The sequence below is a fragment of the Hordeum vulgare genome, chromosome 4H (genome assembly GCF_904849725.1).
Source record: "Hordeum vulgare subsp. vulgare chromosome 4H, MorexV3_pseudomolecules_assembly, whole genome shotgun sequence".
Classification (NCBI taxonomy): Eukaryota; Viridiplantae; Streptophyta; class Magnoliopsida; order Poales; family Poaceae; genus Hordeum; species Hordeum vulgare.
The window spans coordinates 548,985,131-549,057,219 of NC_058521.1; the positions used below are offsets into that span (position 1 = coordinate 548,985,131).

Sequence of the window (72,089 nt, forward strand, 5' to 3'; positions counted from 1 at the left end):
TCGCAACGGTGCACAGTCGGGGAGAACACAATTTCGTCTTGAAATTTTAGTGAGAGATCACCTCATAATGCTACCGTCGTTCTAAGCAAAACAAGGTGCATAAAAGGATTAACATCACATGCAATTCATAAGTGACATGATATGGCCATCATCACGTGCTTCTTGATCTCCATCACCAAAGCACCGGCACGATCTTCTTGTCACCGGCGCCACACCATGATCATCCATCAACGTGTTGCCATCGGGGTTGTCGTGCTACTTATGCTATTACTACTAAAGCTACATCCTAGCAAAATAGTAAACGCATCTGCAAGCACATATGTTAGTATAAAGACAACCCTATGGCTCCTGCCGGTTGCCGTACCATCGACGTGCAAGTCGATATTTCTATTACAACATGATCATCTCATACATCCAATATATCACATCACATCGTTGGCCATATCACATCACAATCATACCCTGCAAAAACAAGTTAGACGTCCTCTAATTTTGTTGTTGCATGTTTTACGTGGTGACCAAGGGTATCTAGTAGGATCGCATCTTACTTACGCAAACACCACAACGGAGATCTATGAGTTGCTATTTAACCTCATCCAAGGACCTCCTCAGTCAAATCCGATTCAACTAAAGTTGGAGAAACCGTCACATGCCAGTCATCTTTGAGCAAAGGGGGTTACTCGTAACGATGAAACCAGTCTCTCGTAAGCGTACGAGTAATGTCGGTCCAAGCCGCTTCAATCCAACAATACCGCGGAATCAAGAAAAGACTAAGGAGGGCAGCAAAACGCACATCACCGCCCACAAAACCTTTTGTGTTCTACTCGAGAAGACATCTACGCATGAACCTAGCTCATGATGCCACTGTTGGGGAACGTCGCATGGGAAACAAAAAATTTCCTACGCGCACGAAGACCTATCATGGTGATGTCCATCTACGAGAGGGGATGAGTGATCTACGTACCCTTGTAGATTGTACAGCAGAAGCGTTAGAGAACGCGGTTGATGTAGTGGAACGTCCTCACGTCCCTCGATCCGCCCCGCGAACAATCCCGCGATCAGTTCCACGATCTAGTACCGAACGGACGGCACCTCCGCGTTCAGCACACGTACAACTCGACGATGATCTCGGCCTGCTTGATCCAGCAAGAGAGACGGAGAGGTAGAAGAGTTCTCCGGCAGCGTGACGGCGCTCCGGAGGTTGGTGATGATCTTGTCTCAGCAGGGCTCCGCCCGAGCTCCGCAGAAACGCGATCTAGAGGAAAAACTATGGAGGTATGTGGTCGGGCAGCCGTGAGAAAGTCGTCTCAAATCAGCCCTAAAACCTCCGTATATATAGGTGGGAGGGAGGGGAGGAGGCAGCCTCAAAACCTAAAGGTTTGGCCGAAATTGGAGGTGGAGGAGTCCTACTCCAATCCTACTTGGAGTAGGATTCCACCTTCCCACTTGGAAACTCTTTCCACCTTGTGTTTTTTCCTTCTCAAACCTTATGGGCCTTAGTGGGAACTTATTCCAGCCCACTAGGGGCTGGTTTATCTCTTCCCATAGCCCATGAGACCCCTTGGGGCGTGACACCCCTCCCGATGGTCCCCGGCACCCCTCCCGGCACTCCCGGTACACTACCGATGAGCCCGAAACCTTTCCGGTAATGCACGAAAACCTTCCGGTAACCAAATGAGGTCATCCTATATATCAATCTTCGTTTCCGGACCATTCCGGAAACCCTCGTGACGTCCGTGATCTCATCCGGGACTCCGAACAACATTCGGTAACCAACCATATAACTCAAATACGCATAAAACAACGTCGAACCTTAAGTGTGCAGACCCTGCGGGTTCGAGAACTATGTAGACATGACCCGAGAGACTCCTTGGTCAATATCCAATAGCGGGACCTGGATGCCCATATTGGATCCTACATATTCTACGAAGATCTTATCGTTTGAACCTCAGTGCCAAGGATTCATATAATCCCGTATGTCATTCCCTTTGTCCTTCGGTATGTTACTTGCCCGAGATTCGATCGTCAGTATCCGTATACCTATTTCAATCTCGTTTACTGGCAAGTCTCTTTACTCGTTCCGTAATACAAGATCCCGCAACTTACACTAAGTTACATTGCTTGCAAGGCTTGTGTGTGATGTTGTATTACCGAGTGGGCCCCGAGATACCTCTCCGTCACACGGAGTGACAAATCCCAGTCTTGATCCATACTAAATCAACTAACACCTTCGGAGATACTTGTAGAGCATCTTTATAGTCACCCAGTTACGTTGCGACGTTTGATACACACAAAGCATTCCTCCGGTGTCAGTGAGTTATATGATCTCATGGTCATAGGAATAAATACTTGACACGCAGAAAACAGTAGCAACAAAATGACACGATCAACATGCTACGTCTATTAGTTTGGGTCTAGTCCATCACATGATTCTCCTAATGATGTGATCCCGTTATCAAGTAACAACACTTGCCTATGGCCAGGAAACCTTGACCATCTTTGATCAACGAGCTAGTCAACTAGAGGCTTGCTAGGGACAGTGTTTTGTCTATGTATCCACACAAGTATTGTGTTTCCAATCAATACAATTATAGCATGGATAATAAACGATTATCATGAACTAAGAAATATAATAATAACTAATTTATTATTGCCTCTAGGGCATATTTCCAACACACAAGCCCCCACTCTGCCACCAGGGGGAGGCGGCGGTCGGCAGGCTTGTGGCCTCCCTGGCCGCCCCCTGACCTAGGTCTTGCGCCTATATATTCCCAAATATTCCGCAAAAAATCAGGTGAGCCTCGAAAATACTTTTCCGCCGCCGCAAGCTTCCGTTTCTGCGAGATCTCATTTGGAGACCCTTGTCGGCACCCTGCCGGAGGGGACTTTGGAGGTGGAGGGCTTCTTCATCATCATCATCGCCCCTCCAATGACTCGTGAGTAGTTCACTTCAGACCTACGGGTCCGTAGTTAGTAGCTAGATGGCTTCTTCTCTCTTTTGGATCTTCAATACAAAGTTCTCCATGATCTTCATGAAGATCTATCTGATGTAATCTTCTTTGGCGGTGGGTTTGTCGAGATCCGATGAATTGTGGACTTGTGATCAGATTATCTATGATATATATTTGAGTCTTTGCTGATTTCTTATATGCATGATTTGATATCCTTGTAAGTCTCTCTGAGTCTTGGGTTTTGTTTGGCCAACTAGATCTATGATTCTTGCAATGGGAGAAGTAACTGGTTTTGGGTTCTGCCATGTGGTGACCTTTCCCAGTGACATTAGGGGCAACAAGGCACACATCAAGCGGTTGCCATCAAGGGTAAAAAGATGGGGTTTTTATCATTGGTTTGAGATTATCCCTCTACATCATGTCATCTTGTTTAAGGCGTTACTCTGTTCTTATGGACTTAATACACTAGATGCATGCTGGATAGCGGTCGACGTGTGGAGTAATAGTAGTAGATGCAGAAAGTATCGGTCTACTTGTTTCGGACGTGATGCCTATAGAAACAATCATTGCATAGATATCATCACGGCTCTGCACAGTTCTATCAATTGCTCGACAGTAATTTGTTCACCCATCGTCTACTTGCTTTCATGAGAGAAGCCACTAGTAAACACTACGGCCCCGGGGTCTATTCACATCCATCATTTACAACTCTGCTTTTACTTTGCTTTGTTACTTTGTTGCTTTCATTTCTCACTTGGCAAACAATCTATAAGGGATTGACAACCCCTTCATAGCGTTGGGTGCAAGCTTTTTGTGTTTGTGCAGGATCTTGAGATACTCTTCCGCCGGATTGATACCTTGGTTCTCAAAGTGAGGGAAATACTTACCATCGCTGTGCTACATCACCCTTTCCGCTTCGAGGGAACACCAACGCAAGGCTCCAAGGCCGCGGGGGAAATCCTTTGGGTACTTGCCTAGGAAGTCCCTTAAGGCGTAGCCGCAGCTGAAGGATTCCTGGTGCCGTCGGCACAACTATTTCTGGTGCCGTTGCAAGGGATACACAACAGCCATCAGTGGACCCCACCCAGACGGCCTCTCGGCGCGGCCAGGGAGCAGGCTGCGCCCACTGGTCGCCTAGGGGCCCTGTGTCTCCCATCTGGCCCATCTTTTAGCCCATGGTTCCTCCCGGTGCGTGGATTTTCTCTATTTTTTATGGGAATTTTCCGGGACGTCTAAATATCTATTTTCCTGCACACAAGAAAACCATACAAGCACCTTTGCTGAAACAGCGTCAGTCCGGGTTAGTTTCATTCAAATAATGGAAGAATGAGGCCAAAACAATAGCAAAAGTGTTTGGAAAAGTTGATATGTCTGAGACATATCAGGCACACATCAGGTGCGGTACACATCATGGCATACTTTAGAGCCTACGGCCAAGGCATAGGGGACGACCTTCGTCCTTCTCTTTCTTCCGTCGTGGTTAGGCTTTGAGTCCTACTCAAATTCACACCTTACAACACAACCAACAACTCCTTCTTTGCTGATCTATTTTGAACTCCTTCAAAAACTTGTCAATGCATGCATTTCATTGAAAGTTCTATTAAGAATTTTGATATATCTCTATAGATCTTGATACTCAATGTTCAAGTAGCTCTATCCAGGTTTTCCTTTGAAAAACTCCTTTCAAACAACCCTTTATGCTTTCCAGAAATTCTACATTACTTCCGATCAACAATATGTCAACCACATATACTTATCAGAAATACTATAGTGCTCCCACTCACTTCTTTGGAAATACAAGTTTCTCATAAACCTTGTATAAACCCAACAGCTTTGATCATCTCATCAAAGTGTATATTCCAACTCCGAGATGCTTGCACCAGTCCATAGAAGGATCGCTGGAGCTTGCATACTTGTTAACATCCTTAGGATCGACAAAACTTTCTGGTTGCATCACATACAACCTTTCCTCAAGGAAACCATCGAGGAAACAATGTTTTGACATCCTATGTGTAATATTTCATAAATAATGCAACAACTGCTAACATAATTCCAACAGACCTTTAGCATCGCTGCGAGTGAGAAAGTCTCATCATAGTCAACACTTTGAACTTGTCGAAAACATCTTCGCGACAAGTTGAGCTTTTCTTAACGGTTACTTTTCACCATCATCGCATGTCTTCCTTTTAAAGATCCATCTGTACTTAATAGTCTTACAACCATCAAGTAGTTCTTCCAAAGTCTACACTTTGTTTTCATACATGGATCCTCTCTCGGATTTCATGGCCTCCAGCCATTTGCCGGAATCCGGGCCCACCATCGCTTCTCCATAGCTCGTAGGTTCATTGTTGTCCAATAACATGACCTCCAAGACAGGGTTACTGTACCACTGTGTAGCAGTACGTGACCTTGTGTACCTACGAGGTTTGTAGCAACTTGATCCAAAGCTTCATGATTACTATCATTAGCTTCCACTTCAATTGGTGTAGGTGCCACATGAACAACTTCATGCGCCCTGCTACACACTGGTTGAAGTGACGGTTCAATAACCTCATCAAGTTTCCACCATCTTCCCACTCAATTCTTTCGAGAGAAACTTTTCCTCGAGAAAGGACCCGTTTCTAGAAACAGACACTTTGCTTCCAGATCTGAGATAGGAGATGTACCCAACTATTTTGGATATCCTATGAAGATGCATTTATCCGCTTTGGGTTCTAGCTTATCAGACTGAAACTTTTTCACATAAGCGTCGTAGTCCCAAACTTTTAAGAAACGACAACTTAGATTTCTCCAAACCATAGTTCATACGTTGTCATCTCAACGGAATTACATGGTGCCCTATTTAAAGTGAATGCGGTTGTCTCTAATGCCTAACCCAAAACGATAGTGGTATGTTGATAGGAGACATCATAGTATGCGCTATATCCAATAGGGCGCGGCTATGACGTTCGGACACACCATCACACTATGGTGATCCAGGTGGCATGAGTTGCGAAACAATTTCCACATTGTCTTAACTGTGTACCAAACTCGCAACTCAGATATTCATCTCTATGATCATATCGTAGACATTTTATCCTCTTGTCACGACGATCTTCACTCTGAAATAGCTTGAACTTTTCAATATTTCAGACTTGTGATTCATCAAGCAAATACGCGTGTATCTACTCAAATCGTCGGTGAAGTAAGAACATAACGATATCCACTGCGTGCCTCAGCACTCATTGGACTGCACACATAAAAATGTATTACTTCCAACAAGTTACTTTCTTGTTCCATCTCACTGGAAAAACGAGGCCTTTAGTCATCTTGCCCATGTGGTATGATTTGCATGCCTCAAGTGATACAAAATCAAGTGAGTCCAAACGATCCATCTGCATGGAGTTTCTTCATGTGTTTATACCAATAGGCATTGTTTGCATGTCTCAAACATTTCAAAAATGAGTGAGTACAAAGATCCATCAGCATGGAGCTCCTTCATGCATTTTATATATAACTCAGGCGGCAATTCCACAAGTAAGTGGTACTCTCATTACTAATTTGTATCTTTTGGCATCAATATTATGAACATGTGTACCACTACGATCGAGATTCAATAAACCATTGAAGGTATTTATTCAAGCAAATAGAATAACCATTATTCTCTTTAAATGAATAATCGTATTGCAATAAACACGATCTACTTATGTTCAAGATCAATGCAAACACCAAATAACAATTATTTAGGTTTATTACTAATCCCGACGGTAGAGGGAGTGTGCGATGTTTGATCACATCAACCTTGGAAACACTTCCAACACATATCGTCACCTCACCTTTAGCTAGTCTCCGTTTATTCCATAGATTTTATTTCGAGTTACTAACACTTCGCAACCGAACCGGTATCTAATACCCTCGTACTACTAGGAGTACTAGTAAAGTACACATCAATATCATGTATATCCAATATACTTCTGTCGACTGCGCGAGCCTTCTCATCTACCAAGTATCTAGGGTAGCTCCTCTTCACTGAGTGTTCCCCTCATTACAAAAGCACTTAGTCTTGGGTTTGGCTTCAACCTTGGGTCTCTTCACTAGAGAAGCAACTGGTTTGCCGTTTCATGAAGTATCCCTTCTTGTCCTTGCCCTTCTTGAAACTAGTGGTTTTACTAACCATCAACAATTGATGCTCCTTTTTTATTTCTACTTTCGCGGTGTCAAACATCGCGAATAGCTCAAGGATCATCATATCTATCCCTGATCTATTATAGTTCATCACGAAGCTCTAGTAGCTTGGTGGCGGTGACTTTGGAGAACCATCACTATCTCATATGGAAGATTGACTCCCACTCGATTCAAGCGATTGTAGCACTCAGACAATCTGAGCACATGCTCAACGATTGAGTTTTTCTCCCTTACTTTCTAGACAAAGAATCTTGTCGGAGGTCTCATACCTTTCAACAAGGACATGAGCATGAAATCCCAATTTCATCTCTTGGAACATCTCATATGTTCTGTGACGTTCAAAACGTCTTTGGCGCCTCAATTCTAAGATGTTAAGTATTACACACTGAACTATCACGTAGTCATAAAAAACGTGTATGTCAGATGTTCGCAACATCCACACACGACGCTCGAGGTTTAGCACACCGAGCGGTGCATTAAGGACATAAGCCTTTTGTGCAGCAATGAGGACAATCCTCAATTTACGGACCCAGTACGCAAAATTGCTACTATCATCTTCCAACTAAATTTTCTCTAGGAACATATCAAAAACAGTAGAGCTACAACGCAAGCTACAACATAATTTGCAAAGGCCTTTTGACTATGTTCATGATAATTGAGTTTAGCTAATCGCATTACTAATAACTCCCACTTGAATAAACATCCCTCTAGTCATTCGAGTGGCGCATGATCCAAATCCACTAACTCAAGTCCGATCATCACGTGAGTTGAGTATAGTTTCAGTGGTGAACATCTCCATGGTGATCATATCAACTATATGATTCATGCTCGACCTTTCGGTCTCTTGTGTTCCGAGGCCATGTATGTACATGCTAGGCTCGTCAAGTTTAACCCGAGTGTTCCGCGTGTGCAACTGTTTTGCACCCGTTGTATGTGAATGTTGAGTCTATCACACCCGATCATCACGTGGTGCCTCGAAACGATGAAGTGTCGCAACGGTGCATAGTCAGGGAGAATACAGTTTTATCTTGAAATTTTAGTGAGGGATCACCTTATAATGCTACCGTCGTTCTAAGAAAAATAAGGTGCATAAAAGGATTAACATCACATGCAAATCATAAGTGACATGATATGGCCATGAACTTGTGCTTCTTGATCTCCATCACCAAAGCACAGGCATGATCTCCATCATCATGATCTCCATCATCGTGCCGCCATCAAGGTTGTCGCGCTATCTATGCTATTACTACTAAAGCTACCACCTAGCGATATAGTAAAAGCATCTGCAAGCACAAACGTTAGTTTAAAGACAACCCTATGGCTCCTACCGGTTGCCGTAGCATCGACGTGCAAGTTGATATTTAACTATTACAACATGATCATCTTATACATCCAATATATCATATCATGTCTTTGGCCATATCACATGACATGCATACCCTGCAAAAACAAGTTAGACGTCCTTTAATTTGTTGTTGCATGTTTTACGTGGCTGCTACGGGTATCTAGTATGATCGCATCTTACTTACGCAAAGCCACAACGGTGATATGAAAATTTCTATTTAACCTTCTCCAAGGACCACCTCAGTCAAATCCGATTCAACTAAAGTTGAAGAAATAGACACCTGCCAGTCATCTTTATGCAACAAGTTGCATGTCAGTCGATGAAACTTGTCTCTCGTAAGCGTACGAGTAATGTTGGTCCGGGCCGCTTCAATCCAACAATACCGCCGAATCAAGAAAAGACTAAGGAGGGCAGCAAATTGAACATCAATGCCCACAAACTCTTCTGTGTTCTATTCAAGATATCATCTATGCATGAACCTGGCTCATGATGCCACTGTTGGGGAACGTCGCATGGGAAACAAAAAAATTCCTACGCACACGCAATACATATCCATGGTGATGATCATCTACGAGAGGGGAGAGTGAATCTACATACCCTTGTAGATCGGTAAGCGGAAGAGTAAATAACGCGGTTGATGTAGTGGAACATCTTCGTGATCCAAATCACAGCCCGTCCCACGATCTCATCACGATCCGTCCCGCGATCCCATCACGATCCATCCCGATCTAGTGCCGAACGAACGACACCTCCGCGTTCAGCACACGTACAACTCGATGACGATCCCCGCCTTGTTGATCCAGCAAGAAGGTCGGAGAGGTAGATGAGTTCTCCAGCACGGCGTGCTGGTGGTGGTGGTGGTGAACTAATCGAGCAGGGCTTCTCCTAAGCATCGCCGAACTAGACTAGAGGAGAAATAGATCTAGAGAGAAGTAGAGGGGGCACGTGGAAATTAGGGTTAGCCCTCACCTCTAAAACCTCGAGTACATATAGGAGGGAGGGAGGGGAGGAGGCAGCCTCAAACCCTCAAGGTTTGGAAGAAATTGGAGGTGGAGGAGTCCTAGTCCAATCCTACTAGGAGTAGGATTCCTCCTCTCCACTTGGAAACTCTTTCCACCTTCTCCACCTTTGGGTTTCTTTCCTTCCCACTTCCAATACGCCTTGGGCTTTAGTGGAGGCTTCGTCTAGCCCACTAAGGGATGTTCCACGTCCTCCTAGAGCCCATGAGACCCTTTGGGGTGGGTGGGCCCACCTGGTGGACCCCCAGAACCCATTCGTCACTCCCGGTACATTGCCGGAAATGCCCGAAACTTTTTCGGAGTTCAAAACTCACTTTCCTATATATAAATCTTTACCTCCAGACCATTACGGAGCTTCTCATTATGTCCGGGATCTCATCTGGGACTCCGAACAACTTTAGGTTACCAAACACACATAACTCAATCATACTTAAGCGTCACTGAACCTTAAGTGTGGAGACCCTGCGGGTTCGCGAACTATGCAGACATGACCTGAGACACTCCCCGGTCAATAACCAATAGCGGGACCTAGATGTCCATATTGTCTCCTACATATTCTACTAAGATCTCTATCGGTTTAACCTCTATGTCAAGGATTCAGTTAATCCCGTATGATGTTCCCGTTGTTCTTCGGTATGTTACTTTCCCGAGATTCGATCGTCGGTATCTCCATACCTAGTTCAATCTCGTTACCGGCAAGTCTCTTTACTCGTTCCGTAATACAAGATCCTGTAACTAACTCCTTAGTCACATTGCTTGCAAGGCTTGTTGTGATGTTGTATTACCGAGTGGGCCCCGAGATGTTGGGGAACGTCGCATGGGAAACAAAAAAATTCCAACGCGCACGAAGACCTATCATGGTGATGTCCATCTACGAGAGGGGATGAGTGATCTACGTACCCTTGTAGACCGTACAGCAGAAGCATTAGAGAACGCGGTTGATGTAGTGGAACGTCGTCACGTCCCTCGATCCGCCCCGCGAACAATCCCGCGATCAGTCCCACGATCTAGTACCGAACGGACGGCACCTCCGCGTTCAGCACACGTACAGCTCGACGATGATCTCGGCCTTCTTGATCCAGCAAGAGAGACGGAGAGGTAGAAGAGTTCTCCGGCAGTGTGACGGCGCTCCGGAGGTTGGTGATGACCTTGTCTCAGCAGGGCTCCGCCCGAGCTCCGCAGAAACGCGATCTAGAGGAAAAACCGTGGAAGTATGTGGTCGGGCTGCCGTGGAAAAGTCGTCTCAAATCAGCCCTAAAACCTCCGTATATATAGGTGGGAGGGAGGGGGCCTTGCCTTGGGGTCCAAGGACCCTCAAGGGGGTCGGCCGAGCCAAGGGGGAGGACTCTCCCCCCCCCCCCCAAACCGAGTTGGACTAGGTTTGGTGCGAGGGAGTCCTCCTCCCTTCCCACCTCCTCCTTTTTTTTTCCTCTTGATTTTTCTTCTCTTGGCGCATAGACCACTTGTGGGCTGTCCCACCAGCCCACTAAGGGTTGGTGTGTCTCCCCCAAGGCCTATGGGCCTCCCCGGGGTGGGTTGCCCCCCCCCCCCCGGTGAACCCCCGGAACCCATTCGTCATTCCCGGTACATTCCCGGTAACTCCGAAAACCTTCCGGTAATCAAATGAGGTCATCCTATATATCAATCTTCGTTTCCGGACCATTCCGGAAACCCTCTTGACGTCCGTCATCTCATCCGGGACTCCGAACAACATTCGGTAACCAACCATATAACTCAAATACGCATAAAACAACGTCGAACCTTAAGTGTGCAGACCCTGTGGGTTCGAGAACTATGTAGACATGACCCGAGAGACTCCTCGGTCAATATCCAATAGCGGGACCTGGATGCCCATATTGGATCCTACATATTCTACGAAGATCTTATCATTTGAACCTCAGTGCCAAGGATTCGTATAATCCCGTATGTCATTCCCTTTGTCCTTCGGGATGTTACTTGCTCGAGATTCGATCGTCAGTATCCGCATACCTATTTCAATCTCGTTTACCGGCAAGTCTCTTTACTCGTTCCATAATACAAGATCCCGCAACTTACACTAAGTTACATTGCTTGCAAGGCTTGTGTGTGATGTTGTATTACCGAGTGGGCCCCGAGATACCTCTCCGTCACACGGAGTGAAAAATCCCAGTCTTGATCCATACTAACTCAACTAACACCTTTGGAGATACCTGTAGAGCATCTTTATAGTCACCCAGTTACGTTGCGACGTTTGATACACACAAAGCATTCCTCTGATGTCAGTGAGTTATATGATCTTATGGTCATAGGAATAAATACTTGACACGCACAAAACAGTAGCAACAAAATGACACGATCAACATGCTACGTCTATTAGTTTGGGTCTAGTCCATCACGTGATTCTCCCAATGACGTGATCCAGTTATCAAGCAACAGCACCTTGTTCATAATCAGAAGACACTGACTATCATTGACCAACTGGCTAGCCAACTAGAGGCATGCTAGGGACGGTGTTTTGTCTATGTATCCACACATGTAAATGAGTCTTCATTCAATACAATTATAGCATGGATAATAAACTATTATCTTGATACAGGAATTATAATAATAACCATATTTATTATTGCCTCTAGGGCATAATTCCAACAGTCTCCCACTTGCACTAGAGTCAATAATCCAGCCCTCACATCACCATGTGAATTACATTGTAATAAATCTAACACCCATACAGTTCTGGTGTCGATCATGTTTTGGCCGTGGAAGAGGTTTAGTCAGCGGGTCTGCTACATTCAGATCCGTGTGCACTTTGCATATATTTACGTCCTCTTCCTCGACGTAGTCGCGGATGAGGTTGAAGCGTCGTTTGATGTGTCTAGTCTTCTTGTGAAACCGTGGTTCCTTTGCTAAGGCAATGGCACCAGTGTTGTCACAGAACAAGGTTATTCGATTCAGTGCGCTTGGCACCACTCCAAGATCTGTCATGAACTGCTTCATCCAGACACCCTCCTTAGCCGCCTCCGAGGCAGCCATGTACTCCGCTTCACATGTAGAATCTGCTACGACGCTTTGCTTGGAACTGCACCAGCTTACCGCACCCCCATTAAGAATAAATACGTATCCGGTTTGCGACTTAGAGTCATCCGGATCTGTGTCAAAGCTTGCATCGACGTAACCTTTTACGGCGAGCTCTTCGTCACCTCCATACACGAGAAACATCTCCTTAGTCCTTTTCAGGTACTTCAGGATATTCTTGACCGTTGTCCAGTGATCCACTCCTGGATTACTCTGGAACCTACCTGCCATACTTATGGCCAGGCTAACATCCGGTCTAGTGCACAACATTGCATACATGATAGAACCTATGGTTGAAGCATAGGGGACGGAGCGCATATGCTCTCTATCTTCATCAGTTGCTGGGCACTGAGTCTTACTCAATCTCGTACCTTGTAAAACTGGCAAGAACCCTTTCTTGGACTGTTCCATTTTGAACCTCTTCAAAACTTTATCAAGGTATGTGCTTTGTGAAAGTCCTATCAGGCGTTTTGATCTATCCCTATAGATCTTAATGCCTAGAATGTAAGCAGCTTCTACTAGGTCCTTCATAGAGAAACTTTTATTCAAGTAACCTTTTATGCTCTCCAAAAGCTCTACGTTGTTTCCAATCAGTAATATGTCATCCACATATAATATTAGAAACGCCACAGAGCTCCCACTCACTTTCTTGTAAATACAAGATTCTCCAACCACTTGTATAAACCCAAATGCTTTGATCACCTCATCAAAGCGTTTGTTCCAACTCCGAGATGCTTGCACCAGTCCATAAATGGATCGCTGGAGCTTGCACACCTTGTCAGCATTTTTAGGATCGACAAAACCTTCGGGTTGCATCATATACAACTCTTCCTTAAGGAAACCGTTAAGGAACACCGTTTTGACATCCATCTGCCAGATTTCATAATCGAAAAATGCAGCTATTGCTAACATGATTCTGACGGACTTAAGCATCGCTACGGGTGAGAAAGTTTCATCGTAGTCAACTCCTGGAACTTGTGAAAACCCTTTGCCACAAGTCGTGCTTTATAAACGGTCACATTACCGTCAGTGTCCGTCTTCTTCTTAAAGATCCATTTGTTCTGAATAGCCTTGCGGCCCTCAGGTAGTATCTCCAAAGTCCACACTTTGTTCTCATACATGGATCCTATCTCGGATTTCATGGCTTCCAGCCATTTGTTGGAATCTGGGCCCACCATTGCTTCTTCATAATTTGCAGGTTCATTGTTGTCCAACAACATGATTGATAAGACGGGATTACCGTACCACTCTGGAGCAGCGCGTGATCTCGTCGACCTGCGTGGTTCAACTGAAACTTGAACTGGAGTTTCATGATCATCATCATTAACTTCCTCCTCAACCGGCGTCGCAACGATAGAGGTTTCCCCTTGCCCTGCGCCACCATCTAGAGGGATGAGAGGTTCGACAACCTCGTCAAGTTCTATCTTCCTCCCACTCAATTCTCTCGAGAGAAACTCCTTCTCGAGAAAAGCTCCGTTCTTAGCAACAAACACTTTGCCCTCGGATTTGAGATAGAAGGTGTACCCAACTGTCTCTTTTGGGTAACCTATGAAGACGCATTTTTCCGCTTTGGGTTCCAGCTTTTCAGGCTGAAGCTTTTTGACATAAGCATTCCTCCGATGTCAGTGAGTTATATGATCTTATATGAAGACGTAAACCTCTTCCACGACTACGTCGAGGAAGAGGACGTAAATATATGCAAAGTGCACACGGATCTGAATGTAGCAGACCCGCTGACTAAACCTCTTCCACGGCCAAAACATGATCGACACCAGAACTGTATGGGTGTTAGATTTATTACAATGTAATTCACATGGTGATGTGAGGGCTGGATTATTGACTCTAGTGCAAGTGGGAGACTGTTGGAATTATGCCCTAGAGGCAATAATAAAAATGGTTATTATTATAATTCCTTTATCAAGATAATAGTTTATTATCCATGCTATAATTGTATTGAATGAAGACTCATTTACATGTGTGGATACATAGACAAAACACCGTCCCTAGCATGCCTCTAGTTGGCTAGCCAGTTGGTCAATGATAGTCAGTGTCTTCTGATTATGAACAAGGTGTTGTTGCTTGATAACTGGATCACGTCATTGGGAGAATCACGTGATGGACTAGACCCAAACTAATAGACGTAGCATGTTGATCGTGTCATTTTGTTGCTACTGTTTTCTGCGTGTTAAGTATTTATTCCTATGACCATAAGATCATATAACTCACTGACATCGGAGGAATGCTTTGTGTGTATCAAACGTCGCAACGTAACTGGGTGACTATAAAGATGCTCTACACGTATCTCCGAAGGTGTTAGTTGAGTTAGTATGGATCAAGACTGGGATTTGTCACTCCGTGTGACGGAGAGGTATCTCGGGGCCCACTCGGTAATACAACATCACACACAAGCCTTGCAAGCAATGTAACGTAGTGTAAGTTGCGGGATCTTGTATTACGGAACGAGTAAAGAGACTTGCCGGTAAACGAGATTGAAATAGGTATGCGGATACTGACGATCGAATCTCGAGCAAGTAACATACCGAAGGACAAAGGGAATGACATACGGGATTATACGAATCCTTGGCACTGAGGTTCAAACGATAAGATCTTCGTAGAATATGTAGGATCCAATATGGGCATCCAGGTCCCGCTATTGGATATTGACCGAGGAGTCTCTCGGGTCATGTCTACATAGTTCTCGAACCCGCAGGGTCTGCACACTTAAGGTTCGACGTTGTTTTATGCGTATTTGAGTTATATGGTTGGTTACCGAATGTTGTTCGGAGTCCCGGATGAGATCACGGACGTAACGAGGGTTTCCGGAATGGTCCGGAAACGAAGATTGATATATAGGATGACCTCATTTGATTACCGGAAGGTTTTCGGAGTTACCGGAAATGTACCGGGAATGACGAATGGGTTCCGGGGTTTCACTGGGGGGGCAACCCACCCCGGGGAGGCCCATAGGCCTTGGGGGAGACACACCAGCCCTTAGTGGGCTGGTGGGACAGCCCACAAGTGGTCTATGCGCCAAGAGAAGAAAAATCAAGAGGAAAAGAAAAAAAAGGAGGAGGTGGGAAGGGAGGAGGACTCCCTCCCACCAAACCTAGTCCAACTCGGTTTGGGGGGGAGAGTCCTCCCCCTTGGCTCGGCCGACCCCCTTGAGGGTCCTTGGACCCCAAGGCAACGCCCCTCCCTCCCACCTATATATACGGAGGTTTTAGGGCTGATTTGAGATGACTTTTCCACGGCAGCCCGACCACATACCTCCACGGTTTTTCCTCTAGATCGCGTTTCTGCAGAGCTCGGGCGGAGCCCTGCTGAGACAAGGTCATCACCAACCTCCGGAGCGCCGTCACGCTGCCGTAGAACTCTTCTACCTCTCCGTCTCTCTTGCTGGATCAAGAAGGCCGAGATCATCGTCGAGCTGTACGTGTGCTGAACGCGGAGGTGCCGTCCATTCGGTACTAGATCGTGGGACTGATCGCGGGATTGTTCGCGGGGCGGATCGAGGGACGTGAGGACGTTCCACTACATCAACCGCATTCTATAACGCTTCTGCTGTACGGTCTACAAGGGTACGTAGATCACTCATCCCCTCTCGTAGATGGACATCACCATGATAGGTCTTCGTGCGCGTAGGAAAATTTTTGTTTCCCATGCGACGTTCCTCAACAGTGGTATCAGAGCTAGGTTCATGCGTAGATGTCTTCTCGAGTAGAACACAAAAGGTTTTGTGGGCGGTGATGTGCGTTTTGCTGCCCTCCTTAGTCTATTCTTGATTCCGCGGTATTGTTGGATTGAAGCGGCTTGGACCGACATTACTCGTACGCTTACGAGAGACTGGTTTCATCGTTACGAGTAACCCCCTTTGCTCAAAGATGACTGGCAAGTGACGGTTTCTCCAACTTTAGTTGAATCGGATTTGACCGAGGAGGTCCTTGGATGAGGTTAAATAGCAACTCATATATCTCCGTTGTGGTGTTTGCGTAAGTAAGATGCGATCCTACTAGATACCCTTGGTCACCACGCAACAAAATTAGAGGACGTCTAACTTGTTTTTGCAGGGTATGATTGTGATGTGATATGGCCAACGATGTGATGTGATATATTGGATGTATGAGATGATCATGTTGTAATAGAAATATCGACTTGCACGTCGATGGTACGACAACCGGCAGGAGCCATAGGGTTGTCTTTATACTAACGTTTGTGCTTGCAGATGCGTTTACTATTTTGCTAGGATGTAGCTTTAGTAGTAATAGCATAAGTAGCATGACAACCCCGATGGAAACACGTTGATGGATGATCATGGTGTGGCGCCGGTGACAAGAAGATCGTGCCGGTGCTTTGGTGATGGAGATCAAGAAGCACGTGATGATGGCCATATCATGTCACTTATGAATTGCATGTGATGTTAATCCTTTTATGCACCTTATTTTGCTTAGAACGACGGTAGCATTATGAGGTGATCTCTCACTAAAATTTCAAGACGAAATTGTGTTCTCCCCGACTGTGCACCGTTGCTACAGTTCGTCGTTTCGAGACACCACGTGATGATCGGGTGTGATAGACTCAACGTTCACATACAACGGGTGCAAAACAGTTGCGCACGCGGAACACTCGGGTTAAGCTTGACGAGCCTAGCATGTGCAGACATGGCCTCGGAACACATGAGACCGAAAGGTCGATCATGAATCATATAGTTGATATGATTAGCATAGGGATGCTTACCACTGAAACTATTCTCGACTCACGTGATGATCGGACTTGGGATAGTGTAAGTGGATCATGAACCACTCAAATGACTAGAGAGATGTACTTTTTGAGTGGGAGTTTAGCATATAATTTGATTAAGTTGAACTCTAATTATCTTGAACATAGTCTAAGTCCACTTTGAATATATTTGTGTTGTAGATCATGGCTCACGCGACAGTCATCCTGAATTTTAATACGTTCCTTGAGAAAGCTAAGTTGAAAGATGATGGAAGCAACTTTGTAGACTGGGCTCGTAATCTTAAGCTAATCTTACAAGCTGGGAAGAAGGATTATGTCCTTAATGCTGCGCTAGGAGATGAACCACCCGCTATGGCTGATCAGGATGTTAAGAACGCTTGGCTAGCACGTAAGGAGGACTACTCAATAGTTCAATGTGCAGTCTTGTATGGCTTAGAACCGGGACTTCAACGTCGCTTTGAGTGTCATGGAGCATTTGAGATGTTCCAGGAGTTGGAGTTTATCTTTCAGAAGAACGCCCGGATCGAGAGGTATGAGACCTCCGATAAATTCTATGCTTGCAAGATGGAGGAAAACTCCTCTGTCAGTGAACATGTGCTCAAAATTTCTGGGTACTCAAACCGTCTAGCTGAGCTGGGGATTGAACTCTCGCAAGAAGCTATCACTGACAGAATCCTTCAATCACTGCCGCCAAACTATAAAGGCTTTGTGTTGAACTACAACATGCAAGGGATGAACAAGTCTCCCGGCGAGTTGTTTGCGATGCTGAAAGTCGCAGAGTCTGAACTCCGTAAAGAGCATCAAGTGTTGATGGTGAGCAAGACCACTAGTTTCAAGAGAAATGGCAAAGGCAAGAAGGGCAATTCGAAGAAGAGCGACAAGCCTGTTGCCAATCCGCCGAAGAAACCCAAGGCTGGACCTAAGCCTGAAACAGAGTGCTTCTATTGCAAGGGTATGTGTCACTCGAAGCGCAATTGCCCCAAGTATCTGGCAGATAAGAAGGCGGGCAAAGAAAAATCAGGTATATTTGATATACATGTTATTGATGTGTACTTAACCGGCTCTCGTAGTAGTGCCTGGGTATTTGATACCGGTTCTGTTGCTCATATTTGCAACTCGAAGCAGGAACTGCGGAATAGACGAAGGCTGGCGAAAGACGAAGTGACGATGCGCGTAGGAAATGGTTCCAAGGTTGATGCAATCGCCGTCGGCACAGTGTCACTTCAGCTACCATCGGGATTAGTGATGAACTTAAATCATTGTTATTTAGTGCATGCGTTGAGCATGAACATTATATATGGATCTTGTTTATTGCGAGACGGTTACTCTTTTAAGTCTGAGAATAATGGTTGTTCTATTTCTATGAGTAACATCTTTTATGGTCATGCACCGAATGTGAGAGGATTGTTCATATTGAATCTTGATAGCGATACGCATATACATAACATTGAGACCAAAAGAGTTAGAGTAAACAATGATAGCGCCATATTTTTGTGGCACTGCCGCTTGGGTCATATTGGTGTAAAGCGCATGAAGAAACTCCATGCTGATGGACTTTTGGAGCCACTTGACTTTGATTCACTTGACACGTGCGAACCATGCCTCAAGGGCAAGATGACTAAGACTCCGTTCTCCGGAACAATGGAGCGTGCAAGTGACTTGTTGGAAATCATACATACCGATGTGTGTGGTCCAATGAGCGTAGAGGCATGCGGCGGATATCGTTATTTTCTCACCTTCACTGACGATTTAAGTAGATATGGTTATGTCTACTTGATGAAGCACAAGTCTGAAACATTTGAAAAGTTCAAGCAATTTCAGAGTGAAGTGGAAAATCATCGTAACAAGAAGATCAAGTTCCTACGGTCTGATCGTGGGGGTGAATATCTGAGTTTCGAGTTTGGTGCTCACTTAAGACAATGTGGAATTGTTTCGCAGTTAACACCGCCTGGAACACCACAGCGTAATGGTGTGTCCGAACGTCGTAATCGTACTTTGTTAGAGATGGTGCGATCTATGATGTCTCTTACTGATTTGTCGTTATCATTTTGGGGTTATGCATTAGAAACAGCTGCATTCACTTTAAATAGGGCACCATCAAAATCCGTTGAGACGACACCATACGAACTGTGGTATGGCAAAAGGCCAAAGTTGTCGTTTCTTAAAGTTTGGGGATGTGATGCTTATGTCAAAAAGCTTCAGCCTGAAAAGCTGGAACCCAAAGCGGAAAAATGCGTCTTCATAGGTTACCCAAAAGAGACAGTTGGGTACACCTTCTATCTCAAATCCGAGGGCAAAGTGTTTGTTGCTAAGAACGGAGCTTTTCTCGAGAAGGAGTTTCTCTCGAGAGAATTGAGTGGGAGGAAGATAGAACTTGACGAGGTTGTCGAACCTCTCATCCCTCTAGATGGTGGCGCAGGGCAAGGGGAAACCTCTATCGTTGCGACGCCGGTTGAGGAGGAAGTTAATGATGATGATCATGAAACTCCAGTTCAAGTTTCAGTTGAACCACGCAGGTCGACGAGATCACGCGCTGCTCCAGAGTGGTACGGTAATCCCGTCTTATCAATCATGTTGTTGGACAACAATGAACCTGCAAATTATGAAGAAGCAATGGTGGGCCCAGATTCCAACAAATGGCTGGAAGCCATGAAATCCGAGATAGGATCCATGTATGAGAACAAAGTGTGGACTTTGGAGATACTACCTGAGGGCCGCAAGGCTATTCAGAACAAATGGATCGTTAAGAAGAAGACGGACGCTGACGGTAATGTGACCGTTTATAAAGCACGACTTGTGGCAAAGGGTTTTTCACAAGTTCCAGGAGTTGACTACGATGAAACTTTCTCACCCGTAGCGATGCTTAAGTCCGTCAGAATCATGTTAGCAATAGCTGCATTTTTCGATTATGAAATCTGGCAGATGGATGTCAAAACGGCGTTCCTTAACGGTTTCCTTAAGGAAGAGTTGTATATGGTGCAACCCGAAGGTTTTGTCGATCCTAAAAATGCTGACAAGGTGTGCAAGCTCCAGCGATCCATTTATGGACTGGTGCAAGCATCTCGGAGTTGGAACAAACGCTTTGATGAGGTGATCAAAGCATTTGGGTTTATACAAGTGGTTGGAGAATCTTGTATTTACAAGAAAGTGAGTGGGAGCTCTGTGGCGTTTCTAATATTATATGTGGATGACATATTACTGATTGGAAACAACGTAGAGCTTTTGGAGAGCATAAAAGGTTACTTGAATAAAAGTTTCTCTATGAAGGACCTAGGAGAAGCTGCTTACATTCTAGGCATTAAGATCTATAGGGATAGATCAAAACGCCTGATAGGACTTTCACAAAGCACATACCTTGATAAAGTTTTGAAGAGGTTCAAAATGGAACAGCCCAAGAAAGGGTTCTTGCCAGTTTTACAAGGTACGAGATTGAGTAAGACTCAGTGCCCAGCAACTGATGAAGATAGAGAGCATATGCGCTCCGTCCCCTATGCTTCAGCCATAGGTTCTATCATGTATGCAATGCTGTGCACTAGACCGGATGTTAGCCTGGCCATAAGTATGGCAGGTAGGTTCCAGAGTAATCCAGGAGTGGATCACTGGACAGCGGTCAAGAATATCCTGAAGTACCTGAAAAGGACTAAGGAGATGTTTCTCGTGTATGGAGGTGACGAAGAGCTCGCCGTAAAAGCTTACGTCGATGCAAGCTTTGACACAGATCCGGACGACTCTAAGTCGCAAACCGGATACGTATTTATTCTTAATGGGGGTGCGGTAAGCTGGTGCAGTTCCAAGCAAAGCGTCGTAGCAGATTCTACATGTGAAGCGGAGTACATGGCTGCCTCGGAGGCGGCTAAGGAGGGTGTCTGGATGAAGCAGTTCATGACGGATCTTGGAGTGGTGCCAAGCATACTGAATCCAATAACCTTGTTCTGTGACAACACTGGTGCCATTGCCTTAGCAAAGGAACCACGGTTTCACAAGAAGACCAGACACATCAAACGACGCTTCAACCTCATCCGCGACTACGTCGAGGAAGAGGACGTAAATATATGCAAAGTGCACACGGATCTGAATGTAGCAGACCCGCTGACTAAACCTCTTCCACGGCCAAAACATGATCGACACCAGAACTGTATGGGTGTTAGATTTATTACAATGTAATTCACATGGTGATGTGAGGGCTGGATTATTGACTCTAGTGCAAGTGGGAGACTGTTGGAATTATGCCCTAGAGGCAATAATAAATATGGTTATTATTATAATTCCTGTATCAAGATAATAGTTTATTATCCATGCTATAATTGTATTGAATGAAGACTCATTTACATGTGTGGATACATAGACAAAACACCGTCCCTAGCATGCCTCTAGTTGGCTAGCCAGTTGGTCAATGATAGTCAGTGTCTTCTGATTATGAACAAGGTGTTGTTGCTTGATAACTGGATCACGTCATTGGGAGAATCACGTGATGGACTAGACCCAAACTAATAGACGTAGCATGTTGATCGTGTCATTTTGTTGCTACTGTTTTGTGCGTGTCAAGTATTTATTCCTATGACCATAAGATCATATAACTCACTGACATCGGAGGAATGCTTTGTGTGTATCAAACGTCGCAACGTAACTGGGTGACTATAAAGATGCTCTACAGGTATCTCCAAAGGTGTTAGTTGAGTTAGTATGGATCAAGACTGGGATTTTTCACTCCGTGTGACGGAGAGGTATCTCGGGGCCCACTCGGTAATACAACATCACACACAAGCCTTGCAAGCAATGTAACTTAGTGTAAGTTGCGGGATCTTGTATTATGGAACGAGTAAAGAGACTTGCCGGTAAACGAGATTGAAATAGGTATGCGGATACTGACGATCGAATCTCGAGCAAGTAACATCCCGAAGGACAAAGGGAATGACATACGGGATTATACGAATCCTTGGCACTGAGGTTCAAATGATAAGATCTTCGTAGAATATGTAGGATCCAATATGGGCATCCAGGTCCCGCTATTGGATATTGACCGAGGAGTCTCTCGGGTCATGTCTACATAGTTCTCGAACCCACAGGGTCTGCACACTTAAGGTTCGACGTTGTTTTATGCGTATTTGAGTTATATGGTTGGTTACCGAATGTTGTTCGGAGTCCCGGATGAGATGACGGACGTCAAGAGGGTTTCCGGAATGGTCCGGAAACGAAGATTGATATATAGGATGACCTCATTTGATTACCGGAAGGTTTTCGGAGTTACCGGGAATGTACCGGGAATGACGAATGGGTTCCGGGGGTTCACCGGGGGGGGCAACCCACCCCGGGGAGGCCCATAGGCCTTGGGGGAGACACACCAGCCCTTAGTGGGCTGGTGGGACAGCCCACAAGTGGTCTATGCGCCAAGAGAAGAAAAATCAAGAGGAAAAGAAAAAAAAAGGAGGAGGTGGGAAGGGAGGAGGACTCCCTCCCACCAAACCTAGTCCAACTCGGTTTGGGGGGGAGACTCCTCCCCCTTGGCTCGGCCGACCCCCTTGAGGGTCCTTGGACCCCAAGGCAAGGCCCCCTCCCTCCCACCTATATATACGGAGGTTTTAGGGCTGATTGGAGACGACTTTTCCACGGCAGCCCGACCACATACCTCCACGGTTTTTCCTCTAGATCGCGTTTCTACGGAGCTCGGGCGGAGCCCTGCTGAGACAAGGTCATCACCAACCTCCGGAGCGCCGTCACGCTGCCGGAGAACTCTTCTACCTCTCCGTCTCTCTTGCTGGATCACGAAGGCCGAGATCATCGTCGAGTTGTACGTGTGCTGAACGCGGAGGTGCCGTCCGTTCGGTACTAGATCGTGGGACTGATCGCGGGATTGTTCGCGGGGCGGATCGAGGGACGTGAGGACGTTCCACTACATCAACCGCGTTCTCTAACGCTTCTGCTGTACGGTCTACAAGGGTACGTAGATCACTCATCCCCTCTCGTAGATGGACATCACCATGATAGGTCTTCGTGCGCGTAGGAAATTTTTTGTTTCCCATGCGATGTTCCCCAACATTATGGTCATAGGAATAAATACTTTACACGCAGAAAATAGTAGCAACAAAATGACACGATCAACATGCTACGTCTATTAGTTTGGGTCTAGTCCATCACGTGATTCTCCCAATGACGTGATCCAGTTATCAAGCAACAACACCTTGTTCATAATTAGAAGACACTGACTATCATTGACCAACTGGCTAGCCAACTAGAGGCATGCTAGGGACGGTGTTTTGTCTATGTATCCACACATGTAAATGAGTCTTCATTCAATACAATTATAGCATGGATAATAAACTATTATCTTGATACAGGAATTATAATAATAACCATATTTATTATTGCCTCTAGGGCATAATTCCAACACGAGATACCTCTCCGTCACACGGAGTGACAAATCTCACTCTTGATCCATGCAAACCCAACATACACCTTTGGAGATACCTGTAGAGCACTTTATAGTCACCCGAAAACATTGCGACGTTTGATACACACAAGGTATTCCTCCGGTGTCCGGGAGTTGCATGATCTCATGGTCATAGGAACAGATACAATGACATGCAGAAAACAGTAGCAATAAACTGATACAATCATATGCTACGTTTATAGTTTGGGTCTTGTCCATCACATCATTCTTCTAATGATGTGATCACGTTATCAAGTGACAACACTTGCCTATGGCCAGGAAACCTTAACCATCTTTGATCAACGAGCTAGTCAACTGGAGGCTCACTAGGGACAGTCTGTTGTCTATGTATCCACACATGTATTTGAGTTTCCAATCAATACAATTATAGCGTGGATAATAAACGATTATCGTGAACAAGGAAATATAATAATTTTATTATTGCCTCTAGGGAATATTTCTAACAGAAATAAGATTGTAGACATGGTTTCTTTCTCCTCCTTTATATTGACCTTTCATGTCTTCGCCGAAGTGTTCTACCTATGTGTGAACTTTCGTGGAAACATGGCATCGTGACGCTCTCGGCTGCTTTTTCCCCCACAAGCCAGAGCATCACATGATGGGAGAATTTTTTGCTCGTAACGTGGACCGTAAGAGCATCTCCAACCATGCCCCCAATACCCCCCCTCCCCGCCGCCCCCAGGCCCCTTTTTTACCGCGGCACAAAAAAATCACCTAGTCACACCCCAAGGAGCCCAAATTTCGTCCATTAGGGTCGGAATTGGCGTCAGCAGACCTATGTCGAATCCAACGTGTTTGGGGGCGTCATGGGAAACGAATTCGGCACGAAAACAAAACCATGCCAATTCCTCCCGCCTGGACCCGCCGAGTCAGCGACTCCGCGTCGCCGAGAGGCTTCGTCCTCATCGCCTCGGCTCCCGTGCTGTCGGTTGGGTTTCCAAGGTCTCGCGGTGGGGTGATGGCTGCAACAAGGATGAAGGCGTCCCACCGAGCGACGGCGGCGACGATGACGACGGCGACTACACCGACTTCTACAAGCTCCTGGGCATGAACTAGGCTCGGGGTGACAACATAGTTTTTTTAAGTTTTTATGTATGTTTTTAAATTTGTATAAATATGAATGAAACCGCCTATATTTCGTCCAAAATTGAGTAATTTTCATTGAATTTAAGCTAAATTTCTTGTTTAAAATCGACTGATGGGGGCGAATTTGGGGTGGCGGCTGGAAACGAGAGCCCCCCATGACGAAAATATCGCCGGTCAGCCCATAGGAGGCAATATTTCAAGCAGGGGGGCAACAGTTGAAGATGCTCTAAGCATAGAGAGCGTAAGAGCAACTCCAACCGACCGACCTAAACGGACATCGATTTCGTCCGCTTTTCGTCCGTTTGGGTTGTCCGTGGGCTCCGTGTCCGCCCGGGTTATGATTTGGGTCGGCAACGCGCCCAATGCTGGCTCGACCCATATTTTTCCATCTGGTCGGATAGCCGCCGGTTTTTGAACAAATAAAGATTTTTTGCATGATATAGCAAAGTTTCACAATCAAAAATAAAATATAGCAAAGTTTTACAAGCCCGATAAAAATTAAATTGTCTACAAAATACACCTATTGATTGCGAACATGATCTCATATATGCTCAACCAAATCATCTTGCAACTGAATATGAGTTTCCAAATCACGAATTTCATGATGAAATTGGGTGTACTCTGCAAACGATGTCGCTTCTCCGCCATGCTGAGGCACTACATTGTCTGTCACGCCCATGATGCGACCATGTCTTCAATTTGGCACGAAGGCCTCGTCAGGGATAGAAACGCATCTCGTCGTGTCGCAAGAATGGATATCGTTACAAGTACATGTACTGAAAAGAAGAGATATATAAATAGAATTGGCTTACACTCGCCACAAGCTATATCAGAGTCACAGCAGTACATTACATATTCATCATGAAGAAGAGCAGGGTCCGACTACGGACGAAAACAAACGAGAAAAGAAGAACGACGTCCATCCTTGCTATCCCAGGCTGCCGGCCTGGAACCCATCCTAGATCGAAGAAGAAGAAGAAGAAGAAGAAGCAACTCCAAATGAACAATCAACGCGCTCGCGTCAAGTAACCTTTACTTGTACCTGCAACTGGTGTTGTAATAATCTGTGAGCCACAGGGGACTCAGCAATCTCATTTCCAAAGGTATCAAGACTAGCAAAGCTTAATGGGTGAGGTATGGTTAAGTGGTGAGGTTGCAGCAGCGGCTAAGCATATATTTGGTGACTAAACTTACGAGTACAAGAAATAAGAGGGGGAAGATCTACGCATAGCGGACGTGAACTACGGTTGATCAAATGAATGATCCTGAACACCTACCTACGTCAGACATAACCCCACCGTGTCCTCGATCGGAGAAGGAACTCACGAAAGAGACAGTCACGGTTACGCACTCAGTTGGCATGTTTTAATTAATTAACTTCAAGTTATCTAGAACCAATGTTAAACAAAGTTTCCACGTTGCCACATAACCGCGGGCACGGCTTTCCGAAAAGATTTAACCCTGCAGGGGTGCTCCAACTAGTCCATCACAAATTACCACAAGCCGCATAGAAATCCTCAATCACGAAGCTCGCGATCTCGTCGGATTCCCTAGTGGAAAACCTCAACTCTGAGATTACCCAAAGCATCACCGGAATCCCGATGCACAAGATATTTCGTCAAAGGTAAAACAAATCGAGCAAGGCCGCCCAACGTGTCGACGATCCCGATAGGAGTCGCGTACCTCGTTCTCAGGACACCACGGATGGGTCACACTAGGAGATACCAAACCTCGGGTTGCCCTGCGGTGGCCCCGTACTATCTCAATTTGGACCAACACTCATGAGGAGCACTGGCCCGGGGGTTGATTAAATTATCCTTAGGTTAATTACTCCCTATGCAGTTCATTAGTTATTAGGAAAATGTAGTACCAAAGTTGGGCCTTGCTAGACCAGCTTTAAACTAAAACGAATTATCAAGGGGGTCCCCATAACAACCCCGATCGTGTTAGTAGCGCTCGTTTATGGAACATAACACCGGTAGCCGAAAACTAAGGGGGCAAAGGTGGAACAAAACACCAGGCTAGAAAGGCCGATCCTTCCACCTTTTACCAAGTATATAGGTGCATTAAATTAAATAGCATATAGTATGGTGATATGACAAGGAACCCATGTTATCACATGGAAGCATCTGCACCTGCAACTAGCAACGCTAACAACATGGATAAGCAAGCGGTAACATAGCCAATCAGTGGTTTGCTAGGTCGAACAGGTTGAAGGTTATCATGGCATTGTTGAGAGGCTGATATGTAAACATGTGGTAGGCAACGAGACATAAACGATAGAAGCGGTAAAACTAGCATGGCAATGATAGTAATGGTATCTGGGGAAATGGTCATCTTGCCTGAGATCCCGCTTGGAAGAAGAATGACTCTGAGAAGCAGTCGAACCGACGTAGTCGAACGGGTCCTCACATTCCGACACGCTTGCGGAACTCTATCGAGATGAGCAAACCGGAAACAAACATCAACACAAATATTCACCACACGATGCACCACATGATGCACAACCTACTATGATGCATGATCAGTTCACTGATGCAAGGCATGGCATGTCAATTCACCTCACACAAACACTACACATTAAGTGAAGCTCGATATGCAATGGGTCACATATCGACGAAACTCCACATTTAATTATTTAATTCACTCCCGATTATTTACACGACAATAATAAATGTTGTTAACATGGCAAGGGGTGAAGCGATGATCCTACATGGCACCCTAGACGGTTTAACTCGCGGAACATAGAACAGAGCTATGGCACAAGAGGCATGCAACACAAGATTTATATGACATGAATGCGTCATGCATGCAAGATCATAACACGGGCAAGAAGGGGAACCATGGCGAGCGAGAGGGAACCATGGCGGCAAGACGGAAATGAAGCCACAGCAACGTTCCTATCCCGATACTCGTCGAGATATCGTGCCAACATACTGGAAACGCGTGCGGGAACGGTAAATAAAGATGGGGTGATCCCGGTTACCGGGTTCCCATGTGTTGAGGCACAACAAAAGAGGTACACGTGCAACGGGCTACATACGGTGCAACATACACTCAACTCATACATCACATCCGTTCGTTACACGACACGCCTCATCGGTATACCTTCGAACCGTGTGATTCGAAGCGGATCGGTTCGTAGCGGACGTCGTGGAAGTAGTTGTCGTCCTGGAAGTAGTCGTTCCCGTGCCGGTAGTTGAAGTAGTGGTACACGGTCTTCGGCGAGGCTTACGGTCTTCACCTCAGTAGTCGAACACGGGTCTTCGGCGACGTCGAGGAAGTCGAACTCATTTCCGGGGTCGTCGAGGACGACGTGGTACTCGCCGATCTTGTCGGTTCCATGAAGGAGGGAATGACGCACGCGGTCTTCATCGACATAACTGGCGACATCAAACAGCAACGCGACGCAAGCAGCACCAGCAGCAGGCAACGGCGACACAACGGCAACATACCATCATCTAACAGCAGCAACTTGCAACAACAAGCTAGCAAGCTAGCAGCACCTAGCCTAACTAGCAAGACCAGAATCAAAAAACCTATCTAGTAGCAAGCAAGCAACAGCAACTACAGCAAGCTAGCAGCCGGGCAGCGGCAACAGCACTAGCAGCAAGCAAAAACAGTAAGCCAGCACAAGCAGCAAATCATCAGTCAACGCAAGCTACAGCTAGCAGGCAACATCTACAGAACAGCACGAACAGCAAGGCTTGGCAGCAACATCTAGCGGCAGGCAGCAGCAAGCAGCATGTATAGCGCAGCAGCAGCAACGGCACACGGCAGCGGCGCAGCAACTTCACGCAGCAGCAGCAAAACTTGGCAGGGCAGCAGCAAAACGCACGAGGAGGTCGGGGCGGCGCACCGCGAGCAGCAGCTCCTCGGCTCCATGGGGAGGAGGAGGCCGGCCATGGCGAGCACGGCGGCGAGGAGGCGCGGCGACGGACGCGCAGCGAGGCGGCACGACGGCCTGCTCGGCAGGGAGGCGAGGCGGCGCGCGGGGCATGCGGGGAGGCGACGAGGCGGCACGGCGCACCGGCAAGACGGGCACAGCGACGACGGGAGGCGCGGCCGGGCCGAGGGCGGCGCGCGGCGGCGCGGGAGGCGAGACCGAGGCGAGGCGAGGGGGCTGGAGGGGAGGGGCACGGCGAGGTCGGCGCGGCAAGGGGAGGCCGGCGAGCGGCGGCGGGGCAGGAAGAGGGGAAACGGGAATGGCCACGGGAGAACGAGGGGAAGAGAGGCTGACGGCGCACGGGGGAGATGCGAGGAGGACGAGGGGCTGTGGGGCGGTTCGCTAGGGCAGGCTGGGGAGGGGAGGCCTGGGCCTTGGCCGGCTGGGCCTTGGCCTGGGGTCCTCCCCCTTTGTTTTTTTTCAAACTTTAAAAACAGAAAAAAAAATTAAATAAAGAAAGGCTTTTAACAAAAATAAAATAAAATAAATGCCTTTTACTCCTTTTAAAGAAATATACCCAACTTTAAAAATAGATTGGCATTTTTAAACGAATAAAAAACTAAAACCTTTTAAAGAATTAAAAATTAAAACCCTTTTGAAGAATAAAATAAAACCTCTTTTATATAAAGAATAAAATAAAAGCCCTTTAAAGGAGAAAAGTAAATGAGACGGTTTTAAAATAAAACCAAAGGAGAAAATAAAGAAAACCCAAGGGTTGCCCCCGCATTTAATAAAAGGACCTTTTCAAAAGAAGACGATTTTTTAGAAGGGGTTAACACGGAAACTTTAGCAAAACCACAAAAAAACGAAATAAGAGGGGAGAGGGGGAGCTACTATCGCACTACGACTCGGTGATCACTCGAAGCACAAAACTCAAAACACCACACGTGACAGACGTTGCAAGATGCCATGCATGATGCGACGATGCAAACTAAATGATCGTGCAACAAACGAAATAATCACACGACGGAAACGGAAATACAGGGGGAATCTTCTGGAACGTCGGTCTCGGGCTGTCACATTGTCACCCTGGAATTCAAACGCTTGATTGTGCAAACGTTTGGGCACTCATCCTTTACGATCATATTGTGCATGATCACACAAGCAGTCATCACTTCACACAATTTCTTGGTGCTCCAAGTTCTAGCAGGATACCGAACTATGCCCCATTGAGATTGCAGAACACCAAAGGCATGCTCAACATCCTTCCTAGCACTCTCTTGCTCTTGGGCAAATCTTTTCCTCTTCTCTCCCATAGGGTTGGAGATTGTCTTCACAATAATGGTCCACTGTGGATAGATTCCGCGAGCTAGATAGTATCATTTGTTGTAGTTGTGACCGTTGATGTTAACATTGACCGACGGGTTGTTGCCTTCGGCAAGCCTTGCAAACACCGGCGATCGTTGAAGCACGTTGATATCATTGTGCGATCCGGCCATGCCAAAGAATGAATGGGAGATCTAGAGATCTTGAGAGGCCACAACCTCAATTATGGTAGTGCAAGCCTTGACATGGCCCTTGTACTGGCCTTGCCAAGCAGAAGGGCGGTTCTTCCATACCCAGTGCATCCAGTCTATGTTGCCAAGCATCCCTGGGAAGCCCCGGCTGGCACTGGTTGCCAACAAGAGGGTTGTGTGCGCAGCAGTTGGCCCTCTCAAATACTCAGGACCAAGCACTGCAATCACAGCCTTGCAGTATTTGTATAACGATTCTAGGCATGCAGACTCACTCATACAGACGTGCTCATCGATAAGATCACCGGGTACTCCATAAACAAGCATCCGGATGGTAGCAGTGCATTTCTGATAACATGAGAAGCCAATCCTTCCAACGGCATCCTCTTTGCACTCGAAGTAGTTATCGTATCCGACCACCCCCTCTCAAATCCGATTAAAAACATGCTTAGCCATACGGAAACGACGTCGGAATTTCTGATGTTTGAAGAACGGATTGCTTAAGTCAAAATAGTCCTTCCATAGAAGGAAATGGCCGCTCTCTCGGTTGCGATTCAACGCCGAAACATGCCCCGGAAAAGCGGCCGCTTCCTACTAATGTGGTCATGGACCAACACGGCAAGCAACATCTCCTCATCGTCGGACGAGGAATCGTCGGAGTCGCACAGAACATTATGGGAAAAAAACTCGTCTGGGCAGTCCATTTTGTACCTTGAGCCAAACTATCGAACAGCTTGCCGGCATGGACGATGAAGCTGACCTGCGACGACGGGTTGTGGTTGGGGAAGCTACGGTGCCCTGGCAGCGCTGCGGCCGGCGGCGTGGGGTAGGCGCTGCGATACGGGAGGACGCAACCGGAACTGGGCGGCGGCGGCGGCGGCGAGGGGATTGGGGGCGAGGCGAGACGAGGGCTAGATGGGGGTGGAGAATGATCAATGTGCCACCGACTGGCGGGACAGGGAATGGTGGAAGCGCCGTCGTCCGTGCCCGCTTCAACACAAAGACTCAAAATTGGATCGGGAACAGGTCGGCACGCGGACGAAAAGCAGATGCGCGTCTGTTTGGGTCGGCGTGTTGGGCCGTATTTTATGTCCGTACGGATCCAAACGGACGATGACGGATGAAATTGATCGTCCCGTTAAAGTTGCTCTAAAGGGGACTAGAACTCAACAACACTGTACTCATTCCAACAAAAAGAACACTGTACATACCTGGCGTTTAGGAGTAGAACACGTTTTCTTTGCGCACATAATGTGTGCAATACTACAATGTCGACACTCCCCCACCACTTCAACGCACACCCTTGGCACAGCGCGGCGTCACTGCATCAGGTCCCCTCACCTGCGCACGAAACCTTCTCGCCCGGTTGCCATCTCCCCCACTACTACTACGTCGACCCGGCGTCACCGTTGCATCCTCCTCCCTCCGGATACTCGTACCAGCCCGTATCCCGACCCGTCGTTACATCCAGGTCGATCTCCAGGGGCACCGTACGTACGTTGGTCGTTTTGACAAGGAATTGTGTCTGTACCTGTGGCGGCTCGATCGGCGATTCATCATCAAGAAACCTTGCAATCTGTACCTCCCGCACGTATGGTCCAGTATTTCAAAGCGAAGGAGACTGCACATGTGTGTTTGATAACTTGCCGTGCCTCCCTTGCGATCGATCGAGACGGGACGGCGGTGCAGATTTTCTACTTCTCGTGATGTGGATCGCGACGCCGGAACGCACGCACACCTAGCTAGCGTTAGGCCGTTGCATCCTTGGTCGAACCGGTCGCTAGTGGATCTTCATGTTTCGCTACCACGGATTCGGTCGATCTATCTCCAAGCGCGATCTCCACGCCCTTTACTGTGTCCATACCCAGGGATCGATCTGGTCGATGAGGATGCGCGCAGCGATCTCGTGAGATTGCGTGTGCCCGCCGGCCATTGCTCACGCGTATCTCCGGCTATGGAGCCCGGGAGCGCCACGCTCGTCCACGCAGTGTCGACGCAGGCATTATTTCTGTGACAGGCACAGTGAAAGCACGTGTGTAGACGGCCGTGCTCATACCGGAGGACCGGTGGAGCCGTAGCCGTAGGGGAGCGCGGTCCATGGAGCCATGGAGGCACAGCGACGTCCGGGCGTCCATGTCAGGCGCTCGCTGTAGACTTCCTGCGCCGGTGGAAAGGGACGAGACCGGCCCGGAGAGAGACACGGTTCATCGGACCATTCCCTACCACTTGCCCCATTGCTTTTCTTTCTTTTCCTTCGGGGTCGCGATTGACGCGGCCCGGATCCCACCAGCGCGTCCCGCTGTACGGCTTCGCAGCCACACCGCCGTCACCACACTGCACCCGGTTCGACATCGACCCGCTGAAGGAAGAATCTTGGCACCGAATCCACAATCCAGTCGTGTCGCCACTCGCCAATTAATCCCGTTTCGTCGTCCTACAGTCTTAGCTAATGAACGCCCACCTAACGAGCGTCTCTCACCGAAGAAAACCTCCAAAAAAAACAATGTACGGGTGCACATCCTCCTGGGCCCTGCCTGCCTGCCACCGGCGGTCTGCAACTCTGCATTGCATTGCACCGGCTGCTCGCACCATCAGCGTCGGCATGCTTCCGAGCAAACGGATCTTATGCTTAACCATTAGCTAGCACAGGGATGGGGTATTCAATTCTTGTTATCCGGTGCGTTTCAGGCTTTCAGCTCGCTTTACCGACATCTCACTCCACCCACGACGCAAGTGCACGTAGTTTTCCTTCCTGTCCAATGGTGCGGCCATGTACCTCCGGCGGTGCTCATCCGCTATCCGATACGATGCCGCTGCTCTGCCAATCGCCTCGCCTGGTCGTGCAGAGCGCGGCCCTACTCCGCTGAGGCTTCCGCGTGAGCAGACTGACGCCCAATCAGGAGGACGCCAACGAGGCATGCGTACGCTCATCTTTTTCTGCTAACGATCAATCCAAAATATCTTGGAGGATGAGGAAATGAACCCAAGGACAAAACCAGGCAGCAACCTTCTTTGCCTGTCATGTGAAGCACCGTGAGCAACTTCTCGTTTTCGTTGAACCGGAGAGCAGGGTAAGCATCGATCTTTTCATTGATTCTGTTGAGAAAAGACTGGCAGGCAGGCAGGCAGGCAGGACAAGCTGTGTGGACTATGGGGATAGAGCGAGCCATTCCAGTTTCTAACCGATGTGATGGACCACCCTGCGTCCGGCCTGAAGCCGCGGTGATTTATCTTGGAAGTTTTGGGTGCCTGATTGATCGGTGTAGCTACAGAGTTGTGAAGTTGATTGGCTCGAGAGATTGGGCGGCACTACTACTAGGATCCTGAATCCCAACTGGAGTACATGCTAGAGATGATGATCAGCCTTTTAACCAAGAACACATATTAATATGTGGAGACTCATGAGTGCAGGGCTCACTCTCTAGCTCGCTTTGAGGAAGGAAGGACCTACCATGCATATGCATGGATGAGGGAGCACAAAGAGCAAAGCCTCATCTGCGGATTTGTTTTCTTCTTCACGTGGATTTGCTTTTGCTTTGCTTCCTCTAGTGCCAGATCCACCTGTCATCCGACACGTCATAGTAAAGAATCTGCAAACAAATCTATCGTAATACTCCTTTCGCCTCATATTATAAAAACGTTTTTAACACTAGTGCGTTCTTATATTATGAGATTGAGGGTGTATTTTGCAAGGAAACGGAAGTTCGTTTTAAAGAAAGAAGATGGCTTGTTGTTCTACCAAAAAAAAAAGATGATGTCTCGTTCAGCGTACAACAGTTAGGACGTCCTGGCTAGGCCTTTTTCTGCATGCAAGGCTAAAACGAAGTGCTAAGAGCAACTTCAGCGCGGATCTAAACGGATGTATGTTTTGTTCACTTTTTCATTTGTTTGGGTTGGCGTGTCTATTCCCTTCGCATTTGGGTCGACGGCATGCCCGACGTGTAAACGCGTTTTCGTCCTCGCGTTGGGATTGCGGCCAATTTTGATTGGCAAAAAGTTCATATAACAAAGAAATTACAAATATCACACAGTTTCACAACCAAATAAACATTCCATAGCTTACAAGTCAAACAAAATCTAAGTTACCTCAAATACTTTTGAATGAAAAAATAGCAGATACATCTACAGGCAACAGGTTGCCAACATGAGCCGCATTATATACTCAACCAAATCATCTTGCAAGTGAATGCAAGTTTCTCAATCACGCATTTGATGGTGAAATTCGATGAACTGTGCAAAAGGCGCTCCTCCATGCTTCGTCACAACATTGTCATCCTGAAATTAAAACCCTTGATCGTAGATTTTATCCGAATGCTTATCCTCTACGACCATGTTGTGCATGATCACACAAGCAGTCATCACATCTCATAACTTTTTGGTGCTCCAAGTTCTAGCAAGATACCGAACGATGCCCCATTGAGATTGAAGAACACAAAATCATGCTCCACATCCTTCTTGGCACTCTTTTGTGCTTGGGCAAATCTCTTCCTCGTCTCTCTTGTAGAGTTGGGGACTATCTTCACAAGATTAGTCCATTGAGTATAGATACCATCAGCTAAGGTCGTAGTATGATTTGTTGTAGTGGTGGCCATTGATCTCAATATCGACTATCGGGCAGTTGCCTTCTGCAAGCCTCGCAAACATCGAAGAGCGTTGAAGCACGCTGATGTCATTGTGAGATCCGGTCATGTCGAAGAAAGAGTGTCAAATTCAGAGATCTCGTGAAGCCACGATGTCAAGTATGACAGTGCAAGCTTTCACGTGGTCCATGTATTGCCCATGCCAAGAAGAAGGGCGCTTCTTCCACTCTCAAAGCCAAAAAAAAAAAACTATGCTACAAAGCATCGCGAGAAAGCCCCTACTTCCATTGATTGGCAACAACCACGCATTATCTGCATCAGCTGGCTCACTCAAGTACTCCGGACCAAACACTGCCCCCACAACCTTGCAAAACTTATACATGGAGTCTAGGCACGTGGACTCGCTTATTCAGACATACTCACCAATGAGATCATCGGGTAGTCCGTATGCAAGCATCTGAATAGTTTCGGCGAGGGGAGGCAAGGGCGTGGTCGCTTCGACGTCGGGGTGCTGCGACGGCGGTGAAAACGCTCCACCAAACGCCAGGAGTAGGGGGGCGCCGAGGGGTGGCGTGCTACTGGGGGAGGTGTGAGCGCAGGCAGGCGGACGGCCTATACACCAGAAGTGGGTGGCGGAGGCGACGTATGGGACTGGTCTGGTTGTTGGATGTCGATGGGAGGAAGAGGAAAGGTGAAATGGCCAATGTGTGACCGACATGCATGCCAGGGGAGGCAAGGGCGGGCGTCGTGCGCGAGCTGTGTGTCCGTGCCGACGCAAATATGACCTAAATTTATGTTTGAAATGGATCATGTGCGGACAAAAAACACGACTCCCGTCCGTTTAGATCGCCACGTTAAACATTTTTTCATTCGTTTTGATCTAAACGAACACGCGCGGAAATTTTGTGTCTGCTTGTTGGAGTTGCTCTAATCAAGATAAATCGAGCTGTATGAGTTCAGTATACAGGACAGCCTTGGAAGGCAACATGCATGCACGCGCGCAGCACTACCAGCACGGAAACACATCATCGGGATGATCGAGAAAGCCGTTCTGATTGCCCGACGCGTTTCCTCGTCTGATCATTGCTTCTTCAAGACCTTTTGCCTGTTTGATGCGTGCAAGTAATCATGCTGCACATATGGAAGGGGTGTGCTTGCGGTCTCCGACGATGAAACCGCGTGTGTCTCCACTCTCCACTGAAAGCCTTCAACCGGGAGCGCCTCAATAATAAACAGAAAACTAAAAGATGCGTCCATGATGGCAGAGACGTGCCCTCATGAGAAAAAAATAACTTTATACAGAAGTATATGTCTCTATCTTCTCATTTTTTTTTTAGAAAAGGGTATCTATCTTCTCATATGCCGGCGGATCAAGCAAATCCCAAGGCCGCACTGCATATGATTCATGTGAGCGACGCCTACGCTAATCTATACGCTTCCGATCCCAACACACCGTGATCGACGTCAGTATCAGCCCGGAGAAAGAAAATCGGGACGATGCCCTGACGGAACGGAGCTCGACACGTTACGCCCGTGGATCGTCAGCACTAGCGCACTAGCAGCTAGTAGATCGGCCACCAGGGCGACCGTACGACGAGGGTTTGATCATCAAAAAGTTCAATGGCGGAGCCCGCGCGCAATTAGGAGCGATCGGAATAGATCACGGCGTTCTACGCGCGTGACATGCACGATAGGACATCCTGCGAAACCAACCCGATCCTGCCGTGGAAAGGCGCCGCCTAATAAAGCTCACCAGGAAACGGATTGATGGAACAGACCGGCGGCCGCTCCGACGACTGCTTTAGCTGGCTCGTCCATCAGGCAGAGCCGGAGTAATAAGAAGGAAAAAAAAATCAAAAGGGAACACACACCGGCACCAACCATGGAGAAAACTCAAGCCGCCTGTCCACTCACGTCGATCGATCGATCGGCCGTTGCGGTCGAACGATCAGTTCGCCAAAGCGATCTCGCCGGCGGCCAAAGCGAGTGGTGGATCCTGCAATAAGCCGCGGCGCCATTGGGCTTTGGATTATAAGCACGGCGTGTTGGGGGAAAGCCATGCAAAAGATTGGCCGGCCTGTGCTGCATGGACACGCACGCGTGCTGCTTTTTTCTTAGCTCCCGCCCGCGTATACATATCTTCTCCGGTTCCTTGTGAATGAAAAAGAAGAAGGGAGAGGAAATTTGTGTGTTGTGTGATGGAGTGCGCCGCATGCGCGTGCCCTCCTTCGATTAGTTTGGTTCGCGAGCTCGTGGGATATCATGCATATGGCGCTACGGGCCGTGATACTAACTCTTTGCTTTACTTAACACACATATGCAAATGGATTGCAGGTCTGATGACTGATAGGCGTCAAGGCTCAGAAGACTTGCGAACTTATTGCTCGAACGGTCGAACCCTAGCTTTTTAGCGCAGGTGTTTGGGCTTGATGTCGCCCTTCTTTTGTCCCAAGTAAACATGTCTAACCCAAGATGCTCTTGCAACTGTACAAGGACTACGATGATGCTGTCATTTCAGTTCAGTGTCACTGGTAGTTGCCTTGCCTTGTAAGGCTGCATAAATGCCTGTATGCAACAATGCCTACTGTTTGACAATGTTCACACCCCTTGTTGCCTGCTCCCTTTCAGTCTCTTTTCAGCGTTTGGAGCACCCGACCTGAGGTGTCACTCTCGGTTCCTCCAAAAGAAAAACTTTCAAATTACAAAGCGCTAAGTCGAAAGTTCTGTCTACATTTCATCGACAAAACAAGTCTCTCTCTCTGAATTATTCATGGACAGAAGCATGCCATGAATTCAATGGCAGTGGCGAGAAGCAGGCGTGACATTTTAAGCGTGCCGAATAATATCTTGCCTTAAAAAGATGCTAGCATTACCTCCCAGTTAGTCCTCCAACAAAAATTATTATACTGTCAATATGTCTTGCAGACCTTATTCATCGTGTTCAGGTCCTTTCCTAAAAAAAATCATCATGTTCAGGTTCAGATCTGTGCTATGCACCTGCACCGCCAGCCAACTCTCCCAAACCGACAGATTTTCTGCATGTCAAAAGTTTCTTTGTTTGCATTGCGAATTGTGCAAGTGCAACCAACACATCCATGCTTGCCAAAAGTATCCTTGTTCCCTTTCTGCACTGTGAATATGCTTTTGGACAGGGTCACACATGACAGTTTAGTCCAAGACAGGCACGTCTCATAGAGCCCAGTTATCAATTATTGGGCTGGATAGCATGTCCATTATGTGTGAAATCAACAGTACCGAGGCAAACATGAAGTGAAAACGTGGTCACGGCCACTACAAAAATGCATCTTCTTCTCCACCGATTATTCCTCCTCAAATCCAACTCCATTTTCTTTTCTTTTTGATGTTTTAGGGGTACTTCTTTTTGAGTTGTTTCAAATCCTACTCATGGGCCATTTGTGCCCATTAGGCCATGAGCCATGAGTTTATCGTGTGATAGAAAAGCTGATGGGGAAAAGGTCGACAAGGCCCATCTGACCGTCAGCCTAAAATCCGACGCGCTAGGCTCCGTCAGATCAGGGCCTAGCAAGCAGAGCAGCAGCGAGCAGGCAAAAGCATCAACGAGCAAGTTTTTTTGTTTTTGTTTTGAGGCAGCAACGAGCTAGTTTTTTTTTTGTTTTTTTTTTTTTGAGGAAAGGAAGCAACAGTTTTTTGTAGGTGAAGTAGCAGTAACAGCTACCCATTGTGCCCATGAGGTCATGAGCCCATGAGGCCATGACTATGAGTTTTGAGGGAAACCCATGACCATGACCGTAAGTTAATTGTGTGATAGAAAATCTCATGGGCCGGAAGAGGTCGACAAGGCCCGTCTGTCCGTCAGATCATTAGACTCTTCGCAGTCACTAATTAGCAAGCTTCTTTCGGAGCCTCTCAAAGACCACTTCCGTGTGCTGTTATTAGTCGACGTGTTTTTAGTCGTTGCCACGTGCCACATTCTTAGAATTTCCTCAGGATTTTATTTTTTTATTTTTTTACCCCTTTTCGTTTTTTTAGATTGTTTTTTTGTGTTTCAGTTTTTCACCGACCGTTCTTAGTTTTTTGATGAAAAAAAATCATTTTATTTTGCGAAAAACACGCCTTTTGTTACGAGAGACACGGTATTGCTTTCGCGAGAGGCGTGTTTTTGCCTCCGTGAGCCTCTTGAAAACAAAAAACGTGTTTTCTGTTTTTTGGCGAGAGGCACGGTTTTGCTCCCGCGAGAGGTACGACCGTGCCTCTGGGAAAGGAAAAAAAATGTTTTCTGTTTTTTTGCAAGAGACACGGTTTTGCTTTCGCGAGAGGCACGGTCCTGTCTCTCCGAAAGGGAAAAACACACACGATACGCGAGAGGCACGGTTTTGCTTCCGCGAGACGCACATAACCTGTTTGATGTAATGCACATGAGGGTGGAGAGAGGTGGAAGAAAGGTCTGACGTGTGGGTCCTCTCTATAATAACTGTCAAAGCTAACAGTTAACCTGACATGTGGGTCCGATTTGCCAGAAAAACGGTTAAACGAGCTAAATTGGACAGTTAAAAAAATTGGTAGTTTTTTGTCACCAATTAGGAAACTTTTGGTAGTTTTTTGCTGATAATTGTAAAGTGGTAGCTACTGGACACGGTTGCATGAAATGTAATAGTTTTTGACAATTTAATCAGATAAAACGATTTGAAAAAACGAATCTACGAAAAAAGAAAAAAATTCAGGTTATGACAAATGACATGCATGCAGTGTCTTGTTACAACCCAGGGGTTAGAGTGATCTTTAAAAAGAGTAGTAGCTAATTAGTGATTTCGCAGACTCTTGAATGAAACCCGCCGCACTAGGTTCCATCAGGCTGGTTGTAATGGGTAGTATCATATACTAGTATCATGCATATGATATTAATGTATGATACCACATCCGTAATGCATAGTATCATATGTTAGTATCATAGGGTAGTTCATTTATTGACATGTAAGACACATAGTAGCACATCATTTAATATGATACGGTATCATGATATGATACTTAACCCTCTCTTCCTTCATTTAATTCTATGTCACCTCATCAAAATTGCCTACTCCCTCCGTTTCTAAATATAAGACCTTTTAAAGATTGCAATATAAACTACATACGGATGTATGTAGACATATTTTAGAATGTACATTCACTCATTTTGCTCCGTATGTAATCTCCTATTGAAATCTTTAAAAAGTCTTATATTTTGAAACGGAGGAAGTACTCCCTCCGTTCCTAAATATAAGTCTTTTTAAAGATTTCACTAGGGGACAACATACAGATCAAAATGAGTGAATCTACACTCTAAAGTATGTCTCCTAGTGAAATCTCTAAAAAGACTTATATTTAGGAACGGATGTAGTAGTTGACATGCATGATACTATCTATGATACTACCATTACGGGCAGCCTGAGATCAGGGCCCTCCAGCCCTCAAAAAGGAAAAGAAAAACAGATCAGGGCCCATTGCTTTGATCCTGGTCAAAATCCTGTCGCTGGTCTTCTACCTTTGGGCAACGGGAGTTCAGATCGTGAATTCGTTGCTCTTGCCCGGCCGCAGCTGCCGCCTCCGCGGTGCCGATGCGGCCGTGACGCCGCCGGGCCTGGGGTAAGCGCGGCAGCGACGGCGTCGACCGGCGGCACGCTGAGGCAAGTCTCACCTTCCCACCCATCCATTCCATCTCCCCTCCTCTCCCCGTTGAGACCGCGAGACCCACTCTGCGTGGGCGCGCGGGCGTGCTCCTCGTCGAGCCGCACGGTAGGTGTTCGACCAAATGCGTGGCAAGAAAATGCCGACTAGTTTATCCTCGCCTCGCCTCGCTGTCCGCACCGTCCGTTCGCACGAATCAGACTACTGTAGCATGTAGGGCCTGTAGCACCCGCCTTTGAATTATTCCATCACGTCGGCAGCCGTCCGCCGCTTGATCCCACACGTGTGCAAATGCCCCCAGCACGTACACGTACTGCCTGCAATCATGCCGTCGACATCAATCAGTGGCTGAACCTTCGAATAAACTTCCTTTATCGTGTGTGCGTGGAGAACTTCGAATAAACTTTCAGAAAGCAAGCAGACAGCAGAGGTCAATATCAGAATCAGCAGTACGCATGTGATGACCCGCTGTAGTAGTACGGCACATCTTATGCTAGCTTTTTTTTGTGATTGTAGCTCTTCCTCGGCCCGGCTACACATTCGGTTCCTCCAATTCGATAGCGTGCTCCTGGTTCTTGATCCTTCGGCTGCTTTTCGCCCCATCTCTCTCAGCCCAAGCTGTGGCTACCATGGGCGCCAAGGCCATGTCAGATTTCTTTGCTTGCCGTCTGCTTCTGTTTCCATTCCCCCCCTGTGCCATTTTAGCTCCAACGCATGTTACCTGATGCCTCGTCCAGAAATAATAAATTCAGTTCAACTTCAAAAAAAATTGCTCTATGCATAGGTCGCTGTACGCGTACGGTGTCCTTTCTTCCTTCTTTCGATTTCCAGAAACTGATCTTTGCATTATATGCACGGTGTCCTCTTCTTCCATCTTTGAAAATCCAAAAATTGTACTGTGCATAGGCCGTTGCATCTACGATGTCCTCTTCGTCCTTTCTTGATAAATATTAATCTCGTGGTTCTTGGTGCAGGGAGGCATTTGTGGCCAATGAGACCACCCTACTCATCAATAAGCCTCCTCCACATGTATTTAAACTGGTGAATTGGGTTCCTCCACTTGCAACTGTTGTTAGCTTCATTTCCCGCGTACTTATAGTGATAGAGACTAAAATCTGGCGACTGAATACTTGCTGTGAATCGTGGTGGGTAACTATAACAGTGCAAAAACGCACCAGTGAGTAGTTTATTCCTTGTAGATAAGTTATTCATTGTTCTTGTGAGGGAAGGAAGACTACGATTAAGCAGTACCTTAGCTTCTCTACAGTAGTTTTCTTTGGTTTCTATAGTGCAACTGAATCGCTTGACTAAGAAGATTTCTCTGAGTTGCCTCTTTCCCTTATTTTTTGACGATCTGAGCTGAAAGCTTAACTGCTGATTTAGTCCTATGTTTTTTTGTGATATTACCTGAAGTGCTCTTTGCATATTTCTGATGATCTTAACCGTTGATTTGCTCCTATACTTTCTATGATCTTAGCTGGAGTTCAGCATTTACTTAGTCCTACCAAACATTCTAGTCATGTCAAGCTTTAATCTTCATTATAATACTTCTTGCTTATTGCAACAACCCCATTTTAGATAGATTCAATCCCTAAGTTATTTACTGAAATGTTTCAGGCATCATGCTAGTGTTGTTTGACGAATGAGAATTAGAAAATAAATAGTAAATTTAGGATGCAAAGCAATACGTGTGATGCCATTGAGATGGCCATCTCATTATTGGAGTGTATTAAGGGTTTGGTTCAAAAACCTCTTGACATAAATGACTACTTTTCTTTCTGTAAATATGCATATCTTCATATTAATGCATTCTGGGGGAGAAAAATTAGCTAAAATATTGTGTTTTTCTGTGCAGATGTCTCTACCATCAATGATTATAAAGCTCACTTTGGGCTTTCTCTGGTGCATCATCCACTTAGCAATCAGCCTTTTAAGCTTATGTTCTCTTCTGATTTTCAATCTAGAGTGTTGTCTTATTTCATCTGGGTTGTTGTGGAAGTATTGGAATCTCCAACTGGCGAAACTCAAATACCTCGCTATCGTGGTAGATAGCAGAGAAGCTAAGAATACCGTGAAGATCAATCAGCTATTATGTTGGCTCAAAACTCTTGGTGTGAAGTATGTATGTCTCTACGACATTGACGGTAAGACACTGAGTTCACTATTCTAATTTGTAGGTACTATTGCCTTCTGTCTGAAATCTATCTTGCGAAAATGAAGATGGTTATAGAAGTCAAGAGACATTAAGCAGCAATACAGGGGTTGTATTCATATTTGGAGGGCAGGGGTAGAACCGAACAATACAGACTAATAGCCAATGTGCCTCGTACATTTCTTTTCAGCTTGTAATATTTATTCTATTTATGCACGAACACTTCACAATGTACAATATCAGTGCCTTATTGTTATATACCGCGACACAGGAGTGCTGAAGAAATTGTTTGAACCTGGTATGGATGGCTCAAGAGATAATAAACCCGGAGATTATTTGGTAAGCTACAGACTTGAGCTTGCTTTGTTTTCTATCTAAAGCCTCACGGTGTTTGCATTCCCTACCGTTTATGTTTTTGATAGTTTGTATGAACCATTGGTTTTGGCCATATGTAGGATGTCAGTGCAAATACCAAAGCCTTAGGCTGTTGCCAGAGACAGATGACGATAGAGTGCATTTCTGGTTCTGATGGCAAAGAGGGTATTGCTAAAGCAGCGAACTTACTTTGCTCCACTTTTTTAAACGGTGATAGTTATACTCAAGAGAATGTCAAAAGTGAAGAGAATATCAAAAGTGAGCCAGTATTTACAGAAACTGACATGGCCAATGCACTGAAATCCATAGGTATGCTTAGACAAGTCTTCTTTTCATGCATGATATATTTTATATACTAATGGATAATGTGTTCGTTATTTTATAATTTATACATTGCAACCCCAGATGAGTACTTAAGTGCCTGCCTTGTACATTAGGTTGTGCTGGACCAGAACCTGATCTTCTTCTTGTGTATGGTCCTGCCAGATGCCATTTAGGCTTTCCTACATGGAGATTGCGGTATACTGAGATTATGTAAGTTTCCTCATCTAGTAGTATTCATAGTTCTAAGTGTTACATTGTACCTGTTATACTGAACTTAGATCACATGCTATCATTCTTTGATACACAAAGAACTCTTGTCCATACCTATTTATATTGACACGGTTGAAAAATACTGTTGATTGGAATTTTATTCTACTCCTCAAATTTTGCAGCTTTGGAAGAAAATGATTTCTCATATTTTCCTATAAATGTATTCAGCCCATTTATTGCATAGAACAATTGCTTGTAAGTAGTGATATAATGGTCATGCTTAGTTGGCTACCCTGAAACTATGGTTGGTATATTTCAAATTCTGAATACCACTTCAGATTCTGGATTTTACAAGTAGAGAAGAGAGAACCATGCTTTAGTCATGTGCTGCGATCATTCCAACTGGAGTTTGAGTGAATAAATTGATATTACTATCTATTTCCACGATTGAAATATCTCTGTTATTTCCTTTCCAGGCATATGGGACCTCTGAAATCAATGAAATACGGCGCCCTTGTGAAAGCCTTCCATAACTTCTCAAAGAAATACCAAAACTATGGTACATTTTGATTTTGACCTGTAATTGCACCGTGCAGAATATTGTTTTTTTACCTTTAGCAGTTACCTAGGTCTTATATAGATGAACATTTTAGCTTGTGACAGTACCCTCATCCTATGGGGAAAAAATGTTTGCAAAAGAATTCATGCTGTAATATTTGGAACGTCCTCCGTTTCATCACTATAGGAACTGCACTAAATTTTTAGGACATAGCAGCCTTTTATATTATGCCTTGTTTGTAATTTTCTTGCAGAATAAGCTACCCCTACTATGTTTTCACTTTCAAAAGTACTGATACTGCGATTTTATTCATCTGGGAAAAGACCTTATATTCATCAATGATAGCCCTGAACACACGAACGCGTTTTGATGCTTGTTAAAAACAAATCAGTTTTTCTCATTTCGTCATCTAACATTTTGCGTCGCAGGTAAATGAGAGCTGATACTTGTATACTGAAGACCAGGCTGTTGTGTAGAAAAGCACTCCTAGAACTGGAAGCTTGACAACTCTTTTGCCTTTCTGTTCGTGATTATACTACTAGAGCTTAGTTACGATTAAGTCGCAGATACCCATGTTGTAATCTCTTTTGGCAAGATTAGAAGTGTTATTGATAGAACATACGGGAATGGATCCCATTTTAAAGCTTGCCTGGTCATGAAGATTAACGAACCTGCTCCTGAGCGAGCACATGTGGATTGATATCAGCAATGTTATGCACCCAAATCATGCCGATCTTTTTGGTTGTGTTTTTGAATTGTAACTTTATATGCAACTGAGTGCACTTTGATTTTGCCCTTCTCCATTGTTGCTGGTATGTACCTGATGGGATTGCCGTTTCCTTGTGGTTCCTGCCCTCCTTTATACTCTGTTTCGTATGTTCCTTTTGTGTATCTAACATGTTAAATCGATAACTTTGCTACTCTATGTGCTGATATACTCCCTACGTTTCTAAATATAAGTCTTTTTAGATATTTTAATATGGATTACATACGGATGTATTTATATTTAGAAACGGAGGAAATACATATTATTATTTTTTTGTGTATGATCAGCCAGACAGTCTTCAAAGTTCATCTAATATTTATATATGTTCTGTTTCATGTTTCATTTCTCTAATTTTGCTTCTTCTCCATTCGTTTGGATGTTGAACCATGAACTCCCAATCCTTGAAATTGGTCGCGGTTAGTACATAGTTTCAGAGAAATGAGAGTATAAATTTACCAGTTAAAGGTTTAGTACAGACTTCACTCATAAAAATCTGAGAGTACGAATTATTATGTCTACATGAAAGACATGAAGAAACAAAATGCTCTGAAAATAATAGACAAAGGAGAGGACGAAAACACAAACGAACCCAGCCACAGATAGTGGCAAAATTGTATGTTTTGACCTTCTAGAAGTTAATTGAGAACTGACCTTGGTTTGTAAATTTTTTAGAATCTGACCCTTTTTCTATCGTCAGGATCCATAGCGGTAGGGTATAACAACCTACCGTCAAGGTCTTCGACGTATGAAATCATCCATGTCGGTGCGACACATCCGTATCGTCAAACAGGCTGCCGGTAGCGTGTGCAACCCTATCGTCAAGGTGTCCGGTGATAAGTGTTGTATCTGATACTTAGAAATTTTTTAGGGTTCCGTGAAAGTCGACGGCGATAGGCTGTTACATCCTAACGTCATGAAACCCGACGGCAAAAAAAAAGTTTAGATCCTGAAATTTTTGTAAACTAGTGTCAGATCTGAATTAACTTTTTTGCCACAGCCAGTCAGCCACTCAAAGCTCGAGTGAGCGTGAGTGCATGACAGTGGGACTGGGACGGGGTCTTGGCGTGAGCCGTGAGGTGGTGACCCACGCGCAAGGCCGAGAGCGAACAGCGAACTACCCGAACCCAGAGCACGCAGTCACGCACGCACGCCCGAGCGTCCCCCGCTCTCCGCACGCGCCCCGCCGCCGCCGCCGCCATGTCGCTGCCGACGCAGTGCCCCTACTGCCGGTCCCCCGCGCCGGCGCGGTGCGCCACCACGCAGCCGCCGCTCTCGCGCGCCGTCTCTGAGTGCTCCTCCTGCGCCCGCCTCGTCCTCGAGCGCCACCTCCACACCCACCCCTTCTTCCCCCTCCTCCCCTCCATCCACCCACTCCCCCTCGTCACCCCCGACCTCGCCGCCGCCGCCCCCGCGCCCTCCTCCCCGGCCCCCAACGACGACGACGACCCCTTCCTCCCCGCCGGCTTCGTCTCCGCCTTCTCGGCCTTCTCCCTCGAGCGCCACCCCGTCCTCGCCCGCTCCGCCTCCGCCTTCTCCGGCCAGCTCGCCGAGCTCGAGCGCGCGCTCGCCGTCGACGCCGCCGCCTCCTCCACCCCGGACCCCGCGGGCCCCATGGTCTCCGTCGACAGCCTCCGTGCCTACCTCCAGATCGTGGATGTCGCCTCCATCCTCAGGCTCGACCGGGACATCGCCGACCACGCCTTCGACCTCTTCAAGGAGTGCTCCAGCGCCACCTGCCTCAGGAACCGCAGCGTCGAGGCGCTGGCCACCGCCGCGCTCGTGCAGGCCATCCGCGAGGCACGGGAGCCCAGGACGCTGCAGGTTTGTTTCTGCTGCCTTTGTGCTCTCTTTATATTTCTTCAAATGCTCCCGGGCTGAGATTCATAGGGATATGTTTGTGTGTGTTTCTCCAAGCAGCCAGGATTTGGACTAACCAGGAATGCTAGTTTGGTTCTGAAAAAAAAAGATGGATCACCACAATGTAATTTAAGATTTAGTTGCTTCAGAATTGGGGATCTCGTTCATCAATTGTTATAATCTGGTCCCTTCAATTTTCAAGAAACTCAACAGATAATCCCTCTCTGGACAGAATCGTGGTTGGAATATATGCTGCTTCCCTGTAAACTGACCAAGGTCTCTAATTCCCCAACAATTTACAGAAATGCTTCTACGTAGTACTCCCTCCGTCCCACAATATAAGAGCATTTTGCAAGGTATGTTAGCTTGCAAAGCGCTCTTATATTGTGGGACGGAGGGAGTAGCACGTATTTCTTTTTATGGAGCATCTGGTCGTGTTAACTTGGATATACAAGGATAGCAAATAATCATTCTTTCGCTTAGCTCTTAATATTTGCTCTATTTTATTGAATTATATAATTATGTATTGTCACAAATACCTTGATTCAACCTAACAAAACAACATCAGTCCATGGCTGGATCGAACATCGATTATACAACGATCATGGCAATTTATGTTGTGTAAACTAGCATGGTGTCCCGCGCAATTGAGTGGGAAATAATTTAAATGTGTAATGTGGAAATATTTTGATCGTCTATTTATCTTAATTTACCTACGTTTACTATCACAACAGCAATATATCTACGATCAGTTTTGCCTTTTGATATCAGATCCATACACCAAATTAATCGAGCCTAGTACGCGACAAAAGCAGTCCAGTCTTGTCCTAGGTTAATGTTCAGATCAAAATATGTTAGCCGTATGTATGTATTAAGCCAGAAGGTTGTTTTGTATAACAAAAGTTTTGGATCGCTAACCCTGATGTCGGATCAACACACATGAGATGTTTTCATTTATTTACCTCCTTTTGGTGTTTGATTTGGAACTCCCACGGGCAATAAGCGCACACGTGTATTCTGGTGGATGGATATATTATTCAAAAGGATATGTAGATATTAAACCAACCTTCTTGTGTAGTAATACCCAAACCTGCAATTCAGAAGATTGAATGATGTTTGCTTATTATAGTATGCACCATCTAGGAAAGGCATTTACAAGATCAATGGTTGGATGCATTTAGCTGCAATTATAAAGGGTTTATCTGTCTTGATCCTTTAAGAGTTAATGTTCCACCTAGATAGGCTATAATGTTTTTCTATAAGATTGTATGGTATTTTTATTTTTTTGTGTGCGTTATCTTTTGATCAATTCGCTCTCCTAGTTGAGACCTATTGTTCAGAGTGGATCACAAAATTAGCCCTATATTCCAAGCTTTGCACCACCACCACCAGGGACGGGAGCTAGATAGATCGTAGAGCATGGGCAAAGAATAAAATGCACTGAGCTAGCTAGGCGTTTGCCCATTAATCGACTGACATTTTTTCATGATTGGCTCAAATTCCAATGGAACTTCCTTGGTTGAGCCTGGACAGTTGCCCGGGGTCGCCGGGAGCTAGCTCTGCCACTGACAACCATGTACAATGTCACCCAGGAGCCGCCCTACATGCCATGTATATATGCATCAGAGCGGCTGCCTAATTAATCTGCTAATCCTACTTTAATCTCTCTTTGGTGAACAGCGCCAACCATCATCACATACTAAGTACTTCCTCCGTCCCAAAATTCTTGTCTTAGGTTTGTATAGAAATAGATGTATCTAAATACTAAAACGTGACTAGATACATTCATATCTAGACAAATCCAAGACAAGAATTTTGGGACAGAGGGAGTACATGCTACATTCGCACATGTAGCAAAACCTAGATATATGGGCTATACCCAATTTATTAAGAAAAAAACATGGTGCGTGCCTGCTAGTGCATATGGAGAGACATAAAAGGGGCAAACAAAATAGGATGGTGACAGCACTAAAGAGATCGAAACGTGACATATGTGCTCGTGTTGGTTTCGTTTAGCGTCAAGTATAGGAGATTCATGGTCTGTATGGGTCCACCAATCAATGAAATTGAGTGCAAATATCAACATCTAATGGTTATGCTTTCTTGATATAAGGAGGGCCTGCCAGATCGATGTTCAGATGTTGATTTTTTTTTGTGAGAATTTCTAGCATATCTTTCTATGTTTCCTTCTGTATTGTGCTTTTCCATCTAGTACTCCCTCCATCCCAAAATAAGTGTCTCCCTTGGGAGTATATAATAGATAGATATCATTTTTGGTTATTGTTGTATTTTTCAGTCAGCGCTGATCCATATTCTGTTTACTGCATATCCAGGAAATCTCCACAGCTAGCAATCTTCCTCAGAAAGAAATAGGAAAATACATCAAAATACTGGGCGAATCTCTTAAACTGAGTCAACCTCTTAACAGCAATTCAATAGCAGTTCACATGCCTCGGTTTTGCAACCTCCTCCAGCTCAATAAATCAGCCCAGGTATCAGATGAGCTGAAAACCTGAGACATCATGAAAAATAATTTGTCCTGCTTTTAACACGCTTTGTGTCGTTTCCTCAGGAACTTGCAGCCCACATAGGCGAGGTGGTTGTTAACAAATGCTTCTGCACGCGGCGAAACCCTATAAGCATATCTGCTGCTGCTATCTACCTTGCATGTCAGCTTGAAGACAAGCGCAAAACCCAGGCAGAGATCTGTAAGGTTACAGGCCTTACAGAGGTCACCCTACGCAAAGTGTATAAAGAGCTGTTGGAAAATTGGGACGATTTGCTACCCCCTAACTACACACCAGCTACACCACCAGAGAAAGCTTTCCCGATGACAAACATATATTCTGCGCGTTCGTCTAGCGGAAAGGATCTTTATCAGGATAAGTTGCTGGATAATATCAAGCAAAAAGGCTCTGAAGCTGCAGAGCCTGATCACATGGTAATTGTAAGAGAGGATGAAGATAAGAAAACTGCTCCTCCTGGTTGGCCTCCTTCAAAGCATGAGCCCCATGATTTGAACCAGGCGGGTTGGCAGCCGAATGTTCCATTTTCGGCGTCTCCGAAATTGGACCGCGACAATATGGAGACAAACGTTCGTGGGTTTAATCTCAATGAGGAATCATGTCCAATGGATTGTGAAAAGCCAGACGTTTCAATGAAGCCACCCTTTGCGGATCGATGGCCGACTGAAGCAAAGGTGCTTCCATCTCCCCCTAGCAGACAGCCTCTGCCATGGCAGCTTAAGCAAGCGGGTTCGGCAACGGGGCCATCATCTTATCCGAGGAGTCGTGAGATGCAGCTAGGCTTGGGCATGGACTTTCTGTCTGGGCGTGGGAAAAGGAGCGCTGGGGATGGCGGCGATGGCCGTGACAAAGAGGGCAAGTGAAGAAGGTTTGCAGCTGCAGATGTTCATAGCCAAATTAGAAGAAATCAGCTCTGTAAATATAGATGTTCATCTATAGTCGAGATTAATTTGACAACATCCGTCTTTCCATGCATCATATATATATATATATATATATATATGATGAATTTTACTTCACAATGTAACTTGTTACTTCCAAAGTAGCAGCTTGCTAGTATTCTCATAATGTTTCGTGTAACCAGTTGACATGCCTTTAGATTTTTGCATTGCTTTGCACAATCTACACCAAGAAAATCTGCTGGCGCCCGTTTTCTCTCTCTCGAGCAATCGAGATGGTATGTATTACTTCCGTCATGGTTTAGGGTGGACAAGAGATTCACACCTCTTTGAATATACTCCGTAAAACGCCCTTTTCATTAAGAGAGAAATAGAAAGCAGATATGACCGTAAAAAAATATAAGAGCGTTTAGATCACTAAAATATTTCTTTACAGAGGGTGTACAAGAGATTCACACCTCTTTGAATATACTAATCCGTAATTTGTAATGATTTTCATAGGAAGTTCGTGATCATTGATTAACGGGGCATTGTCACAAATAGAACAAACCCGAAGCACTCAAACGCAAAAACGCACACCAAACTGGATAATACAGCACGATAGCGAAGCAGAGGCCTTCCAACGCCCCCCTCCCTCGCCGCTCTCCATTCCTTCCGCTCTCGCCCCCTCCCGGCCCTCCACCGTCGCCATGGCCGTCTCCACCTCCGCCTCCACGCTCCCCCTCCTCTTCCTCCACCGCTCCGCCGCAAGCCCGAACCCCTCCGCGCTCTCCTTCGCCTCCTCCCTCCGCGCGTCCCCGCTGCGCTCCCGCGCCGCCGCCTCCGCCTCCGCCGCACCGCCAGCCGAGACCCTCGCCGACGACCTGCCCTCCGACACGCCTCCGGTACGTGGCCACGCGGGACGACACGAACCAAACATATCCATAATGACAAGGATATGTTTGGTTCATGACTAACTTTCGCGTCTATGTGTTGCAAAACCAGTGAATTGCATTGTACTTTGCGTGGAGGCATTGGTACAGTTCGTGTATCCGTTGGAGGTCTGTTGTTATCCAGCGATTGTAAGTTCGTTGCGCCCGTGGTTTTGCAGGTTGGCGAGGGGTCGGGAATTCCGATGCCGTCGTCGATTGGGGAGGATGGGGAGGAGGTACCTTATCTTATCCACGAGCTTAAACTTTTCATGGTTATTATTTATGTTGGCAAATGTTTCCGTTCAAGAACTGTTATTGATGCGGCCGCATTGCGAGATTTCATGTCCGCGCATTGTCTCCATGCCTTGTGACTGCTGCATACTTTGCATATAACTATGTCAGATGAAATGAGTGTGTTGATAAGCTGAAGTAAAAAATTGATACTACTAAGAGCATGGTTAATAGTATAGCCAACTGCTGGCTATAAACCATCTTATAACTAGCTTATACAATAGTTAGCTATAAAAGAGTACTACTTTTATCATATATGACCCACCTTTCATTCTCACAAAGCACCTATGAGCACGTGCTAGAGCTAGCTCTTCACGAAGAGCCCGCTTCCCTTCTCTCTCATCCAACTCAGCAAAAATATAGTATTTTAATCCTTACAGCCTGCTGACTGTACCTTATTGTACTTGCTCTAAGCATAGTGGCTAGCGACGTTATGTGGGGCAAAGTTCTTTGTGGGTTCTGGGTTAGCGCACCTCGAGCATTTGACTCGTCATAAATGTTGCTGGTGTGAGTGCGTATTGGATGTGGGACTGCTGTGTCAACTTAGATAACGTGAAGTCCTTACTGTTTCAATTTCGATGTTACTGAGTCTTCCCTTTTCAACTGAGTGAGGTTGATATCCAATTTAGTACGTATGTGGTTAACAGTGGTGAAGCCTTCCACGTTCAGCTGAATGCTAAAATGGTCCCTGGATGAAATGGCTAACTGTATCTGACCATGACTCCATCGCATGGATCTTTTTTAGAATAGTCGGTTTTGTGGCTTCGAAGCATAGTTTAAATATTTTTCTGTTGTGCCCTTTACCTATCTATCACTATTCTTGTTGAACACCTTGTTCTCCCACTCTTGTGGGTTTCTCCCTGTCATCAGTCTTCTGAATTTTCTAATCACCTGCCTTAAATTCTCAAATGGTTTCCCATTATTTTTTTTATCTTGTGCTATATAATTGCTCAACCATTATTTGTGCATAGATGCACAGATTTTATAACAATGTACCAGCATCATTCTAGGATGGTCGCTTATCTTCTGTTGGAACTCCTTAGATTGTGTTCTAACTTCTGACTTCTAATATTGTTGGTGTTGGGCGAAGTAGAGTTTGTGTTACATTAGGTTAGTACTTGATAGTAATCTGCTAGTGATTACTCCCTAACATTATGTGCTTCCTTTCTTGCTTCACGTTTGTCATTTGTTAAAGCATGTCCATCGTACATGTCTGTGTGCAGTTGCTGTTTGGTGCTACTGCCGGGAAAGAAACTGTTCCAAGGGCACGTGCACAGTTGCACTCCTCCTTCAGTGATTCCTTCGATGTATCTCAAGAGAGGGTAGTGATAACGAACAGTTCTGGAGAGAAACTCATTGGCGTTTTGCACGAAGCTGGATCTAATGACATTGTAGTGTTATGCCATGGGTTTAGGTCATCAAAGGAAAGTAGAACCGTAATGGGTCTTACTGATGCATTAACATCAGAGAAGATTAGTGTATTTCGGTTTGATTTTTCTGGCAATGGAGAAAGTGAAGGTACATTTCAGTATGGCAACTACTACAAAGAGGTGGATGATTTGCATAATGTAATCCAGCATTTTAAGGAGCACAAGCGTGATACTCGTGCTATTGCTGGCCACAGTAAGGGAGGAGATGTGGTCATCATCTATGCGTCCATGTATCAAGATGTATCTCGTGTTATCAACATATCGGGCCGATTTGATCTGAAACGTGGAATTGCAGATCGTCTTGGCAGTGGCTATATGGAAAGGATAAGTCAACATGGTTTCATTGACGTGGCACAGAAAACAGGACAGTTCATGTACCGTGTGACCAAAGAAAGTCTGATGGACCGTCTTAGGATAGATATGCAAAGTGCATGCATGTCTATTGACCCTAATTGCAGGGTCCTGACAGTTCATGGTTCTGACGATGATGTTGTGCCATCGGAGGATGCTCTGGAATTTCATAAATATATAGGCAACCACGAAGTGCATATTATCGAAGGAGCTGATCATAGATATTCATCTCATCGGCTTGAGTTGGCTAACATTGTAATGAAATTTGTTACATCTGTCTGACAGAACGATGTTGGAACAAATGTAACCATGACGATGCATGTTCGACCCAATGTTTTTGTGATTGGCATTGCCATCATTTTCTTTCCAACATGTTACAAAATTATCCTATCAAATTTAGTTGAAGTGTGATGTGTTCGTGCTCGTGGCACTGTTGACTGTATTTCCATCATACCTTTAGTCAATTGCATATTTTGATTTAGTGTCCCCGTTTCATTGGGTCACCTGCAGAAGTTGCTGTTATCTGTAGAACTAACACTATTGGGTATCAAAATTTTCTGTTTGCAGCTGGCACCAAAGCAGAAGATCAGAATCAAGCTAAGGTCTTACTGGGTGCCATTGATCGAGGACTCCTGCAAGCAGATCATTGAAGCTGCAAAAACAACTAATGCCAAGACCATGGGTCCTGTTCCTCTGCCAACCAAGAAGAGAATATACTGTGTGCTCAACTCTCCCCACGTGCACAAAGATTCAAGGTTCCACTTCGAGATTCGGACACACCAGCGGTTGATTGATATCATGTACCCGACCGCCCAGACGATCGACTCGTTGATGCAGCTCCAGCTCCCTGCCGGGGTGGATGTCGAGGTTAAGCTATGATCCCACTAGAGCTGAACGCTTTAAAATTCTATGCAATGTAATGCTCTTTCTGCAGACTTTCTAGTTGATCGATCTTTTTGCTGTCCGAGACTTGAAACATATGTAGAGCCTGTAACACGAAAAAAAACATGTTCAGATATGAAATATCATGCAGTTAAAGTGGTACCGAGCGAAGTTATTTGCATTGTGCTATATTGATGTCTTGGTTAAACTTATTATGTTTCTTGAAGGAGCGGAATTGTCTGACCTAGATCGTTTGTAGCAGTGCAGCAGCTGCAAATTGTGAGTGAGCATTTGTTTCCTGTTTCCTGTCCCAGAACTGATTCATCTAGAAATTGCTCCATTCATGCTAGTTGCATTGATTTTTGTGCCAATTCAACATACTGGCAAAGCTTTCTAGTTTCTTCTGAAAATGGTACTCTATAAGTTGGCAAGCTAGTTTGATCACGGAAAGCTCTGCTTGGCTGGTCTGTAGCCAATCTAGCAGTACTTGTGGGAAAACTGTTGTGGGCTAAAGTGAGCTACAAAACAGACATTCACAGGCATGTGTCAGTAGCAATACAGTACAGTAGCATCTGTAATTTGTTTGTCCCAAAAAAGGCATCTGTTATTTTGATCTCTTGGCCCAGCGTGATACTGATTGCACCGATTTTTCTGTGTTGATTCAGCATACGGACAATATCTCCAAAAGTAGTTCAAATTGTGCTGATTCTGCTCCATTCATTTGACATCTTGGTACGATTTATTTGTTTTTCCGCAGCGGTGCCAATTTTTTTCAACCACATTCCTGTGGGTTTCTAATTCTACATGATTCAAGAGGACATTTTTTTCAACCACATTTCTGTGGGTTTCTAATTCTACATGATTCAAGAGGACATCCACTTCAACTACGTGCTTTCCATGTCCATATTTTTTGATAATCCAGCGAATCAAAGAGGCCTTCGATCAAATGGATAAATAGTGTTAACACTTAGCAACGAAAAAAAGCGTACCTATACTTCATCTCTGCTTTTCCTATGAATCAGAGAGGAACATTTAGGGCCTCTTTGATTCGTAGGATTTTAAAAACGTAGGAATAGGAAAAATATAGAATTGGAGTGGCATGTCCATTTAAATTCTATATGATTAGCAATAAGTGTTTGATGTCATAGAAAAAACAAAAAAATTGTAAAAAGAATTTGATGGGGATGTGAGATTTTCTATAAATTGTAGTACAAAAAATTTCATAGAAAAAAATTATGTGGGATCCAATCATATGAATCAAAGGACCAATGTAGTTTTTTTTTTTTTAAGAATTTCAATCCTTATGAAATCCTATAGAATCCCTCTGAGTCAAAGAGGCCCTTAGAAACCTAGCCTGGAGAAGCACATATAGTACTAGACAATAAAAAAACCCGCCCTGACACTGGTAACAATTTCGCTGTTGCTTTCACGGTGGAGCGTTTGTTCGTGTGGATCAATTGGTCTTCGTGGTTGACAAAACAAATGAATAAAGTTGGTCTTTACTTTTAGCAGCCTACTACAGCTCGCGGCCGCGGCCCACATAACTCATCCTTTATTTTTCTAAGTGCATTACTACTCCCTCCGTTCTTAAATATAAGTCTTTTACTCCCTCCGTCATGGTTTAGAAAACACAGTTAATTTTGTGTGCGTTCTTAAAATAGACAAAGTTTAAGACGCGAAAACAATTACTCCTATTAATTAGTACTAGTACTATTCATGCATGCGCCCTCCCAATTTGCTGATCAAGCACTAGTACTACTATTTTCTCAGTTGATTAGACGCATTAGCATGTACGCATGCTATATCTCACAACCAATCAATGACTACCTTGGTCCCAGAGATTTTCCAAACATGCATTCTAAACCGTGACGGAGGGAGTAAGAGATTTCACTGCAGGTTTACATACAAAGCAAAATAAATGAATCTACATTTTATAGTATATCTATATGCATTCGTATATAGTCTAGTAGTGAAACGTTTAAAAAACTTATATTTAAAAACGGAGCGAGTAGTTTTTCTGTCTCGTGCGTTCGAAACGGCCGCATCATCATTGTCGAAACTGGCCAGCGTTTGTGGATGAACAAACGCATAATTTATCCTTGGGCTGGCCCATACGAGCTTACCTACCTACCTGCCTCCTATTTTTATTATTGTTTTCGGCTGCTTGTTTATCAGTGGAGTCGCATACGTTGCTCTTGTAATGCAGAAGCAGAATCACTGACCGATATGTCACCGTCAGGTCACTCACCAAAACCCTACCGCTTCGGCCTTTTTTTTTTCCTTTCTCTATCTATTTACATTGTTGTTTCCGGCTGCTAGATCACTAGATGAGTCGGACGTGGGGCTGCTGGCACACTGGAACCGCATATTCAATTCTCCTTTTTCTTTTCGTCCTTGGGCATATTGAACTCTTTGAAATGCAGAGCAGCTGATCGAGGTGTCGCCGTCAGGTCGCCGACCACGATCCTGTTCCATTTCGAGCTGGACAGGTAGAGCAGAGGCTAAATTCACTGTTTTTGATCATTTGCCGTTGGTATAGTACGATTTGACCCTACGTGTAAAATTGTTTTGCATTTGATCCTTTTTCTTCATCGTCTTTGGCGATAGAATTCTACTGTCAAGGTCTTTGATGATAGACGGTGCGAAAAACCCTATCGTCATAGTGTGTGACGATGGGATGTGCTGTTCTATCTTCATAGTATGTAATTATTATTTTATTATAATTGCATGCAAGTCTCTACCGTCATAGACTATGACGGTAGGGTCTTTTTTGCACCGAACGAGCGTGACGGTGTAAGCAAGTCCTATCGTCAAAGGCTTTGACGGTAGAATGTGTTGTCCTATCTTTAAAGACAATGACGATAGGAAAAGGATCAGACCCGAAAAACTTCTATAGAGAAGATCAAATCGTGCTAAACTAGCGGCAAGCGATCAAAACAATGAATTTGTCATAGAGCAGACCTAAGTTGAAACGCTTGAAGCCTTCTTCTTTTCATCATTTTCTGATTGCAGCAAGGATGTCGATCGGCCGAATAGCAGCAGCATCACTGCCAAATAGCAGCAGAATGCAGGGGCTGTTTCCAGGTTCCAGACTTCCAGCCAATCACATTCGCCAATCACATTGATATCGGTCACAACAGTAGCGAAATCGCCATCGTGCGCAGTCCCGGAGAGAGCTCCAGTTCGCTCCCCACTACACTGTTTCTGTCATGCGCGCAGCAGATTTCAATGCGTGCCGTGGCCTTCTCCTCGGAATTTCTCCGGCCGTTCCTTTTTAGAAAAGGTGGAGGCCCTGCGCGCGCCGGCGGCGGCTTATCGATTCCGACCTCCGGGTGGCGAGTGTGCTATCTTTTTGAAATTTGGCTACCACGACGCAGGCGTCGCTTTCAGTTGGACTGGGGTGGTGTCACTCGCTACGTTCGCTATCTGGATCGGATGTAGCTCGGCAACTCTGGGATCCGGCCACATCCGGGCGCACGCTCACCACGCCGGCACGTAGGCGAGGCTGTTCTTTTGGGGTGAACGCTCGTGTGAAAATAGTGTGAAGCGAACTGGCGACCTCAGTTTAACATGATCTCAGATAGGAGGATGAGAACAAGGAACAAGTCATGTTTTCAAAGCATGCTTCAAACGGGTGTCTAGACGTATTGCGCTGGTGACGTGCAATATCTTCAAAAGCAGACATGGTTTGGTGCCGCACATGAGAAGGATTATGGATATGTTTGATTCATGACTAACTTTGTCACAATTAAGCTTACACAAAGTGTGGCTACAATAAAAAGTATGATGATTCGATTCATGCACAAGTCAGGGGTTTAACCTCCTTTTCCAAAAAAAATAAAAAAGTATGATTAAAACAATAATCACCATAAGCGTGGCAAGTTATGGCAAAAAAAAAGCCTATAACATGTGAATCATGTTGCTAGGAAATTGTAGGAAGCCATAAATATGGCAATGAACCAAACACAAGTCTAAAATATTGAAGAAATATTGTGACAAGACTAAGATTAGACGTGACAACCTTAGGTTGTAAACCATACAGACCCTATGTGCATCGACGGAGCTACGCCTCCCCCTCTCCCAGCCTTGAGTAAAAACAAGAACAAATTCATTTAAGGGTTGTTTAGATTAGAAAAAATGTAACCTTTGGGCCCAAACATGCATTATTTGTGCTTGCCCCCCCCTCCAGCCTTGACTAAAAACATGAACTAATTCTTTTAATGGGTGTTTAGATTAAATAACAGAACCTTTGGGCCCCGAACATCCATTATTTCTGTTTGCCCTCCCCATAGCCTTGACTAAAAATAGGAACAAATTCTTTTAAGGGGTGTTTAGATTAGAAAAATATATAACCTTTGGGCCCCCGAACATCCATTATTTTCTGCTTGCCCTCACCCCTGCCTTGACTAAAAATAAGAGCAAATTCTTTTAAGGGGTGTTTAGATTAGAAAAAAATATAACCTTTGGGCCCCCAAACATCCATTATTTGTGCTTGCCCCCCCCCTAGCCTTGATTAAAAATAGGAACAAATTCTTTTGAGGGGTGTTTAGATTAGAAAAAATAACCTTTGGGCCCCCGAACATCCATTATTTTTTGCTTGCCCTCCCCCTGCCTTGACTAAAAATAAGAACAAATTCTTTTAAGGGGTGTTTAGATTAGAAAGAAATATAACCTTTGGGCCCCCAAACATCCATTATTTGTGCTTGCCCTCCCCCTAGCCTTGACTAAAAATAGGAGCAAATTCTTTTAAGGGGTGTTTAGATTAGAAAAAAATATAACCTCTGGGCCCCCCAACATCCATTATTTTTTGCTTGCCCTCCCCCAGCCTTGACTAAAAATAGGAACAATTTTTTTAAGGGGTGTTTAGGTTAGAAAAATATAACCTTTGCCCCCCCCCCCCCCCGAACATCCATTATTTGTGCTCCCCCACCTTGACTAAAAACATGAACAAATTCTTTTAAGGGGTGTTTAGATTAAAAAAAATATAACCTTTGGGCCCCCGAACATCCGTTATTTTCTGCTTGCCCTCCCCCCTACCTTGACTAAAAATAAGAGCAAATTCTTTTAAGGGGCGTTTAGATTAGAAAAAAATATAACCTTTGGGCCCCCAAACATCCATTATCTGTGCTTGCCCTCCCCCTAGCCTTGACTAAAAATAGGAACAAATTCTTTTAAGGGGTGTTTAGATTAGAAAAAAAAAACTTTGGGCCCCCGAACATCCATTATTTTTTGCTTGCCCTCCCCCTGCCTTGACTAAAAATAAGAACAAATTCTTTTAAGGGGTGTTTAGATTAGAAAGAAATATAACCTTTGGCCCCCCAAACATCCATTATTTGTGCTTGCCCTCCCCCTAGCCTTGACTAAAAATAGGAGCAAATTCTTTTAAGGGGTGTTTAGATTAGAAAAAAATATAACCTTTGGGCCCCCGAACATCCATTATTTTTTGCTTGCCCTCCCCCAGCCTTTACTAAAAATAGGAACAATTTTTTAAGGGGTGTTTAGATTAGAAAAATATAACCTTTGGGCCCCCCCGAACATCCATTATTTGTGCTCCCCCACCTTGACTAAAAACATGAACAAATTCTTTTAAGGGGTGTTTAGATTAGAAAAAATAATAACCTTTGCCCCCCCCCAAACATCCATTATTTGTGCTTGCCCCCCATGCCTTGACTAAAAACAGGAAGAAATTCTTTTAAGGGGTGTTTACATTAGACAAAACCATAACCCGTGGCCCCCCAAACATCCATTATTTGTGCTTGCCCCCATTCCTTGACTAAAAACAAGAACAAATTCTTGTAAGGGGTGTTTAGATTAGAAAAATATATAACCTTTGGGCCCCCAAACATCCATTATTTGTGCTCCCCCCGAGCCTTTACTAAAAACAAACATCCATTATTTGTGTTCCCCCGAGCCTTTAATAAAAACAGGAACAAATTCTTGTAAGGGGTATTTAGATTAGAAAAAAATATAACTTTTGGGCCCATGAACACCCATTATTTGTGCTCCCCCCAGAATATTCTACCTAGCCCTGGCACTGATTATGTGAAACCAACTAATGTGGTATGTTGGTCTCAAAGCCTTTAAAGTTACTCCAGCTGTCCTATGATTCACCTTCTTCAGGCATAATTTTGTTGTGACACTCTTGCTCGGGTGATGCACAACAACATTTGGCGACAATGACCCTATGCTTGTTGAAGCCATAGCGCCCTCTCTCTAGGTTGTGCATGTGATGAAGTGTCTACCGATGTGATCTGCTTGGTAACCGTAGACACGCATGAATTCCGGCTCAGTTTGGCGGAGATCAACCCTCGGAGCTTGATCTTTCCGCGCTTGAGCACCCATTCACCGAGGACGAGGTTCAGAGTGCGATAACACTACCGTCGACCGGCAACGCACCGGTCCCCGATGGATTCTCTGCTGAGTTCCTTCGACATTGTGGGACATCATGAAAGGCGATTTCATGGAGTCTTTCGACAAAATTTATCACATGAATGGGCACGACTTCTAGTGGGTGAATGCGGCATTCATAAGTCTATTGCTAAACCAACCATATGCTTCCTCCCTGACCGACTACATGCCGATCATCCTGATCCACCTCATGGCCAAGTTTGTGTACAAGGTCCTCTCCTCGCGGCTCGACAATCTTGTGTCCGTCAACCAGATCGCGTTTATCGCATGGACGTGCATCCAAGACAATTCCATGCTCGTGCAATAGTGGATCGACACCCGCATCAGATCAGAGCTCACCGAGTCCTCCTTAAGTTAGGTATCCCTAGAGCGTTCGGCTCCGTATCTTGGTCGTTCCTGCTAGAAATTCTCCGCCACCTTGGATTCGGGCAGAGGTGGTGCGTGATACGTCTTTGTCGTATCTATAATTTTTGATTGTTTCATGCCAATATTCTACAACTTTCATATACTTTTGGCAACTTTTTATACTATTTTTGGGACTAACATATTGATCCAGTGCCCAATGCCAGTTCCTGTTTGTTGCATGTTTTTTGTTTCGCAGAATATCCATACCAAACGAAGTCCAAACGTAATAAAAACTTACAGGGATTTTTTTGTGGAATATTTATGATTTTTGGGAAGAAGAATGAACGCGAGGAGATGCACGGAGTGCCCACGAGCCCTGTCGCCGCGGCCAAGGGGTGGGCCCGCGGCAGGGGGACTTGTGGCCAGTCCTTAAGGCGGCTGGAGCCCTTATTTCGCTGCAAGAAAGATAATATCCGGAAGAAAATCGTGTTAAAATTTCAGCCCAATCAAAGTTACGGATCTCCGGGAATTTAAGAAAGGGTGAAACGCAGAATCCGGGAGCGCAGAAACAGAAGGACACAGAGAGAGAGATCTAATCTCAGAGGGGCTCTCGCCCCTCCGCCGCCATGGAGACCATGGACCAGAGGGGAAACCCTTCTCCCATCTAGGGAGGAGGTCAAGGAAGAATAAGGAGGGGAGCTCTCTCCCCTCTCTCCCGGCGGTGCCGGAACACCGCCCGGGACATCATCGTGTGACGGCGATCTACACCAACACCTCCGTCATCTTCACCAACATCTCCATCATCTTCCCCCATCTATATTCAGCGGTTAACTCTCCCGCAACCCGCTGTACCCTCTACTTGAACATGGTGCTTTATGCTACATATTATTATCCAATGATGTGTTGCTATCCTATGATGTCTGAGTAGATTATCGTTGTCCTATCGGTGATTGATGAATTGCTATGATTGGTTTAATTTGCTTGTGGTTATGTTGCTGTCCTTTGGTGCCCATCATATGATCGCGCGCATGGATCACACCATAGGGTTAGTTGTATGTTGATAGGACTATGTATTGGCAGGCTAGAGTGACAGAAGCTTCAAACCTAGCATAGAAATTGATGCATATGGGATTGAAGGGGGACCAATATATCTTATTGCTATGGTTGGGTTTTACCTTAATGAATGTTAGTAGTTGCGGACGCTTGCTAATAGTTCCAATCATAAGTGCATAGAATTCCAAGTAAGGGATGACATGCTAGCAGAGGCCTCTCCCACATGATACTTGCTATCGATCTAGTAACGTAGTCAATTGCTTAGGGACAATTCCGCAACTCCTACCACCACTTTTCCACACTCGTTAGACACTCGTAGTTGTTTCTTTATCTAACCAGCCCCTACTTTTATTTACGTGTTCTTTACTTTCTTGCAAGCCCATCCTATCACTCCTACAAAGTACTTCTAGTTTCATACTTGTTCTAGGTAAAGCGAACGTAAAGTGTGCGTAGAGTTGTATCGGTGGTCGATAGAACTTGAGGGAATATTTGTCCTACCTTTAGCTCCTCGTTGGGTTCGACACTCTTACTTATCGAGAAAGGCTACAATTGATCCCCTATACTTGTGGGTTATCAGTGCGCCTGGGTGACCATCCTTCTTTCTTCGACAAGCATGCACATCCTCATCAATGGCTCTCCTAGGCCACCGATTCCTCATGCCAAAAGGCTCCATTAGGGGGACCCCTTCTCGCTGATGCTCTTCACCCCAGTGATCGATGCCTTAAAATCCCTCCTCCATCATGCGCTTGGTGCTCGCATCCTCCGCGGATTGACTGTGCGGCGCCTGCCGTCCAACATATCCCTCTACACCGACGATGTATCCATATTCTGCCACCTGGACGTCCATGACTTATGTGCCATCCGCACCCTCCTATTGGTTTTCAGTGCGGCCTCCCGATTGCACACAAACCTGTCCAAGTCCTCGGCAACCCCAATTCAATGCTCGCATGAGGAGATCACAATAGTGGCCGGTGAGCTGACCTGCTCGATGACCACGTTCCCTCTTCAGTATGTAACATCCCAAATTTCCTAATTTGGAATGTTTTACAATTGTAGCTAAGCACCTATGCATTTTGATTGTAATAAAGGTGGCATTTGAATTTCTTTCGATTTTTTGCTTTGCATTTTATTTTCTTCACTCACGGAATGCCGGGAATATTATCTTGCCAAGCAAGAAAAAGAGAGGAGGAACATGACCCTCCAAGCCAGGGGTAATTCTTTGAAATATTTGAACCATAAAACCCAAGGGTTATTTGAAAAATATTTGCAAAAAAAAGAAAAATAAACCTATTTAGGGATTTTTTGAAAAACATTTTTTCTGAAGTATTTATTTTGGCCGTGAAACAATGTCCATCTTATTGGATTTACTTTTCTGATAATTTTGATATATAATACTCCTATATTTCGAGTATATTTTATTTCCTTTTATATGTTTTTATTTCCTGTTTTCAAAAAAAGAAAAAAAAATCTCTTTTATTAGGAAAATATCCCTGGCCCATTAAAGAAAACAGATCTGGCCCGATTTACTTCTTCTCCCTCCTTTCGTCACCTTCCTCCTGTGCACGAGCACTTTCCATGGCAGGGAGCCGATCTCCTCCTTCCCGATCCGGCTGATTCTTTCCTTCCCCTCGCTCCCTCGCCCCTATAAGAGCCGCACCCTCCCCCGCAATCCGTTTCCCTCGGAACCGTCGCCCCAAACGCCCCCTGCAGACCCCGCCGGAGCTGAGCTACAGGAGCTCACTGCCGCTCGCTGCCGCGCCACCCCACCCCTCCTGCCGCCACCAGGAACCCTCGCCACCCCTTCGCACCCCGTTCCCCCAAACCCCGAGCTCCTCGCCCTAGCCGCCCCCTGCAACACCTCGCCGGAGCCGAGCTCCAGGAGTACCTCGGCGCCTCTATCGCGCCACCCCAACGCCACCTGGACCCCGCCGGGACTCCCCTCCGTCGCCTGCACCTCCCCCGCCGTTGTTTTCCCCACCGGCATCACCTCCCCTCGCCGCCCTCACCTCCGACCGGCCACCTCGCCAGAGCTCTCTTCTCTGCCAGCCACGGTGAGACTAATCTCTCTCTCTCTCTCTTTCTTTTTGTTTTTCCACCGTAGGATCATAGATCAACGGCTAAGTTTAGATCTAGATACCCCTTCGGCTCATTTAAAAGAACCGACCGGTCTGTTGTCTTATTTATATTAGCCGAACCATTTTTTTATATCACGGCCATTTGTTAGATTAGCTCTAGCAGCACACACTTTCGGCCAATCAGAATCTGCCACGTCACCGTTTCCTTTTCTGTTTTTAACTCTGTAACAGAAACAGTTCTGTTTTTGTTTTCTTAATAACTTTTAATCTACAGATCCAATTAAGGTTATTATTTTTGCAATATATCACAAATTTTATGTAGTTTCTGAAAATATAAAATTTGACTATGTTTGAATTTATAAAGTTTGAGTTAGAACAGATTTGATTTAAATCTTATTTTGTGAATAACAGGAGTTTAAAAATAGATTTTTAATTGATTCTTTTTGCTACTGATCACTAGTGATCTTATTATCAGTAGGTTCAGTTTCAGAATTTTTAAGATATTTTATCTTGGGGTTTTCAACAAAACAGATTCTATTTTGGTTCTTGTAAGACAATTTTCATTTCCTATGTCTAGCTACTTTGTGTTGGATGAATTATTTTGATTCCTTGTCATTGTGATGCTTATTGTGTGAATTTATTTGTGTCGTTAGATCACCTGGAGTGCAAATCTTGTTATCTAGAAGCGCTCGAGTTCGACAGTCGTCAGCAAGGCAAGTCACGTTGATCATATTTCCTATGTTTTATATGCATTGTAGATCAACCTTTCTTCACCTATTGCATGCTAAGTAGGTACTCGAAAAATTGGTTCTTGATGTAGTATCATGTGGTGGGCACCTATCACCCTTGTTACTTGGCCCGGGACGATACATTTTATTTTGCTATGCTTAAGTGGATGGAGTTTTGGTTGAGAGTCTATCACGAGTGTTGTGAGAAAATTTTAATAATCAAGACCTGATATGTCAAGACTTTTCGAGACCTCGTGATGAAATGCAACTCTGGGTGAAGGACGGTTCAGATGGGCTCCCTGGGATAAACCAGCGGAGGACCCGGGATGCATGGAGAAGCGCCATGACATCTTGCGGAAAGCTTCACCCATGCATGAAGATATGGATGGATGCTTCAAGACCCAAGGCTTACCTGCAAAGCCACAAGTCATTATGGGCTCTGGCTTGGTTGGACAACGCGGCGACTCTGGACGGGCGGTGCTACGAGATGTAGAAGAACGGTAGGATTGGATGGGCACCGACAGAGGCTCAGATGAACCCGTTGAAAGACCATGTTTTGATCGTCCGGTCCTCAAACACCTTGTAGTGCGAGGACATTCAACGAAGGCGATCAAATCTTGTGGGGAACGTGTGCAAAACTCTGCAGAGTACCCAAACCTAATTGATTAGCCGTGTCCATGGTCATGGACAACTTGAGCCAAAGGAACTGAAACTATCTGGAATTCTCAACACCATTAATAATGATGTGGGTATTATTGACAACTTGGGTACGAGAATTGGTTGGTGGAACCATCTCGTTAACAACCAACAATGTAGTAATAATTTGCTTTTAACCCTCTCTTGTTGTAGGAGAAAACTTTGCTTTTCGCTAAAAACTTACAAGCCCCACCTGCCATATATGCATGTAGTATAGATGATACATTTTCACCTCTCTCTTTTGTGACTTGTCGGAATATTCAATATGCTGACCAACATGGCTGCAACGTGTCATGTTGCAAAGTACTTTTCTGACCAGGAGTGAGGTCATGATCTACGCTCGGTGATATGCCCTGGAGTCAGATGGACTCTACTACTTTTGAAGCTCCCGCTAGTCTTCGTTTAGTTATCTCATGAGTTTGGCCTTCAGCCTCTTTATTGTAATAAAGTACTCGATATGAGATCCGATTAATAAAGTTGTGTGATTGAACTCTCGGTATATACATTGATCTACTCTGTGTGTATCGGCATGATCCTGGGATGGTACAGAAACACCAGAGACTTGGCCGTTTCAGGTCAGGTCGCTACACAGTACCCGGTGTAAGTGCATCTAGTGCCCCCTAAGTGGTTTTGGAGTATTAAAGACAAATGGGTTAAGGGACTAACGTGTTTGTGAGCGTGTACAGGAGAAACAGTACCTCAGGATTTGGTTGAACCGAGGAAAGATGACTCCTAAGAATGTATTTTTTCAAGTGAATAATTTGTTGTGACCTTTGAAGAAATAGAAGTGAAGATTTCGAAGCTTGAAAACTTTGTTTTCATAGTTTATTTTCTTCTTATTGAGTCACAGGGAACACCGTACTGTTAAAAGGGGTCTAGGTGATACATAGGTGTATTTCCAAGTGATGCTCTTCTCAAAACATACACCTATTTGTTTCTTCGAGTTAAGACTTTGGAAATCTCTTGCAGTGGAGTTGAATTCTTCAATGACATAGACAAGGTTCTTCGGGTCCATGAAGAAATTAGTCTGACTGAGGAGTTAGGATTTCGCTAGTGCCAATTGTCTACCGTGAGGAAATTGATACCCCCGAGGAATTTGCCAGTTCAAAATTCTTGACTGTTGTTGCGTTGTGTGTCAACTGTCGAGTGGATCCTTATCGTGACAACAGTCATGTCCGTGGGGGGCAGGGTGGATTTATGTCATATCATGTCGGGTTGCCTCTCGCTATAAATAGCCGCCCCCACAACCATAAGTTGGTCGGCTGTTTAGAGAGAGAGAGATTGACAAGTGTCATCTAGATCAACCCTTCCTCTCACGATTTTGAGAATCCGAAGTGAGTAAAAACCCATACACCTAGAGCCTCAAAGTGATTGAGCATTGTGCGTATCGAACGTATCTATAATTTTTGATTGTTTCATGCTATTATATTAGAAATGTTGGTTACTCTATGCAATTATATGTTATTTTATATCATTTTCTAGGACTAACCTATTAACCCAGTGCCCAGTGCCAGTTCCTCTCTTTTGAGTGTTTTTGGCCTTTTCAGAGAAACAGTACCAAATGAAGTGCAAACATGATGAAATTTTACGGGGGATATTTTTGTACATAAAGAGACCCTAGAAGCTTTGGGAGGTGACCGAACGAGCCATGAGGGAGTGACGCTCTTGCAAGATGCGCCCTGGGGCATAGGGTGTGCTGTGGAGTCTCATGACTCCCTTACGAACCATGCTGACCTAATTCCACTTCCATATATTCAAAAATACACCAAAACCAAGAGGGAGACACACAAAATATTTTTTCGCTACCGGAAGCCTCTGTTCCGCCGTGATCCCATATAGGTGCCTTTTTCGGTAATCTACCGGAGGGGGAATCGACCACAGAGGTTGTTCACATCAACCTTACTGCCTCCATAATGATGTGTGAGTAGTTCACCACAAACCTATGGGTCCCTAGCTAGTAGCTAGATGGCTTATTCTCTCTATTTGATATTCAATACCATGTTTTCTTCGATCTCCTTGGAGTTCTATCCGGTGTATTATTTTTTTGCGGTGTGTTTGTTAGGATCCGATGAATTGTGTGTTTATGATCAGATTATTCATTGGAAATAACTGAGTCTTTTCTGAACTTTATTATGCATGATTGTTATAGCTTCACATTTCTCTCTGATCTAACTGGTTTGTTTGGCCAACTAGGTTGATTTATTTTTAGTGGGAGTGGTGCATTGTAATGGGTTCAGTCTAGCAATATGAGCATCAGGTAATTCATTAAGTGGAATAACTTCAGTTTCATCTAGCATAGTAGTGGAATCATCATGAGGTTCATGAAATACAGAAGTAGCATCATCAATTACTTGCGACATGTTGGAACGAATAATAGGTGATGATGTCACAACCTACTTAAAACAGAAGGTGAATCAAGTGCAGAGCTAGATGGTACTTCCTTACCTCAGCTGGTCTTAGAGGGTATGATCTTAGTCTTAGGGTCTTTAAGATTTTTCATCATGATAAATGGAAATCCCAAGTGAACTAATAAATAGAGCTATGCTCCCTATCAACATCGCCAGAAAAAATGTCTTGATAACCCACAAGTATAGGTGATCACAACAGTCTTCGAGGGTAGTATTTCACCCAAATTTATTGGTTCGACACAAGGGGAGCCAAATAATATTTATTTTTCTTACCAGTTGAGTTATCAATTCAACCGCACCTCGAATTTCTTTCCGCAACAAAGTTTTAGTAGCACATTTGCAATAGTAGTAGGAACAGTAATAGTAACAATTGTGATGATTGTAACAACGATAGTGAAAATAGTAAATTAGCAAAGATAAATATGCGAAAAGCATAGTCATTGGGTTGGTGATGGATAATTATGCTAGTTGACATTCATCATGAAACAGTTACACACTAGAGCGACACAGAACTAGCTCCAATTCATCAATGTAATGTAGGCATGTATTCCGTATATATTCATACATGCTTATAGTAAGAACTTGCATGACATCTTTTGTCTTCCCTCCCTTGGTAGCGGGGCCCATAAGTAAATCTGAGAGATATTGAAGCCTCCTTTTAATAGAGAACTGGAACAAAGCATTAACACATGGTGAATACATGAACTCCTCATACTACGGTCATCACCAGAGACGATCCCATCTATTGTCACTTTGGGGTCTATGGATCATAACACATAATAGGTAGATACAACTTGCAAGATAGGATCCAAAACACTCTCATATTCGTGAAAACATAATAGGTTCAAATCTGAAATCATGGCACTCGGGCCCTAGTGACAAGCATTAGGCATAGCGAAGTCATAACAACATCAACCTCAGAACATAGTGGATACTAGGGGTCAAGCCCTATCAAAATAACTTGATTACATGACAAATATCATCAAATCGCATCACCGTCTAGCAATCCTACCCAGGAATTACTCACTCCCGGCGGTGAGCTTCATGGGATTTTTGATGAAGAAGGATTGTTGATGATGATGGCGATGAATCCCCCTCTCCGGAGCTCCAAACGGACTCCAGATCATCCCTCTCAAGGAAGGACAGGAGGTGGGGGCGGCTCAGTCTCATAAAATGTGATGAAAACTTCTCTCTGACTTTTTCTCCATGAAACAAAACTTATAGCGTTGGAATTAGGTCAGTTGGAGTCCCGAGGAACCCACAAGGTCAGTGGGCGTGCCCTAGGGGGGCGCCCCACCATGCTTGTGACCCGTGGGTGGACCCCTCCGATAGATCTTGACACTAGTATTTTTTATTAATTAAAAAAATATTCTTCATAAAATTTTAGCTCAATCCAATAACTTTTATTTCTGCACAAAAGAACACCATGGTAGTTCTGCTGAAAACACCACCAGTCCGGGTTAATTTCATTCAAATCATGCAAATTAGAGTCCAAAGCAAGAGCAAAAGTGTTTCAGAAAGTAGATACGTGTACATATCAACAACTCTCTTGATCGATTTGGGCGCAAGTGTTTGCTTTTGTCTGTGTAGTTGCTGAAGACGAGAATTTGTGTGGTTCTCCTATTGGTTCGATAACCTTCGTTCTTACCGAGGGAAATACTCATTAGCTACTATATTGCTTCACCCTTCCTCTTCGGGTAGAAACCCAACAGAACTCACAAGTAGTAGAAATAATTTCTGGCGCCATTGCCAGGGAGACATCCTCAAATTCTCATGAGGTACGTACATACAAACTATCATCCACTTTTTATTTGACTTTTTAGTTGCCTTTTTATTCGCCTCTCTTTTTCATCTCCCTCCACTTCTCTAAAAAACACAAAACATTTTTATTTGCTAGTTTACTTGCTTTTCCACTATGTCACAAGAAAATACCAAACTGTGTGACTTCTCGAATGCTAATAACAATGATTTTATTAGTACTCCAATATCGGCCCCCATTAGTGCAGGGTTTTATGATATTAATACTGCCTTGCTAAAAGTTATTATGAAAGAACAATTTTTTGGAAATCTTAATGAGGATGTTGCTTCTCATCTTAATACATTCGTTGAATTATGTGATATGCAAAAGAAAAAAATATGTGGACAATGATATTGTTAAGTTGAAATTATTTCATTACTCGTTAAGAGATCGTGCTAAAACTTGGTTTTAATCCTTGCCTCGTAATAGTATTGATTCATGGGATACGTGTAAGGATGCTTTTATCGCCAAGTATTTTCCTCCCGCTAAGATTATTTCTCTTAGAAATCAAATTATGAATTTTAAGGAATTTGAGCAAGAACATGTTGCCCAATCTTGAAAGAGAATGAATTAATGATTAGAAATTGTCCCACTCATGTTTTAAGCTTCTCGATAATAATCCAAAAAATTATGCGGGGCTAAACTTTGTTTCGGGAAATCTTCTAGACTCTGTTGTAGGTGGTACTTTTATGGGAATTACATTTAGAGAAGCTACAAAACTTCTTGATAATATGATGACAAATTATTCCCAGCGGCATAGCGAACGAGCTCCAACTAGTAAGATGGTAAACTCTATCGAGGAAATTACTACTTTAAGTGAAAAGATGGATGCTCTTATGAATATGTTTGCTAGTATAAATTCTCATTTTGATCCTAATGAGGTGCCACTATCTACTTTGATTGAGAAAAATAATGACGCTATAGATGTGAATTTTATCTATAGAAATAATTTCAACAACAATGTTTCTAGAGGGAATTCCAATCCTAGACGATATCTCGGCAACCCCTTTAATAATTATGGTAATTTCCACTTTTAAGGAAATAAGTAACTCGTAGCTACTCGGTCAGCTTGGGAGTAGCAATTATTCGGTGAACCAGTGAATTAACTGGATTAATCGGTCGACCTTTAATCGGTAGATTATATAGGAACATGGCATCATATATCTATTTTAATGTATTCACCATACTCTCATGCTCTGAGCTATATAATACACCAAAATCTGTTATGATTTAGCCGAATCCTAGCTATTGATGAACGAGAGGGGGATGGGAGGGGTTACGGGCCAAAAACTTGACTTTCTTTGCCCACAAATTATTGGGCCGGCAACAATTACTCACGCTGACTACCTATTAATTGGTCTCACAAGCAAGTTAATCGGCCTAATAAGTTAACATAACGAATAGGTGCTATTCGATTCAGCAATGCTACGAGCAGCGAGTAACTCGCGTGTTAACAGATTAATCAGACGAATTCTTGAACACTGGTAATTTCTATGGTAATTCATACAACAAAAATAATAGGATACTATGTGATCTTGAGAACCAAATTAAATAAATTATTAGTTCCCCAAATACTTTCAATGCTACGATAGAAGAAAAACTACATAAAGTTGATGATATGGCTAGAAACTTGGATAGAATTGCTCATGATGTAGAAACTCTTAAAAGTAAAAAAATCCACCTGAGCATGATATTAATGAGTCTGTTAAATCTACCCAAGTCTCTATTAATGAAAGTAAGGAGAGAACTGCTAAGTTGATGGCTAAGCGTGAATTCCTAGAAAAGGCTATTCCCCTCGGTTTTTATCGTAATCATGATGAAGATGTTAAAATGATTGGTGTCTCACCTAATGAATCATTGTTTAGTAATATAAAAGTTTATGAGAAAAGGATTTGAGATGAGTCAACTTTAGCTAGGAGTCCCTATTATTCGGACGGTGATGATCTTAATGATAAAAATGATAAAAGTGGGTTTGGAGAGATCAAAACATGAAATAGTGATGTGCCCACTAATTTGGATTACAAGTACTTTAATTATGATAGTTGTTCTTAGAATGAATGTATTTCCTTGTTGCAATCCATGATAAATTCACCTAATGCTTACGAACAAAACAAGGCTTTTACTAAATATTTCATGGAAACTATGATAAAAGCTCATGAAGTGAAGCTTGATTTAGAGGTGTCAATACCTAGAAAATTGCATGATGAATGGGAACCTACTATTAAATTAAAGTTAATGATTATGAATTTAATGATTTGTTTGATCTTGGTTCTAGCATCTCTACAATAGCAAAACCCTTATGTGATGTGCTAGGTCTCACCGATACGAATGAATGTTCCGTTAACTTGCATCTAGCGGATTCCACTATTAAGAAACCATTGGGTAGAATAAATGATGTACTTATACTTGTTAATAGGAATTATGTGCCCGTGGATTTCATTGTGCTTGATATTGAATGCAATCCATCTTGTCCTATAATACATGGGAGGCCTTTCCTATGAACAATAGGTGCTATCATTGATATGAAGGAAGGTAACATAAGGTTCCAATTACCATTAAAGAAAGGGATGGAACACTTACATAGAGAGATAATCAAACCACCTTATGAACCTATTATGA

At 44.7% G+C, this 72,089-nt stretch overlaps 3 protein-coding genes across 10 annotated transcripts; all 3 read left to right on the forward strand.

Moving 5' to 3' along the window:
• The first annotated feature begins 40,117 nt into the window (after window positions 1-40,117).
• On the forward strand, window positions 40,118-44,886 carry LOC123449433 (dehydrodolichyl diphosphate synthase complex subunit NUS1-like). 7 transcript variants are annotated; one of them, XM_045126655.1, is made up of 8 exons: window positions 40,118-40,426; window positions 41,402-41,468; window positions 42,283-42,571; window positions 42,851-42,918; window positions 43,035-43,263; window positions 43,392-43,488; window positions 43,965-44,047; window positions 44,476-44,886. In XM_045126655.1, exons 1-8 carry the CDS (start codon window positions 40,149-40,151, stop codon window positions 44,481-44,483), a joined length of 1,119 nt encoding a protein of 372 aa, XP_044982590.1. In that variant the 5' UTR covers window positions 40,118-40,148; the 3' UTR covers window positions 44,484-44,886. The 7 variants fall into 7 exon arrangements, with proteins under 7 accessions (XP_044982590.1, XP_044982591.1, XP_044982593.1 ...); XM_045126656.1 differs by having other exon boundaries at window positions 41,402-41,456; XM_045126660.1 differs by lacking the exon at window positions 40,118-40,426 and adding an exon at window positions 40,907-41,073.
• Window positions 44,887-46,010: 1,124 nt separating this feature from the next.
• On the forward strand, window positions 46,011-50,263 carry LOC123449434 (plant-specific TFIIB-related protein 1). The gene is made up of 3 exons (XM_045126663.1): window positions 46,011-46,634; window positions 49,004-49,162; window positions 49,243-50,263. Exons 1-3 carry the CDS (start codon window positions 46,011-46,013, stop codon window positions 50,056-50,058), a joined length of 1,599 nt encoding a protein of 532 aa, XP_044982598.1. The 3' UTR covers window positions 50,059-50,263.
• A 402-nt stretch (window positions 50,264-50,665) lies between these two features.
• On the forward strand, window positions 50,666-54,121 carry LOC123449435 (cyanelle 30S ribosomal protein S10). 2 transcript variants are annotated; one of them, XM_045126665.1, is made up of 3 exons: window positions 50,666-50,978; window positions 51,185-51,241; window positions 53,645-54,121. In XM_045126665.1, the coding sequence occupies exons 1-3, from the start codon at window positions 50,784-50,786 to the stop codon at window positions 53,954-53,956; spliced, it is 564 nt and encodes a 187-aa protein (XP_044982600.1). In that variant the 5' UTR covers window positions 50,666-50,783; the 3' UTR covers window positions 53,957-54,121. The 2 variants fall into 2 exon arrangements, with proteins under 2 accessions (XP_044982600.1, XP_044982599.1); XM_045126664.1 differs by lacking the exon at window positions 53,645-54,121 and adding an exon at window positions 52,520-53,500 and having other exon boundaries at window positions 50,671-50,978.
• Window positions 54,122-72,089: the final 17,968 nt, after the last annotated feature.

What these genes read in the sequence shown, in the direction of transcription:
- LOC123449435 (XM_045126664.1), top strand. Translation starts at nt 50,784, where the DNA reads ATGGCCGTCTCCACCTCCGCCTCCACGCTCCCCCTCCTCTTCCTCCAC. An exon ending in TGCCCTCCGACACGCCTCCG is followed by an intron (nt 50,979 to 51,184) that starts GTACGTGGCCAC and finishes GTGGTTTTGCAG; the next exon opens with GTTGGCGAGGGGTCGGGAAT. An exon ending in TTGGGGAGGATGGGGAGGAG is followed by an intron (nt 51,242 to 52,519) that starts GTACCTTATCTT and finishes GTCTGTGTGCAG; the next exon opens with TTGCTGTTTGGTGCTACTGC.
- LOC123449434 (XM_045126663.1), top strand. Translation starts at nt 46,011, where the DNA reads ATGTCGCTGCCGACGCAGTGCCCCTACTGCCGGTCCCCCGCGCCGGCG. An exon ending in GGGAGCCCAGGACGCTGCAG is followed by an intron (nt 46,635 to 49,003) that starts GTTTGTTTCTGC and finishes CTGCATATCCAG; the next exon opens with GAAATCTCCACAGCTAGCAA. An exon ending in AGCTCAATAAATCAGCCCAG is followed by an intron (nt 49,163 to 49,242) that starts GTATCAGATGAG and finishes TCGTTTCCTCAG; the next exon opens with GAACTTGCAGCCCACATAGG.
- LOC123449433 (XM_045126655.1), top strand. Translation starts at nt 40,149, where the DNA reads ATGCATGATACTATCTATGATACTACCATTACGGGCAGCCTGAGATCA. An exon ending in TCGACCGGCGGCACGCTGAG is followed by an intron (nt 40,427 to 41,401) that starts GCAAGTCTCACC and finishes TTCTTGGTGCAG; the next exon opens with GGAGGCATTTGTGGCCAATG. An exon ending in TTGCGGTATACTGAGATTAT is followed by an intron (nt 43,489 to 43,964) that starts GTAAGTTTCCTC and finishes TTTCCTTTCCAG; the next exon opens with GCATATGGGACCTCTGAAAT.